A 67,340-nucleotide genomic window follows, 5' to 3' on the forward strand; every position below is an offset into this window, starting at 1 on the left:
TTTATTTATTTTAATGCACATTTTATTTCTATAAATTTTGTAAATGTAACATAAAAATACATCAAATACAATACACAATAGGATGCCAATAATACAGCAAAAGACACATAGAAATACATAGATTTAATCTTCAGAGAGGAAAATATGTAAATAATGAGAGAAAAAAAAACAATATGAGAATATAAAGAAAATGAAAAAATATACATTCCCCCCTCCCCGCCAAAAAAAAGGGGAAAAAAGAAAAGAAAAATGAACATAACCGTAAACAATAAATATATATCACTCGTATTTCGTTATGGACTGGCCTCAATATCTATAAGAACTTTTTACTTGAGAACGAAGTCTTTAAAAGTCAGAATCAGTGAGAGGCAAAAATGAAAAAAAACTGCCATTATTGAGATATGGTGGATAGTTATTGTCTTTAAAAAAACATGTAGTTTGAATTTAAGCGCTCAAAAACTAAAGAGCGGCGAGGATATATAAAGGGGATGTAACGGCATATTGTTTGGGCCTTTAACTTGTAGAGTTACTGTTCTTTACACCCTCACAAATTGATGAAGAAATACATATGCGCCTGACATGAGAACATTGGAACATTGGTTTGCATCATCTTTTACATTTTTTTTTAATTTTCACACATAAAGAAAATTCCGCAAATGAAGAGATCGAAATGTAGTGTACCTTTAAAAAATTAAAATCTCAACTCAATATTATAAAATGTTCACTAAAGATATGTAATATTCTTCCAATACAATGAAGTATTTAACAAATGTGATTTCAAACGTTTTCAAAATAACTATAAAGCATTAATCAACATAATGACATAGTCTTTTAATATGAAAAGTCTTTCTATACTTAACAGATTTTTTCAATATCGTTCTGTCTAATTCTTCCTTCTCTGTATCTTATTGCTTATCACGTTTGCACGATCCCTGATCTATTTTGATATGTCTGACATTCACAATAGAATGTCATAAGATATATATTTTGTTTAAGTAATTGAAATACTTCATTGTTGTTTTGCTGTCTGAAATATGGTGCCTCCGATTTTTTCATCATAGTTCGTGCTTTTAATAGTCTGTAGAAATTTCCCAATGAAAACAATGTTTTTGGTTTTATAGACAAAGCTTATACCAGTATATTTAAGTTTTATATAAACGGAAAGACACGTTTTACTAATTTATTTAATCATAAATATGACAAAAATCATTCTCAAATTTCACAATTCATACGGTTCATGATTAATTTCTTTTAGATTTTGTAAATTATTTTATAAACTGACTACAATGATATGCAGGCAATACGTATGAGGTGTCGATTTATATGTGTTGTAAATTTCAACAATAACAATTTCCTATCAACCCAAAAATATATAATTATTTTAAAAATAAGTGTTTGGTTAGATTTATTTCAGTGTATATATACATGTATTTTATACACGACTCGAAATGTAATTAATGTATAAGAACATCGTACCACATTTCCATCTTAAATCACCACAAAACCATAATGTTTATTTTCATAAAACTTGACTGAGCGAGGAATTGCTCTTTGACATGTTGCACAGCCTGACTTTATGCTCTATAATTTTGGAAGCTCAGTTTGTCTGTTTGATTCTTTAATTTCTTGGACATTGAATGTACTACACAGATATACATTACAAAAAATTAGCAAATTTAGGGTTAAGAGACAATTGCAGCAAGAGATCAAAAATGATAATAATGATGACAATACCTTTTACAATAATTTCTAAAACAAATATCCCAAAAGAAACCAACAATTACAATCCCATATTATAAATATCTCCTTTAAGGTTACAAGATGCAATAGCAATAATAATTAACAGGCTCATATTAAAGGTACAAACATCTTTGTATTAAGTGACCAAATATGCATAATTTATTTTGAACAGCCAACACTGTGTATAATTTACATGCTTATATTGCATAGAATGGTACAAGCCATGAGCAAAACGCTTATTTACGGTCTGCCAATCCAGAATAGAACGGTTTTCAATGAAGACTGTTTTTGACTTGTGAGTCTCGGAAAGAAATGAAAAGATTAAATCAATTGCCTCGTCTTTTTGAATACAACAAATATAATTCAAGAAATAATCATGACATTCGGACATAATCATCGTTCATTACGCTTCTGAGTATTATCATCACGAGTTCTGTGTCCGACAGATATGTGTCCCTTTTGAAATCGGTGGCATCAAACCCTTTGGAGTAAAACTTACGTTGGGTCTCAATAAATTAAGTCGTGATAGACTCCAATCTTTCTGTTGTAATCTTACCAAGTTGTTGCAGATAAAAAAAAAACATGCGCCTCACGAGAGCTCTATTCGTTGACACCTAATCGTGATTGCAACATTCCAATGAAGTGACCAGTATACACCAAAATATCCCATTCTGAAGGATTAAGCTTTCGCTTTTTTTTTTTTTTTTTTTTTTTTGCTTTTTTTCATAAGCATCATTTTCAAACACGTTAAATCAGTTTAAGTGTGCACATAAGTTTTATGAATTGTCCGGTTTTCAGCAAAAAAAAAACATCATCACAATATGTTTCGCGGCATCCTATCCTCTTTATAAGATGGTTTCATCTGTTATTACAGGTAGTATGTCCATTATATTCTGATTATGAGCACTTTATTTACCAAAATACTACTATACTTGGCCAAATATAAACAAATTTAAAAGTATTATAACTTCTTCTTCGAAAAACGTAATGATAAAATTAGCTAAATATATTCACATTTCATTCGAGAAAAAGAAATACTGTCTACTTTACTGTTAACCATTTTCTTTTTTTTCTTTTTTTCCCAAATAATATTAATATAAAAACAACGTTTCTCCCTGGTTTTTTCTTGTAACTATTTAAATATGTCAAATCCATCATCATACTTTACTGTACTTAAAATGTATGTTTGTACATGTATTTATTTACAAAATTAATGAATTTACTTGCATATACATGTACAATGTTTTATGTTAAATTATAAACCGCCAATCATAAAACTTGTCGATGAACGTGTAAAATGTTAATGCCAATAAACTCTTTGACTTTGACTTTATAAGATGGATGTTAAAGCTATATTTATTTGAAACTTAACTTAAACTTTCAAATTGTTAAAATTCGAATAAAAATCAGTAACTTTGAACAAAAAAAAATCTGGATACAAAGTGATCCCTCGGAAGCATTAATCACAACAATATTACAAGAGAATTGCAGACTCGGTTTGATTGTGTCTGTACATGAGGGATAATGAATACGTGCAACATCCCTCACGCCCCCTAGCACCGGCATGAGCGGTACTCAATTCTCAACACTTAATAGTGCTGGCATCAATGATCCCGAAGGACCAGAAAAATATAACAACACTGAAGTTAAGTACGGGGCAACTTTTTACAGCTGCCACACAGCATTTGACACCTGTTGTTGTGAAGTGTAAAGTCTGGAAACAAAGTGTGAAACAAAACTTTAAGAGACTGCGTCGTTTTCTAGCGACACCGGGTTCGTCAGTATGAGACTTGCTTGCTAATTTGTTGATTAAACATAAAATGATAACTTAATTTTCACTATTGATTAACCACAATTATTCATCTCCAATGTATTAAAAATATTTTTCCTTAAAGCGTTTAAACCATAAATTATAATAATGAGACTAGGAACGATCTCAAAAAAGCTAAATCGGAAATAATGTGGATGGTGGAAGTGACGCCTTTGGTGTAATTATGTAGATGATTAAACTTATTATAATGATTATAAAGTATACATATTTGCTGATGACGCTTCATTATTGTTAAATGCTTATGAGTTAACCATAAGCTAGTGCTAAAATACATTATACCTTTGGTCTAAAATTAAAGGAATCAATTGTTTAGATTGTTTTTTTTAACTACAGCATAAGGTTCATAGAAACAATAGGGAAATTGAACTAGACAGTGCACGATTTAAGTTATTTAGAATGATTTTAAATTGTAAATATAGATGCAGCGATAACTTTTAGACTTAACGAAAAGCTTAAAACATATATGTGTCTACAATATTTGGAAAAGAAGAAAGCTAATACGTTTATTGCATGTAACAGTTGAAAAGTCTATATCATCGCCCATATGAATTCGTTAATATCTCTTCTTCAAAACCCAAGATTGGCTGTGAATAAGCAATATAAATGAAATATTTCATACTGTGTATAGAATGATCCTTCGAGACGTTCACATTTTGCAATCAAAAGGTATATGTATTTGTGTACAAGATACAAGATACAAGATATAAGAAACTTTATTTTAAGTCGGTTTACATATTACAAGAAACATTAGCTAATAAGCTATTTACCGACAATAACAAAGGCATAAAACATATTTACTAACATATAACAGATCTGAAAGTAAAAACATAAAACTAGTAGCAGCTTTAAGCATGAAATAAAAGAAACAAGGTTAAGAAGAACTTTATAATAAGATGATAAATTAAGGCATAGTTTGATGACATGCACAGTACATGTTGTATTAAAGGTAATAACAGTTTCTAAAAGTAATAAATGACTGTAGTCTAGAAATTTAAGTATGATACATGTAGCAATGTGAAATAAATAATAATAATAAAAATATAAAATTAATGAAATAGTAATAGTTATTAGTTAACATCTAGAATTTATACATAATTGAAGGTTTCCTAAAAAATAAATAGATAAATAAATAGATAAATAAATTCACTTACTTATAAAAAAGTACATAAAAATTTTGATAGAACTAAGACAGCATAAAAAAGAAACAAGATAAAGCACATACACGGTAACAAACAAAGTTAACTAGTTGCATGCACAGCCTAGTGGAATGGAGAATAAGGAGTTTTAATATGAACAAAGCATACCAATCATACAGCAAAGATTCAACTAGCATAAAAATATAGGGTTTAAGGAAAATTAACACACAGCATATAATCAAAGCATCATAGCTAACTAAAAGGGATGCACAAAAGCAAAACAAACAAACAAAAATGTAGTCTAAGCATTTTACATAAATTAAAACTAAGCAAATAACAAACACATAGCAAATTTACAGACACATAGCACATTTAAAACTTGGGCCACTCCAGACCTGGAGACCTGGATCAGTCTCCCAAACTCTTTGTAGTTTTCAACCTTGCGGATGTCATAAGGGAGACTGTTCCATATCTGGGCGCCTTCAAACCTAAAAGATTTCTTACCTTATGTTACTGTTTTGACCCTTGGAATATTTACACTTTTTTGATACCTAAAAGAATAATTGGAATTTTTAAATTGAATTAAATCATTTATATATGGTGGTGATTTTCCATACAGGCATTTAAACACTTCTTTGGCTATAGAAAGTAGGTTGTCACATCGGTAAATCTTCTTTGTGAAATGTAGACGTACTATATTGGTGATTTCCTTTTGGGTGATATGCTATTATATTTAACTTCTTAAAAAAAGATGCCGCCGGATTGTTAAATTTAAAAACATTCACAAAGCTGATTTTAATGATTCTGATGATGATGACGACGATGCTGACAATGACGACGATGATGACTATGGCACCTACGATGATGAGGAAGTAATCATATGGTTATAATGGTGATGTAGTTTATAAAAGATCAAATAAAAATGTAAATGATAAAATGTATGTTTTGGTGATGACGACAAGTGGCCGTTTGTAAAAGTGTAGCATTCAATGTAGCGGTAAAGAAAGCGTGTTTCGGTGTAGACAACAAAAGAAAAAATGTGGTCAATGGTTGTCCAAGAATGATCAAACATGGCTAAAGTGTAGCATTCAATGCTACCATCGAAAAAGCGTGTTTCGATGTTAATAACAAAAGAAATAATCAAATATGGCTACAATATTTATAACTTCTGACACATGAAGTTGATAAATTGTTTAACGACATCAATAAAAGATCAGTTATTAGTCTGATGAATGTGATTAAAGTTAACTGTGATATAGAAGTCTGTATTTCTAAGACAATGACAAATTTGTATGTGATAATGAATGTCTGAGAAAACAATCATTTATTTGAAAGTAACGTCTAAAACATTTCTATTGAACTGACAGCATACAAAGTGCTTAAAGCAAATTCTCCCTAATTTTTGAAAATTGTGTCAACAATTGATTGGCGAGTTTGTAATAGAAGAGTAAAACACTTTAGGACGCCAGTCTGCATTTTATCTTTGCAACCGGCGTTGTTAATAAAATGGTTGTCACTCTCTCCACGATTTGGCAATTTATCCATCGGAGAGAAACATCATTTTTAAAAACGGAGTATGTTGTTGACGAATAATGCTCCAGAGTAATTTGATTGTTTGCACTTAACGTATATAGCTCTCGTTGATAACGGACGATTACAAAAAGAGCAATAAACGTTAAATAAAAACGGATTTAGCTCCCCGTGTAGTTACATTTGGCAGGTAACTTAGATCCTTCCATTAAATACATTTTGAGACATTAAACCTATGTGTGGCAACATTTAGTGATAAACGAATATGTTCTGTAAAAAAACACGAAGAAATGAAAATTGGGACGTTAAAAATTTGATCGAGATTTATTTTGTAATATACAAAGCAATGCTGCATTTGTATTCTTCAAATGCAGAAACAAGTGATTGGCCACATAGCTACGAAAAAAGGACTTTTGGGGACATTTCAACTTCAGGAATTCCCAAACTCATCCCCGTGAATTCGTTATTTTAACATACGGAATTAAAGGATTAAAGATTTCAGCTTCATGAATTCACAATTTCAACTTCACGAATTCACAATTTCATCTTCATGAATTCACGATTTCAACTTTTCAACTTCATGAAATATAATGATTTACATGTATTATGGTCATTTTGTTCAGCTGTACCTCAGTCCTTGCTTTGAGGCATATTTATTTCAGTATAATCATGATTCCAAACTATCACGTTGTTTGATAACTTAAAATATACATCTAAAATTTTATGATGCCTTCTGAAACATAGTTACTCTCGTTTTAAAGTATAGTTTACTTATTAAACAACGGCAGAAGTTCAAGTTGATTAAATCATAAATAAAAAGTTACGAAGGTTATTTGGATACATTTCGGACATAACTCGTATTAGTACAACATACAATCGTATGTCCAGTTTATATATAATGGGGTCTCTCTGTGTTTTGGATACCACTTTTCAGCCAAACGCTTGTGTTATTTCTTTCTATCATTCTTTCTATCATTCTGATGTGGATCGGATTTTCACACAAAAATATATGCAAATTTGGTCTCTTATTTCATGATTACTGCCAAATTTACATATATGGAGAACAACGTGTGGGCGGTTGCGTGATTAATGAAGTTACATGTAGCCTTTTTCTAACTTTACTGGCTACTGCTCAATAAAGTTTTCATTGTTAATGTTTCGCACTAATGTTTTTTATTTTATTTAGTAAATAACTCACTGGATTGTTTTTTCAAATACTGCACACAGTTTTCTCACTGAACATTGCTGACCGAATTTTTTCACTGAGTATTACTCGCTATATATTAATAAGAGAGTTCTGTTTTAATTATTTTTAATTGATCATTTTTAAAGTCCCATTATGTCCCTAAAATGCTTTTACCTTTATTTCTCAAAAGATATCATTTTTGGTGTACGATATGATAATGTGTATCATATTTTGCTTCTGCTGCCTTTTTGCAATAAGTACAAGTTTTGATTTAGTATTTTGTATGGAAGTCAAAATACTACATTGTTTACATTTTGCTACTTTTAAGACAAATAATATCACATTTAGCGTTATATTCTTCTAATAATAAGCATATTACATGCTCTTAACCCATTATAAGTTAGAAAACTTAGGCTCGCCTTTTCTGAAGAAGGAAACATTATTCGTTTCTGAGGCACAAATTGATTTTAAGGAAATGAAAAAAAAACATCCTGGATGTTCAAGGGAGCATTAAACTTATCAACAAATTTATGACTTGACAAACATTATAATTCTAAAAATTCTTAAAATATTTACATTTAATTTATAAGATTTAGTATCCATTGAAACTGTGCAATTATAAAAGCCAGTTTAACATGTCGATATAAAACTTCATGATTGTGCCAATAAATCATGATAAGGTTTGTACGTTTCAATAGTTTATGGATTGCATATAAAAAGACACCAAACAAATGCTTTTAGGAAAATGATGTTATACAGGTAATTGTTTTACGTCATCGTGTCTCGAAGTGGGTTCCGGATTCATTGTCTTTTTTTTAGAAATAAAAAAGCGCTAGTAGTCATCGCCTTCACAGAATCAATTACCATGTTATTGCCTATTTGCACGCGTTGCTATAAATTGAGGCTTTTGAGCTTTTGCCGCATGCCATTTAGTGATTTACTAAATTAAACAATTGAGTATAATAATATCTTGCAGTCCGGAAAGGAATATCCGTACATAGGGGACCCGAGGCGGTTATGACGCTCTTCTTTGCTTATTCTACCATATCTCATCATATTTTAAGTTCTTCACTTTAATAAAACAATTTTCCATGGAAATTTATGTCATTACACCCATAAACAGAGTATAAAATTACAACTTGATTCATAACTGCCCAATGACATCATCCTAAGCATGCATTTTCATTTTAAAATACGCCGAAATAACGTCATTTTAACACATTTTACTCACAAAAAATGAGGCAGTTGTAAAGCATGCGAGTCATCTGGCACCCCATGCCAGATGAAATTTCCGGTATGGGTATAACTAACCGGAAAGTAAAGTCTGATATGCAAGAATCTTACACTGGCTGCCGGTGCGGACCGGACTGTCTAGCTCGAGGGTATTTTTTTACGGCGGTAACGAGGCTCTTAAAACTTAAAAGATTGAAAACCTATGGGACTTATGACCCCATGCTGACCCAAAGTTTCCTTGTCATATTAAAATAAACAAACAGTCGATTAAACACAAACATCCAGCAATCATAGACACCTAATTAGACGTTATAATGGCCTAATTAGGATCTTCATATTCCTAATTAGAAGAAACAAAAACCTAATTAGAACTTTGTTACTCTCATTAAGAAGTTTAAAAAGCCGTAGTAGAAGAAACTATAGACTCAGGATTTTAATTTTCTAGCTATGATTGCATGTCATAAAAATAGGAGAAGTAAAATTTCGCTTCTGTATAAAACGACTAATTAGGACTTAAAAAGTTGAAATTAATATTATACATTTCTTCTAATTAGGCCTTTCAAGCGCCAAATTTAGATATACATAGTCATGTGATACCTACATGTATCTACAGTAGGAAGTCCTTATAAGGGCTAATATAGTTCTTATTAAAACTTTATTTTTCATTCTCTAATTAAGATATACAAAATCCTAATCAAATATCTTTATTTCTCCTAATTTGGCTTCCATAACTTCTTATTAAGAGTTACAAGATCGCAATTAGGCTTGTTTCTCCTAATAAGCTGTTGTAAATCTTAATTAGTTGTAGCTGGGAGTTACAAAATTCTAATTAGGTAGTTCATTTCTCCTATTTAGTGGTAACAGTAACAAACTACTATCACGAACTTCTTTTTTAATAGAACATTAATATTTGGCACAAGAATGCTTCCGTAACAGAACACGTTATTTTGTTAAATATTAATTTTCGAACGTGCGACCACATACACGCATCATAGGAGTCCCCTTCTCATATGAGAAAGGGACAAACACTCGTCCGCCCCTTTACAAAAGGCAGACTTTAAAAATATGCCGTTACCTTACTGATATAAGAAGGCTAATTTTTGCTATTAACATGTCTTGAATTAGTTTATATACAACTAGAATAACGCAGACCAAGCGGGTTTCAGTTTTCGTCCTTTTAGTCCGCTTTGAAATTTTGAAGAAAAAAAATAGTATATAATTTTTAGCAAAATTTTATGTTGACAGTTTTTTACAACTTTTCATTTTTGTACAACACATAAAATAGAGGTATTTCATGTCTACAATACACGAACGTTTCCAAAACGTTTTGTATGATATTTATTACCTTTAGTTTGCAATTATTCACCTGGGGGCATTTTTGCCAAATTTCGCGTTTAATACCTTAAGTGACTTTGTATTCGACTTATCCTTCTTGTAATGATGGGCAGCAAAAAATAGATTAAACATGCTGACACTGGTAAGACTGTACAGATTTGCAAGCCTAATCCTTACATACTGTTTTTGTGACTTGGACTTTTCTTTACAAGCTTCCATCGGAACTGCACATTATCAAATAGAAATTCTAAGTAAGCCAACAGAACAAAGAATTATCAGACTGCACGGCTGTTTAACTTGGCTTAGCTGTATACTGGTTAATTCATTTTGGTTCCAGCAATACAAATGTCACAATACCTTTTGTTTAAACACGTCGGACAAGTAATCTAAGGATTGCTGGCCGTGTTGGTTCAAGACCGACCAGGGGCAAATCGTGGGGGGGGGGGATGGTGGTGGGTGGAGGGGGTTGAATAAAAAAACTCAAAACCCACACCGTATAACTGGCGCCAGTAATGACACATTGCTGCATTTTTACATTATGCAAATAAGGACAAATTCATTGTTACAAACTTTTTGTCAATTGACTAGGTATACAGCCAGGTAATTTTGGACTCGTTTACCCATTTCATAAATTGTTTTCGTGTTATCCCAGGCGTCAAACTAGCCCGGTCGAGGAGGAAATGCTGCCGTTGTATATAGAAATGGATTTTCGTGGCTGCCGATGATGATAGAAACACTCTGAAAGTGGTTAACATTCTGACAGAAAATCATGATCACTCAGAGGCTCAGGCTATCACAGATTTCAGCAAAGATTTCAGCAAAGATTTCAGCAAAATCAGCATGTATGCAGATGAAAGTGACATAATTTGCCGTTCATAAGACTAGTTGCCAGTATAAACCATTGTCAATACAATACTCTCAATAAACAGCAATAAATTCAAGATCTGTCACGTGATGAAGATTTTACCTGTATTGCTCTATATGTTAATTTTGTTTTAAGTATATGTCACTTAAATATATACATTTGTTATTAATATATTTGTCATAGATATTGCTAATGCAATAAAAATATTGCTGATACAATAAAGATATTGCTGATACAGTAAAGATATTGCTGATACAATAAAGATATTGCTGATTCAGTAAAGATATTGCTGATACAATAAAGATATTGCTGATACAATAAAGATATTGCTGATACAGTAAAGACATTGCTGATACAATAAAGATATTGCTGATACAATAAAGACATTGCTGATACAATAAAGATATTGCTGATACAGTAAAGACATTGCTGATACAATAAAGATATTGCTGATACAATAAAGATATTGCTGATACAGTAAAGATATTGCTGATACAATAAAGATATTGCTGATACAATAAAGATATTGCTGATACAATAAAGATATTGCTGATACAGTAAAGACATTGCTGGTGATACAATAAAGGTATTGCTGATACAATAAAGGTATTGCTGATACAATAAATGTATTGCTGATACAATAAGATATTGCTGATACAGAAAAGATATTGCTGATACAATAAAGATATGGCTGATACAATAAAGATATTGCTGATACAATAAAGATATTGCTGATACAATAAAGATATTGCTGATACAATAAAGATATTGCTGATACAATAAAGATATTGCTGATGATACAATAAAGGTATTGCTGGTACAATAAAGATATTGCTGATACAATAAAGATATTGCTGATACAGTAAAGATATTGCTGATACAATAAAGATATTGCTGATACAATAAAGATATTGCTGATACAATAAAGATATTGCTGATACAGTAAAGACATTGCTGATGATACAATAAAGGTATTGCTGATACAATAAATGTATTGCTGATAAAATAAAGATATTGCTGATAAAATAAAGATAAAATTGCTGATAAAATAAAGGTGTTGCTGATACAATGAAGGTGGTGCTGATACAATGAAGATATTGCTGATACAATAAAGATATTGCTGATAAAATAAAGATATCGCTGATAAAATGAAGATATTGCTGATAAAATAAAGGAATTGCTGATACAATAAAGGTATTGCTGATAAAATGAAGATATTGTTGATACAATAAAGACATTGCTGATAAAATGAAGATATTGCTGATAAAATAAAGGAATTGCTGATACAATAAAGGAATTGCTGATAAAATAAAGATATTGCTGATACAATAAAGGTATTGTTGATACAATAAAGGTACTGTTGATACAATAAAGGTACTGCTGATACAATAAAGGTATTTCTGATAAAGATATTGCTGATACAATAAAAAAATATTGCTGATAAAATAAAGATATTGCTGATAAAATAGAGATATTGCGGATTAGATAAAGATATTGGTGATAAAAATATATTGCGGATAAAATAAAGATATTGCTGATTAAATAGAGATATTGCTGTTAAAACAAAAATATTGCTGTTAAAACAAAGATATTACTGATAAAATAAATATATTGCTGATAACATAACTATATTGCTGATACACTAAAGGTATTGATGATACAATAAAGGTATTAATGATACAATAAAGGTATTTATGATACAATAAAGGTACTGTTGATACAATAAATGTATTGCTGATACAAAAAAGGTATTTCTGATCAAATAAAGATATAGTGTATAAAATACAGATATTACTGATACAATAAAAATATTGCTGATAAAATAAAGATATCGCGTATATATAATTGCATCAATCATGACAATGTTTTATGTCTACCGTTTTCAAAGAGTTCGTAGCAAAGAATGTTTTGTTTATTCCATTTTCATTTCAAATAATACAGTATTATTTAATCTTATGCTTATTTTAAATGTCTGTTTAAAAGGTTCTCGTAGAAATATATTAGAATGGTTCACTGCGTTTTGACATTTGTTGTTATCTCTTTTAAAACCTTCTTAAATATAACTATATTTTCATTCGAGATGCGATTTATTTATATCTCATTAACACCTGTGTCATGCTCAAGCAAAAATGTTTAAAATGATTTAATCTATACTTATATCTGGAGTTTACCACACAAAATATAGCAGCTAGATGTGTTTCATTTGAACGGATCATATCATACAAAACTACATGATTTATTTTTTGTGCCAAAAGACAATAATGATGTTTGTTCAATTCAAATAGAGATTTTCTGTCACGTTTATCTGTAAAATCATCTTAGAATGATACAGACCTCTCGAACAGAGAGTTATTTTATGACATGTTACCATAATGACACGGGAATTCGTGACGCGGGATCAGTAACTTGACATTTTAAACTGGAATTATGCTGTCCATATACATTTTGACAGTTATATGCCAAACTCTTATTCAACATAAAAGTTTTTTTCCCATTTATAATAATATGAATATGAACTGTCATTTTGGCACACTGTAAATGTTTTATTATAGAAAATCATCGCTGACTCAAACGTTCGATTAACCAATCAATACCGATAAAAACATGGATGCTCTCACAGCTCCAGATGCGAATATTTGAATAAATATTGGTGTTTTGGATGTGCACGTGCGCATGTGCGTGCGTGTGCGCGCGCTTGTTTGTTTCTTTAATGTCAAACTTTTTTTCATGCATGCAAAGAATAATCAAAGCGTCTCAAACACGAACATTTTCAAAATGAAGTAATGATATAAAATCAATAATTATAATGATTGTCAATGTAATGCAAAGTGTTACAATAATAGGCGAATCATGAGTGGGACGAATCGTTGAAGTAAACAATTACGGAAATAGCCGAGAAGTAGCGACTGCTTTAATTTATTCGCGTTCAAGGGACTATCCGGTAGTTTTATGCTAGTATTGAAACAAATGTAATTTATCACCATCTTATCGACGTATCTATTAATAACAATTATAGTTGATTATATACTTTGAATTTGTTCACACCGTACCGTAATATTACTCATTCGTTAAAGAAATAACTATAGAGTATATTTCTAGTCCAACCAATGACTTATCCCGTGAAGAGTATCGATTCCTTCAGTTTTATGACGTCAATCCTAAACAAATTGATTGAGAAATGAAGACAGCAATACTCTAGCAGATTTTGTTTGATTTCTTCTGTTTGAACGTGCTTTGGAAGTGGGTCTGGGGATTAAATTTGTTTGAAATAAGAATTTAGAGAAATGGCGAACGTAAAGATATTTCTGGCGATTTTACCTTTGTTTTTCGCGTCATTTCATGGAAGCACAACTGAGGATAGTCATGAGTTTGACTGGAACAAGCATCATGACAATAAAGAATTGAAAGATATAATGGTTGCTGTCAATGAAAGATGTCCAGAAATTACGAGGTTATATAGTTTGCCCGAAAAAGAACACGAAAATGTCCCGAAAACAACAGTCAATAACAACAAGCTGTGGGTAATTGAATTTGCCAAGCAGCCAGGAACACATGTAAAAGGTAATTTATCTGTCTATTATTATTAAAGTGATTTAAATGAAAGGAATCTAAGTCCAAAATAGGAAAGCAGTTATTGTTTAGAAATAGTCTATATATTAGTCCAATATATTAGACGTTACAGGCTTGTTATAGTTTTTGTCGGTCAAGCCTGACGTCTAATAGTTATTGCTCAAAAACGCATAGCATCATAAAAAATTCCAAAAATGTCTATTGTCTTGCCTTTCAAGCTTTATTCAAAAGCTTATCATATTTTCTTTCAATTTCATGCTCAATCATACACAAAAACTTTCAAACGATGTACTTATCAATTTAAAATAAAATATAAACATCAATCTATTTTTGTCTATCAGCCATACTGGTTAAGCAAGGTGCTTTACAGATTGATTCCAAATTTTTGAACGGAAAAATATATTCGAACACACTGACGGTGCATGGGCAATTATTTCGTTAAAAAAATAATCCGTTAGATTGTTCTGACTCAGTTAAACGCTTGCATTTGAATTAGCCAATCAGATTTCGCGCACTTTACGGCCGCCATTTGTTTATCGGCTGTAAAAGGAATTGAAATACATTAGAGGATTTAATCATGATTTTTCGGATGTGACAGTTTAATTATTTTGACAAAAGGTATTTATTTTTTAGTTTTGTTCATAAATAGGTCAAAAATTATGTAAATACACGCTGTCTTCATTGTTTTTCGTTCCGCCCGATTTTCTGGCGGAACATGCTATGGGTTTTTGAGCAATTTCGATATGACGTTGCTTTGCCCAGAAGCAAAAATATCTCAAAGCCACGTCATATTTATAGGACTAGTCTATATATATGCAATTCATTCATTTTGTCAAACTTAATTTTCAATAGAAAATAAAAATTTAAGATTAACATGAAAATAAATCATTAGTTAAACAATTATTTAAGATCTTTATCAGTGTACAAATAATCATACAAAAAAAATAATGTAAACAGGCTGGTTAAAATGCCCGATCGAACTTAACTTCTTAAGACATCAAAGATCATATATCTATAAAAATGATATAGAGGATATTTGTTTAGTTCAGTGTAAGATCGGAATATATTTCACCGAGTGAGCACCAAAAGGTATATTTCACGAGTGGCGCAGCCACGAGTGAAATATGAACATTTGGTGTTCACAAGGTGAAATATATTTCGATCTTACACTAAATTAAACAAATTTTCTTTTTATTACATGCAATTAAACGTTTTAAAAAGACATTAAATATAATACTGAATGAAAAGCGCGCCAAATAATAATACAACGTGACGTCATTTACGACGTCACGTCATTAAGTTGGTACCCAGTACTGTGCACGCTTGTATTTCAGTGAAACAACGAAAGGGGCTTAAATTCAAAACAGTGAAATTATCAAAGTGGTAATTTCACTGTTTCAAACAGTGAAATTACCAGTTTTATATCACTGATATATTTCTATAAACCACCGAAAAGCATGTAATAAAAAGATATTTCTTTAAAACTTTGTTAGTTTTTATATTGAGCAATATATATGACATAGACAGAAAGAAAATTATTTGGTTACTGTCACTTTTGTATTTTTTGTAGGAATTATTTCCCCTTTTTCATGTTTTCATAACACATGATTTTTAAAGTCCTTAAATATGTTACCAAAGCAAAGTATAAAACAAAAAAGGTTAAATACATGTAACTTCTTTATGATCAACACCTGTCAAAATACATTTTATTCAGTTTCAGAGAAAACTTCAAATTATAATGTTCAGTGTCAAAGAATTGTTAAAATATATATGCCAAAAACAGAATATTAAATCCAAATCTATAGAATAATGATACTGGCACAATATTCTAGAGCAAAATAGAGTTGTTTGACACATTTCTGTTAAGAATTTTACATTATAACATAATTTTTATGAACTTCAAATATTTTGTTTCCTGAAAATGGGAAAAGGGGAAATAATTCTAAGGAAATAAAATGCAACCATTTTTTTTATTTTGATTTGTATCATATATAATGCTTAATAAACAAAATAAGTTTGAAAGAAACATATTAATTATTTTTCTAGAAAAATGAATTTTATGTGATTATAGCCCAATCAGACATTTTATGATTTTAACCAGCCTGGTAAATACACACGTTTAGGCATAAATGTCACTATTTATTGTTGTAGGTGCTATTACAACTACTATATAATTTATAGATTTACATTATTAATTTTTATACTATTTGAGTAAGGTAAATGTTACAGTAAAGGAACATGGTTAATTTTCTTCTAAGACATAAAGTTTTTCCACATATAAATAATGATAAAGTAGAAATATCACGTAATAATTCTGTGTACTTCATTAGGTGTAATTTCCCAGAGCTATAAAATCCATAATGTACAGTTATACCATTACTCGCTCAGCCTAGGTTTTTGAAAAGGTCAATCTCTGGATTAGACCCCTCTGGTGTTATGTACAGGGTGTCCATTTCACCTTTGAAATGACTCTTTGACCCTTCAAATTTCCTAAAGGCCTGATTTGATCCGGAGGGTCAAATTTTGTTAAAATCTTGGGGATTTGGCCACGTAATTGGCAAAACTTAGTCCATACTGATCAAAGTGACCCTCAGGATTCGATGGCTAGCAGAACCCCTGTTTACTATGAGTATGAGTATGAATAGATTCTTGTACATCTAAATTCTAGTTCTACTGCATCAATATTATTGAAATACAAAATAACACCAACAACACCAGTCCCAGGGCTCACGCTGTCGGTCGCCATAGTCGCCATTTGCGATTATTTTATAAGATTGGCGATTATTTTTGCATTTTGGCTACAAAATCTGGCGATTATTTTTTACTTCCAACAGTGTTTATTTAAGGTGTAAAAATCGATAAAGAATGCAGTAGACCCAATTAACACCAGCGGGGTGGATTTAATCGAGTGTCAAATTTTTATCGGTCACGTGCTGCTTACCATATTGCCCGAGGTGATAAAAATACATGCGAGATGTAAAATTGTATAAGTACTTTAAAGATATTGTCCAGCATGATAATAGCCATCAAATATCCATCAATTAGCCAAAAAGATCGTCTTAAAATTGATAAACTGGATATTGATTAACCCAAAATTTACCGTAAATTGCAGTATTAATAGCAAATTTTGATTTTTTTTTTGTTTTAAGCTACTTGACTAAATAGCCAGTGGAAAACAATGATAAAATATTTAAAAAGTATTAACTTCCAAACAACTATTTGCACAACAACCAAAATTGTGAGTATTTTTTCAGAAAACAGAAAAAATCCGATTGTCACATATTTTCGCGACACCGGTAATATTGATATTTATTTAAAGGTGAAAATAAGCTATGTTCAGTTTAAAAATATTTACTATTATGGCAGAAAATTTGTATTACATTGGTGATGATGACATTTTTCAGTAAGTTATTCAGAAAAAAGGCTGCATTTTGTGAATGAGTTTGCAAGTGTTATTTTTATAGGCTAATATGACCTAGATTTACTCCAGTTCTGTGTGAAATGTGGAAATTGACAGGAGTTATAGCTGACAAAATTTGATAAGAACAAACAAAAGAAATTGTCTGATAATAGCATTATGTAAATTAATAATGAATCTTTAATATTATTGATATACAGTAATTATACTATATAACATTTTTATTCTGTTCTATAATAACAATTTAAGTTGTGGTTCTATTGAAAAAAAAGGTAGTTATCAATATATACACAAATGTATCAGTTTATTTGAGAATCCTTATAAAACTGAAAAAGGTTTATATGTAATGTTTATTTAATCAACTGCTTATGTTGTTAATCGCTAAATCGTGAATAGTCCGCTGAACTTTTGGCTATTATTATTTGAATTTAAAAATATTGGCTATTATTTTATTTGAGCCAGTGTGAGCCCTGAGTCCTGCCAAGAACAAAGTCCATTAAGACTAGAGATCTGAAGAAACTTCTGGAAATAGCGAAAAATATTCCTCTTTATCAAACATCTTGTGTTTTTTCCATCCTTATACAAAATATTAACTTTTTTTCACATTTCAGGAAAAATCATATGCATGAATAACTATGCATTGATAATGTTTGGTTGGATGAATTTGAAATCTTGAATCAGATTTGACACTTTCCATAAATTTACAATTATATTAACATGTTTTTCATTCTTAAAAAGAAAAACATGTACAAATTAAAATTAAGTCTGATCAATGCATTTTTCATTTGTAAAATAACTTCATTTTAATGTAACCTCAATTTTACTTAAAAGTAATTACTCTTTATTATTTTTAACCATCACTTCCCTTTCTAGGTCAGGTGGTATTACCCTATTACAGATATTGTCCCTTTTTGTCTCAGAATTTAAGTGTACTACTTTACTTTTTTTGCCAAACCCTTGTTTTTAAGCAATGACCATTACTTACACTTGCAGGCACACGTTTGTAACTCTGTCATTGATTTTTACAAGCTTATACCCATTTATGGCTCATCTGTTTAAAAAAAGTCAAGCTGATATAATCCCTGTGGTGATGACGTTGTTCAATGTTGTTTTTCAAAAACTTTAATAATAATGATAATGTAGTCCGTTAGTCAAACATTTCAAGTCATCAGCATAAAACTTGGAATTCTTGCTTATCATGACAAGGTGCAGTTGTAGGACAAGGGGCATAATTCTAAAAGCAATATTTTTGGAGTTATGCCCATTTGTATAATTTTGGTTAAATACATGTATTTTGTACGACCTGTACAAATTGCAACTGGTTTTCTATCTTGACTGTAAGAGCAATTCTGTTGAAACAAAATAGATATTCCAAAGTGCAAATATATTATTTATGCCCATAAATTTAGGTTGCACTGTCTTACGAAACTATCATGGCATGTTACTAAACTCTTTAATGATTCTTTTATAATTTTTTCAAATTAAAATGTTGAAATTCAATATTTTCATATATAATTATTTATTGTAGGTATTCCAGAGTTTAAATATATTGGTAACATGCATGGAAATGAAGTTGTGGGAAGAGAGCTACTACTAAGACTGATGGACTACATGTGCACTGCATATATACAGCAGAAAGATGATGACAGACATATAAATTGGCTCATTGAAAACACCCGTATACACATCATGCCCACCATGAATCCTGATGGCTGGGAGATTGCTTCTGTAAGTAAATAATTTAATCTTGAATTTAAAATCCAAAGTTTTGAAAGAATTTGCAACATATTTATTTTTAATTTATATGACTGTAAATAAAATGCCAACTGTAAAATTTGATTTTCCTAGAGAATTTTTTTTTTCAACATTAACTAAATATATACACTGAAGGAAAACAGCTTTAAAGCATTCATATTCAAGACTGTTAGGTACATGTACAATGTAAATGAATGTTAAGTTAAGAATTGGTTTTCATGTATGCTTTGTGGCATCAAAAATAATCGAAATTTCTGATCATGATAACCTCATTGAAAATTTTTGTTAAAATAACCTGAGGTTTGCCCAGAAACGTCATTGTGTGTTTAGAATTTTTGTTTTGTTTTTCACTTTTTAATTTGCCCAAATACGCAGAATTTTCTCTGAGGCCAGCGTTACAATACATATACATTGTCTGCGACTCAAGCCAGTTGAGTTTTCATTGTGTTCTGATATTTATAGAAACTTAGTAATTATCCCTGTGGAATAACTGTAATGGACATGTCCTGCTTTAAATTTGGAGCAGTCAATTGTAAGTTTTAGGGGATTCAGTAAAAACAATCCTTAGGAAATCCCTCAGAATAGAGCTCTATTTATATTGCACTTAAAGGGTTAATATCTGACTTGCTATCTAAAATTTGGACCATGCAAATGCCTGGAATGTTATTGACCTCAGACTTTTTGCTTTGTCATAGTCTAGAATATGGATTAATGGCTATATTATTAGCTGATTGATTAAATTAGGTGCGTAATTTTCTTAATTAGAAAAGCGACTATGGCCTTATAAATTGATATAAAGCTTATTAATTTCCTAATAGATTTGTTTTGTTGTGTAGAGGATTATTCTTGGTGACTTTTTAATTGAATCTTTTAAAAGATTCAGGTAAAAGTTTATCAAGTAAAGGTTGTCTAGTGTGGATGAGTTTAAAAAAGTTAGTTTTTAGCTCAACTATTCAGAGTATAGTTACAGACTATACTTCTATAACTCTGGTATGGATTTTGAATGGAATAATGGAAAAAGGCCCTTGGGGAACTTAATAAATATCTTTGGTCAATCTCCAAGACTCATGACTATGTCATGAACATTATTCGTATTTTTGTAAATAAAATCTTCCTCTTTGTTTCTTCTTACATTATCCAGGCTCTTGTTTTACTATCAAACACTGAAAAAAGTTGAACATGCTGTCCCTACCAACAGCTCTTGTCTAGCTCTACTTTTCGAAGAATGAAAGTGTAGCTGATATGATGATACTCTGGTCTACGTTGGTTCACCTTTTCGTTCTCAGAAAACTATCGAAGCATTCCACCTTAAACTTGGTATACTTGTTCACTTGCGATAAATTTCGATAATGTGACAATATATCAAAGGGGAGGTTATTGATATTCTTAAATAATTTTCTGCAATCAAAGTGTCCGTTTGACCCTTGAAAGGACTCTTTGACCCTTAAAATTTCCAAAAGGCCTGATTTGACCCTCAGGATTTTAACTGGAGGGTCAAATTTTGTTAAAATCATGGGGATTTGGCCTTGTAGTCGGTAAAACTTAGTAAAAATGACCCTCAGGATTTCATGGCTCCCTGGCAAAGTTAAATGCCATCACTTGAGTTAAAATAAAAAATATAAATTAGAGATTCTGAGAATTTTACTTGTAGCTTACAGAGTCCTTCAGATGCAAATAGAATAATTTGTATTTAGTCCCTTTATTACTTAAATACTTTTTATGATAGTTATTGTACATGTATGTCATTATAAAAAGAACTTCCAATTAAAAATGATAGGCATTGTATTTAATGTCATGTGAGGTTTAAAATATTAGACATTTGTATATAAAGTCTTTGCTTTAAAGTGTATAAGGCTATATCTTATGAAATATGTTGATTAAATCGAAAACCATAAAACTAAGTTGTTTCTATAATCTTAAAATAGATTCTCAGAAGAGTTAATATTGAATGTTTCTGCTATTTATCACACATGGATACAGTACGTAAATAGAATAAAATGTTCCGGAACAAAATATTGTGCTGCTATTTTAAGGATGGTTTTAACCTCTCATCAATGATTTTGTACATGTGCAGTTTGCTTTTATTAGGAGATATACATATTTCTTTCATACAGGCATAAATTTTTGTATTACTCTTGTCAAAATTCTAAGAAAATAATTTGTAAACTGCAGGCAGCATAGATATAGCTTTATGCACTTTATGTAGAAATATTTTTATTTCTATTTTTAGACATCAGATGCAGATGGGTACCAGAATGGAGTCAGTAACTGGTTAGCCGGACGAGCCAATGCTAACGGTGTAGACTTAAACCGCAATTTCCCCGACTTGAATAAGATCTACTACAAAATTCACAACCAGCCAAATCATCCAAACAACCACATTGATCAACATTTTGAAGTAATGCAACTACTTGAGCAGGTAGGACTGAAAATAAAAACTGCAAAGTCTCTTTCATAACATGGTTTTTGGAATCAGAGTGACTTTATAATAATGACATTGACTTCTGAAGTTTTAGCTTAATTATAAGTTCATTCCATTTAGTAAGATTTTTCACTTATTAATTTTTCATTATTGGACACTTCATTTTAGTTTATACAAATTTATTTAAGTTTGATTGTGTTGGAAGCTATAAGCTTATTGAAACACTCTTGAATCTGTTCCTGGAACCAACCAGTACTAAGCAATGAATGTAAAGTTTCTTGCTCAAGGAAACAACAGCTTGCCCCTGACAAGGTTTGAACGCATGCAGTCGTCAATCCTTAGATTACTAGTTGACGCGTATACCACTCTGCCACGCCGCCACACATTTTTCTTCTTTTCACTTATTTACAATCAAGGGGAACGTTCTGAACTACATGTAATAATTATTCTGAGTGATTTACTGTCATGCTGGCACTAGAGAACTTAACTTCAAATAACAGAAAACAATAAAATTGTCATAACATAGCAATGTGACTTCCATCAGGCCGATATATTTATTTCTATTATGATTATATGATTTTAGAATTATCTACTCTGAAATAAAGTTTTAAAATGCCATTAACCTCTTTTTATACCTTTAACTTTTGTATGTGAATAATAAAGAAGTCAAGAAAAGTTTCTGAATTTCAGGCTAACGCAAGTGTCAAATTTGAACGCGAGACCAAAATTTTAATGTCATGGCTTCACACAGTAGATTTTGTGCTGTCAGCAAACATGCATAATGGAGACCTTGTTGCTAATTACCCATTTGACGAGACACTGGACGGGTCGGCACATAAGTACACTGCCAGTCCGGATGACAAGACTTTCAGGTAAATTTTATTTTATTAGTTTGACTATGGTAAGATTAGGGCAGTGGGACTAACCTTCTTACTTTTGTGCCATTGGTGGTATAAGCATTGAGGTGACACTTTGGTTATTTTTTTTCAGGCAACTTCATTTCTTATTTACAACACAAGATATCCGCTTGAAATTTCTTGGGATGACAAATGTAGATTAGCCATAAAAATAGCATGGATTTGTAGTGGATTGTGCCCCTTTGTAAACTTATGTAAATCAAGAATAGCTCTTGTTTTACCATCAAAGCAGTGAGGAAAATAAAGCTTAGCGATCTGTGAAGGTTCATGGTATTGATTGTTGCTTGAATTTCCGGTTTGAAACACCCATTGCATAACTTTAACATGGCTTTGGATCACATTAGTTCAGATTTTTGCAGCCATTTTGATTGTAGAAAATGCTATATATATAGTTTTAATTACTGATTTAATGCGTCAAGTAATCAATTTAATAATGGTCTAACTATGATTGCATCAGTGGACATTGCAATTTTCAGTGAGAATTATTGTATAATGGGTTTATGTTCAGTTCCTGTAATATGAAATTGCTCATGTACCGTGGCAAGTATGGCAGGAGAAAAAGGAGATAAAAGATAAGAAATGTTATTATATTTTGTAAAATTGATCCATTGTATTTTCAGGGACCTTGCCAAAAGCTACTCTTATGTTCATCGTAAAATGGGGAAAGGGGGTGCAAAATGTGAGGAAAAAGAAAAGGAATTTAAAGATGGTATAACAAATGGCGCAAACTGGTACTCTGTCCCTGGAGGTGATTACTTTTTTTTGAGGGAATATAAATATATGTACATATGATTTGTTATTACATACATGTATTTATGAATTATGAATCCAGTATATATCTATAATGCATTTGTTAACAAACATGCAATTTACCATTATGTATATCAGTTATTTTGCATTGGTTTAAAAACCTACAGTTTACCACTTGCAATAATCCTTATGTATTTGGTTTACAGATATGACCATTACCACTTTGTATATCTGTAATACATTGTTTTAAAAGACAGGCATTTTACCACCATACCACCATGCATAACTGTTCATGTTTTGGTGTACAGTTTGGTATTTTATCAATATGTACAAATGTTTATGTTTTGTTGTACAGACAAGCATTTTACCACTATGTACATGTATAACTGTATATGTTTTCGTGTACAGACAGACAGTTAACCACTATGTATAACTGTTTATGTTTTGGTGTATAGACTGACAATTTACCACTATGTATAACTGTAATTAATTGGTTTTAAGGGATTTGATTAACCACTGTTTATAATTTTATTAATTTACAGGTATGCAAGACTACAACTACTTGAGTACAAACTGTATGGAGATTACATTAGAACTGGGATGTGACAAATTTCCAGCAGCCGATAAATTACAGGAACTGTGGTTGGATAACATTGAATCTCTCTTTAACTTCATGTTTCAGGTATGTAAATGCATTTTACTAGATTATATGTTATACATATATAAATGTATGTTTTGATTGTGCTAATCATGAAAGTTAGGGTTGTTTAATATGATATGAATGGGGCCATGAAATACTAAACATACATAGTACATGTATAATGTTTTTGTATTTCTTATAGTGGTCAGGGTTTAAAAGAAAAGATTGTTTGATTCTGGTGGCACTTGGATGACAGCAGTTTTAGTTTACTATAGACAGTGGTTCAACCTTTAATGTCTGTTTCTCTATGGCAAAAGCTTTACTTAATGGCATGTCTAACGTAGCAAATTGCCATGAATAAAAGGATAGATAAAGCTTTAAGAAACCAAAGGTTGAATAAGGATACAATATATCATTGTCTGTTTAAGGTGTATTTTGTATCAAATCCTACTCCATTAGCCTTGAACCTCCTGAATTTGTTTCATAGATTTCTATTTGAATTTAAAACAGTTCATTCAAAATTTAGAGGATTTAATGTCAAAATAAAAAATTGGGCTATCAACAGTATAGAGCTTGGTCAGATTGCAAGGATGTTCAGGCTAACCTGGATCTATACTGGTGGCAAAGGGCTAATCGCTTCCGGTTCCAGAAGGTTAAAGGTCAACACAGTCATGTTTCTGCTGGTGTGATGATACAGTCAATGTAGTACAGTTTGGTATGAGAATTTAAAATAACCATATGAATTTATAGCAAGATTTATGACAGAGGGAGACATTGTATATTTTCAGGTACATACAGGTGTAAAGGGCACAGTTACTCTACCAGACAACTGGCTGGATGAAACTTACACAAATATTCATGTGAAAGACATGGACAGTAACTCTGACATTGATCATGATATCATACCAAGTAAGTCAGAAATGTCATGAAAAAACTCTTGAATACTGTTTGTTAACCAGTTTGTCAGATATGTGGTGATAAAAATCAAACATTGTGTCATAAAAAAACTTGAATTTTATGTGTAAACTAATTAATAAGATGATTAATAAGGTGATAAAAAATTAGATATTATTAATTACGTGTTGCCCAGTAAGTCATATGGTGAAAAAAGAATTAAACTTTATGTGATGAAAAAAAAACTTAGATATTATGTGTGTTAACCAGTTAGTCATATTTGTGGTAATAAAAAAATAAATATTGATAATTATGTGTTGCCCAGTAAGTCATATGGTGAAAAATGAATTAAAAGTTTATGTCATGAAAAAAACTTAAATTTTATGTGTTAACCTGTTAGTCAAATATATGGTAATAAAAAATTAAATATATGTCCCCCAGTAAGTCATATAGTGAAAAAAGAATTAACATTTTGTCATGAAAAAAACTTAAATATTATGTATTACACAATTACTCAGATGTGAGGTGAAAAAACTTCAGTATTAATTGTTATCCAGTAAGTCAGAAATACAGTGAATAAACCTGAGAAATATTTGCCACCATAAAATAACATATGTTTTTTCTGCTTACAAGTACATAAGACTCTCAATGACCTTTAGTGGCAGACCTATTCTTTGGCATAAGTCACTAGTCACAATAAATCAACAATTCACTTGGTTAGATTTATTTTAAACTTAGTATTTGACAGTTCTTTCGTGGGCCTCTTTTACAAAATTGTTCAAATGATTGTCTAATGTTATTTTGGGCACTGCAAATGTTTAATAAAGTTTAGCTTTTAAACCAGCAATATCGTTTGTGTCTGAAATAATGCACGGAGGGACACCTGAGGTCTTCCTCCACCAGTAAAGCTGGAACGTCGCGATATGACCTATATTGTGTCAATGTGACGTAAAACCCAATCAAACAAACAAACAAACCAGCAATATAGAGCCTGGTCAGACTGCACTGCTATGCTAAGTATTATTCTTCCCATGAGCCAATTACCTTTAATCTTTCATAGAAGTAATCTCATATTATTCTGCCACTTTTCCTGAATGATAAATTAACCTCCTACAGCTTACAGAAGTATATTATTATCTATTTCTCAATTGCTGTAATTTAGGTGGGGAGATAATTGAGTGTAGTGCCTCTTATAATTATCATGTCTCTGATTTATTGAAAGCTTTATATACAGGGAGATATTGACAAATGAGCCGCGTCACAACAAAACCAACATAGCGCATTTGCGACCAGCATGGATCCAGACCAGCCTGCACATCCGTGCAGTCTGATCAGGATCCATGCTGTTCGCTTACCAACCCTATTACAAGTACAGAAACTGATTGAGAAGAGCATGAATCCTGATCAGACTGCGCGGATGCGCAGGCTGGTCTGGATCCATGCTGGTCGCAAACGCATTATGTTGGTTTTGTCATGACGCGGCTCATTTTAATAGTGTAGGTTTTTGAAAATGTTCACATCAACAAAATACCTTCCGAAAAACACTGGATCACAAGAAGGATACAAGAACATAGACAGAATAACAATAAATTTGGAGAAAATAAACGTTCATACAGTGCTAAAGTATCAATAAATAACCATGTAGTTTTGGCGTATTATGCCTTCATCAGGGGTGTGTGACATGTATAATATGCACACAATAGAGCACACAATCTCTTATACGTGGGTACTGTTTAGTATCAAAAATTGAGCTGAAACCTTGCGGCTAGAAAGTTGATAAAATTGCATAGATTTTTGTTTTAAGCCTTTTAGCTAGCAATTGCGAGTCCATAATTGATACTATTGACAAATAGTGTATATACCACTAGCCTGCTGTATTTGTGTATTGGAAGTGAGTTGCTTTCAATTGTCAACAATCCAGTCAGTGTTAATGTCAGGAATTTTAGTGTTAGTCTTACCACACTAAATATTTAAAATGGAATTGTCTGTCTTTCAATTTGGACATGACCATACATCATTTTTAGGGAAAATTTCGAAATAGGTACTGACAGAATAGTAAACAGTGCAATTCTTTGTGGATTGTTTTATTCCTTTGACAATCATGTTTCAAGGTTTGAAACAAATATTATTATTACATGTAGTTATTTGATTTCCAATTTTTACCTAAAATAATGCACTGAAGGGCACCTGAGGTCTTTCTCCCCCGAGTAAAGCTGAAATGTCATCATATGATCTCTTCTGTGATGGTTCAATGTCCAACCCAACGAAAAAAAGTATTATTGACCATTGGAAATATTCGAAATTCATGAAAATTCAACATGAATATTTCTTTCTTAAGGAGAAATATTTGTTTTATAAAATCACTTTATTTATTGATAAAATTGCTATTCTTGATGTTTTACTTTATAGGTAAAGATGGTGATTACTATCGGCTCCTGTCTAATGGCAGGTATGTAGTCTCGGCTGTGGTTACAGACAAGAACGGTGATGAGGTAGCGAGATGCGACAAGAACGTTAACGTGAACAATGATCATGCCACTAGTAAGCGCCAGGTTGAACCTAAACAAGCTCAGGTTGTCGACTTTGACTTCACAGATTCATCCTGTGCCAAGGTTTGTATGATTATGTTGTGCTGAGTTTTAAAATTATTAGATAAAAGAAAATTGCATAAGAATGTTATACAATTTTATTGGAAGCAACAAAACATAGACATGCTTTTCATTGTTTTCTTTAATAAATATTGTTTTATAAACATTTCTGTTTAAACAGTTCTTTCATATTGACCTTGTTGATATAAGGATAGTGGTTTATTGACTTTATAGTTATTGTGATGACAGAGACAAATGCAAAGCAAATTTTACCCTAATATGTTTCCAGACATATGGTAATTTTACTTTCATAATCTTTCTGTGATGAATTATTACCAACTAGTTTTTTTTTGCTTTGATTGTAAAAAAAGTTACCAGCTGTCATATGGAAGAGGTGGGGGGGGGCAAAACTTGTTTATACTAGAGAATTCAGTTACTTGGTAATTATCCCCCGCCGATGAAATCGGGAGGGGGATATAGTTTTGGCGTTGTCCGTCCTTCCGTCCGTCCGTCTGTCCGTCCGTCCATCCGTCCGTCCGAATTTTGATTCCGGAGTAGTTCTCTGCAACTAATGGCTGGAATTCAACGAAACTTTATGGGAATGTTGATCAGCATGTGAAGTTGTGCACCTGGGTATTTTCGTCTGGATATTTTTAGTATTTTTAGAGTTATTGCCCTTGACTTAGTAAAACGTCCGAATTTCGTTTCCGGAGTAGTTCTCTGCAACTAATGGCTGGAATTCAACAAAACTTTATGGGAATGTTGATCAGCATGTGAAGTTGTGCACCTGGGTATTTTCGTCTGGATATTTTTAGTATTTTTAGAGTTATTGCCCTTGACTTAGTAAAACGTCCGAATTTCGTTTCCGGAGTAGTTCTCTGCAACTTATGGCTGGAATTCAACGAAACTTTATGGGAATGTTGATCAGCATGTGAAGTTGTGCACCTGGGTATTTTCGTCTGGATATTTTTAGTATTTTTAGAGTTATTGCCCTTGACTTAGTAAAACGTCCAAATTTCGTTTCCGGAGTAGTTCTCTGCAACTAATGGCTGGAATTCAACGAAACTTTATGGGAATGTTGATCAGCATGTGAAGTTGTGCACCTGGGTATTTTCGTCTGGATATTTTTAGTATTTTTAGAGTTATTGCCCTTGACTTAGTAAAACGTCCGAATTTCGTTTCCGGAGTAGTTCTCTGCAACTAATGGCTGGAATTCAACGAAACTTTATGGGAATGTTGATCAGAATGTGAAGTTGTGCACCTGGGTATTTTCGTCCGGATATTTTTACTATTTTTAGAGTTATTGCCCTTGACTTAGTAAAATTTTGCAATTTTCAACTTATTTGAAAATTGTGAGATCCCTTCTTGATGCCTTGAAAATGGCAATGAAGTCTGGAGATTAAGATGTTTTTACATCTAGGTGAGCTATTGTGATCCCCCACCGTCTGTCGTTGTGCGTCGTCAGCAATTTCTTTAAACAACATCTCCTCAGAAACAAATGACTGCACAGCAACCAAACTTTACAGGAATGATCCTAGGGTGGTCCCCTGCCAAAGTTGATCAAATGGTTCCGGTCTGTTGCATAAGTAGGTCACAGGGCCAGAAAAGGAGTTTCAAAAATGCAAAATTAAAAAATCTTGTCTGAAAGTACAAGGCCTAGAGCTTTGATATTTGGTATATGATATAACCTATAGGTCCTCTACCAAAATTGTTCAAGTTTTAGCCCTGGGGTCAAAATTGGCCCCACTCCAGGGGGTCATAGATTTTCCTTATATGTATATAGTGAAAACTTCTTCTTGTTTGAAGGTACAAGGCTTCAAGTTCAAAGAATATTACAGTTTATGCCATGATTAATATATAAATAAAGCCTTATGTCTTCAGTTGTTGTGTTAATAATAACCAGTACTCGGCGGGGGATATAAATTCAACGAATTTGCTTGTTTTTTAAGTAAGATCTTTCCTTCATACATAAATATAAGAATTCAGATTTAAATATTTTTTATTTCAGAAGAATGATGCGGAGTATAGAGATTACTACTATGATGTGAGGGATTATCTCAGAAATATGCTGAACAGAGGCAACAAATATGTAGGCTACTAGAGTAGCTTACCTACTGCCAGCTTTATACAATGACAAATAATGAAAATTGAAAAATACTTATAACAATAGTAAATTTGACTGTCACAAGATTAATGAAAAAGCAAGTTTATTAGGATTTTTTTTGGGGAAAAAAAATAATTCAGGTCATTTTTCAGATAAAACATTCTATAGCAGCTACTCATCAGAAAGTGGCAAAAGTTATTTCATTGAAGTTTTCAGATGTATTTTTTGTGAGCCTCGTTACCCTTCTGAAAAAATTCATTTTTTCCTTGTATTGTAGCATAATGTCCGTTATTTTCTAAAATTTAAAAACAAATGTATTTTACATATTTTGGGGAGGGGGTGAGGGGGCGGGGATATTAGTTGGTTCAGATCATATATATATGTTTACTGTATTAAGGCATGTGAACTTATTTACTTTACATTAACTTACGAAGACTCCCACCTTTCATGCTTTCATGAATTTTTTCTATGCTTTGTTACCAATTTAATTTTATTAAATCATGTATTGTATATTGGCCAAAAATTTGATAGATATATATTGATGAAATGAATTTTACCTCTATAAAATTTGAAATTGATTTACAAAATGACAGTGATAATGCATTTTTCTGAGAAATGCTGTGAAAAGATTATTTTTCGATTTACGATTGTTACTTTTCATTTAGATTTTGTGTCCTATGTATTCTAATCATCTATGATATATGTGTAGGTTATATCTGCCTCATTTGAAATATGAAAGTCATTGACAGCCAAATTGTCCGATTAACTGGTGAAGCAATTTTTTGTGCTATTTTTAGAGTAAGTTTTATATGAAGAAGTTGAAGGAAAATATTTAGTGGTATTTATCCTTTACATTAATTTACTTCCAATTCCTCGGTAATTTTCCATATATTTGAAAAAAAGTCTTTTTGTAAAAAGTGGTATATACATATCATTTTTGCTTAGACTGTATCAATAAAAATCTGATAATGTTTTTTATCTTCTGCCAGCTGCCATCATGACATAACAAAGTTTACCTCAAAATTTCAATGTAATTGTGAAACACCCATCTAGATGTATGAACCTTTGTGGTCAATATATATGTTTTCTCCTCGGTTTCTCCCCAGGCAGAATTAATTTCTCAGCAGAATTTTTATAAATTTTCCCGGCACATTTCATGACTTTTTTTTATCCCTTGTTAGAATGATAGTTTTAGTTTGATTTGCACTTTCTTCATCTCTAAATGTTTTCTCTTAGAATATTAGATTGGGTGAGGTATAGAAATTTATATAAAATAACTACAAGCTTTGAGACATAATTTCTCTAAGGCCACAACTCAGTTTTTTTTATCTAAAGCCAGTATAGCTTCAGAGTTATTCTAATTTTAATGAAAATTCAAAAACTGTTCTAAAATATGAAAATATTTAGATGTATATGTAAAATGATTCAATATGTTGTAGGGCACTTGACATACTTTCCACACAAATAACTTTTCAAGTTATATGAAAAATAGCCTAGTGCAAAGGGCTAGAATATGACTGATTCAGACTCATTAAAAGTGTTTTGTGAAGAGTTAAAATTGACAAATTTACATATTTTGTAAATTTTACTTTTTGAATATTTTCTTTAACTTACTTACAAATGTACAGCTTTAAGTTTTAACTGGCTATAATTTCCAATAGATATTTGGCAATTCATGTTCATATATGGAATTTCTTTTTGGTTGATGTTCTTATTATGTTTACACTTTCTGAGCAGTCAAGATCCCTCTTTGTTTCCATTTGTTATGTAAAAAGGGTTTTGAATATATATAGATAATATAATCTATGAGTTTATCTTCGAAATCCATTTTATTTTGAAATTTTTGAATCTCATTATTTATTTGTTTACAAAATTTGTTGAATTTATATATTTTATTGTTATAATAATTATTACTTACAAATTGCAGGTTTATGCAAAACAGAAATTGCATTTTGACCACAATGTTTTCACATTCCACCGTATATTTTTTTGTTTGAAAATTTATTTTTTACATGTTTATAGATTTATAGCTTTTTTTCTATCATTCCAAAAAAAAGTTTTCTAATTTTTTGATTGGTTGATTTCTAGTTGTTTGATTGGTTGATTTAAAAATCTAAATTTGAAATTGACCAATGATAGTGTTCAAATATCCAAGCTGCATTTTGCAACTATTGTTTTACCTCATTTTGTAATTTCTGATATTCAAATCTAAAAAGATACATATGAAGACAAAAACACTGTTCAATGTTTTTCATTTTGTCACAAAAGCCTATTTGGGTTTACAGAAACACTGTTATTTATCGGTTAATACGCAATATAAGTAATGATTGGCACTGTTTGAAAAAGGACCTTGAGATCAAAATTTGAAATTATCCTTCTATGAGCAATTGTATAACCATTTTCTTTGCCAAGTTATAAGTTTTTCATCAAATAATCAAAATAATATGTTAACATTTTTCAATAAAGATTGGACTGACAGAGCAAACTTTACCTTGCTCGACATATGTAATCAGGTATTAAATAACATCACAGGTTGTTTTATATTGTTAATATTTTAGGTTGGAGTTTACTTAGAAATGCATAATACATGAAAATGACATAATGACCACCACCATGAACACTGTACAAGGAAAGTGTCACTCGTACTGGTACTATACAAGTTATTTTATACAACTGAAAAATAATATCTCAGAAATAAATACAATTGACTTTATATGCAGTTTTATGGCAGCATGGAAATTGATGCGACACTTTAAAATTTGTATTTAAGTGATAACTACACAAAAGGCATTTCTCAAAAAGAAATTCCCTCAGTCTTGAGTCCTTTTTCAAACATTTCCAGTTACATACTACAGAAATTTGAATACTCTACAACAGTGCAATCATAAGACAGGGGTGGGGAAGGGTAATATTGTTGTTGTTGTTATTGTTGATGTTGTTATTCCGACACGTTGTGATCACTATTTTGTTTCATCACAAGTTGTTGTTTAAATCTGGACCAGATTAAATGTTATTTGCTTCAAATAAAAAAGGGTAATGAAAATAAGTCTCAATAGAACTTACTAAACTTACTAATAATTAGAGAATTAAGAGCTTATGATGTGTGAACATGTATATTGGCATATTTTGCTTAAAGTTTTACTTTTTTTTACTTTTAGTACTACATTTGAGCCGTGTCATGACAAAACCAACATAATGGGTTTGCGACCAGCATGGATCCAGACCAGCCTGCGCATCCGCGCAGTCTTATCAGGATCCATGCTGTTCGCTTACAGACCCTATAACAAGTAGAGAAACTGATAGCGAACAGCATGGATCCTGATCAGACTGCGCGTTTGCGCAGGCTGGTCTGGATCCATGCTGGTCACACACCCATTATGTTGGTTTTGTCATGACATGGCTCATTTATTAACATACTGTAGCTTAATACAAAGTACCAGCTTATTTCATCTTGGTCATCTTCACCTTCAACACATTGTCAGGTACATGTCTATATATGAATGTTTATAATCTTTAAAAAGATGTACGGTCCATATTAAAAGAAGCAAGTTTTGTATTAAATGTTACAACTCAAGATTTATCATTCACAATTTAATGTTTTGATTTAAACAACAATTTGTTGTGCACAGCTTAACAGCTAATCAGTATGAAAAGAAATCCACATGAAATTGTCTTGTTAACATTTCCTAACATTTCAAAAATTCTCTTCAATTCTTTGTTATATTTCTTTTTTAGCCTTGAATGAAATCAGAGGGTAAATTTATTTAATAGAAATCTGTTTGAAATTTTCATTTTCGTTTCAAAGAATTCTATATGCAGTATTACTACTATTTCTTATTTTCAAGCATTAGTGCTATTTTAGAAACTCTATACAGTCTATTTTTAGAATTTCCGGTCTTGTCTCTTTTCTAGTCATCTATGTCCGATAAGTAAATAAATGTTTTGTGATTTTCAGTAAGATTTAAAAAGATTTAGAATTTTTCTTTCCATAATGTATAATAAGACGATTTGAAACACAAATTTTGTACTAAATTGGCAAAGCAACTTAGTAAGTTGTATTTAAAGTCTTACTTTAAACTTAAAAATCAAAACTTTTACAACACTTTATTGTTTCTGTAACATTTTAGGCACATATTTCTTATAAATCCACCGAAATAAAAAAGTATTCTCGTTCATGAAGTTGTTATTCCTTTTATTTATTTACATCATTTATTTAGTAGCATTGTTGTCGCATATAAAAGTCATACGACAACTTCACTAGTGGCGGAAGACTTCATTTGCCCCTCTATGCACAATTTCATGCACAAGTTGACAGCTTAGTGGAACCATCTTTGTTCCGTAAGCCAGCTGCATAACTTCCTCACATGAAAGAATCCAAAGTCCCTGGCAGGAGTCTAACCCACATCAGTAAGAAACCAAGTTGTGTAGAATTTATAGATGGAGAGTTTTGCTAAAAATTGTATTCTTTCTGATAAACTGCCTTTACTTGAATTGCCAGCATATACTGTTTGGCTAAAGTTCCATGTAGTGATTTTGCTTAGCTTAAATTTCGAACAATACATTCAAAGTTTTAGAGATTTCAAAATCAAAATACAAAACTTTAGCTACCAGTAATATAGAGCTTGCTAGGTCAAGCAGCTAAAGGGATCAAATAAGCTTCAATCGTTTATCATATAAACTGACATAAAATTATGTTTAACTACTCAAAAAAATACAAGACAGCTTGATTTGTCATTTTTTAATACAAAAATGTAAATATCATCGTACATATACGTTGTATATACATTTCATTATAGCATAAAAATACTTGTACAATACAAATCACCATTCTGATCAGTCTAATAATCTTTGTGTAAATTGTGTATCTAATTCCTCTTGCATTTATACACGGGAGGTTTGATGTTAACTCTTCAAAGTCAACTGTGTTTGCTTTAATTTCATCATGTGAAATTAATTTTATTTAACTGAAGAAAACAATCTTAATATCTTTCTTAGTAACAAATTCATTAATTTCACAAATAATGTTCACATAAACATACATGTCAACTTATTCCTTGGGAACATTTGCAATGAATATGTACACCAATTACGTCAACATGAATTTGATTTAAATGTAATTTCATGTCTATCAACACATTTAATATGTTCACAATTAAATATGTTACCAATTATGTTTACATAACCTGCTCCTTTTATAAACACAATCATGTTCACCAATCATGTTTCACATCAACATTTAAACAGCCTTCTTCTGAAACACATAATGAGAATATGTTCAGTTAATTGAATATGAATATGTTCACATAAACATATACTTGTAGCATCTTCCTTCAGCAACACTTGATATGAGTAACTTCACAATTTATCAAGAATATGTTCACCAATTATGTTCACTGTTAACATAAACATGACACCGATCAACCAAAGTTCATGGTTTGTCGTGAAAACAAGTCGAGCGTGACGGCACTGAGGAATGCTGGTATACTGTTTTGACGTATTAGGTACATGTCAATGAGATCTTGCATCGTTGATGAGAAACTATTACCCAGCATCTCTATAGTACCACTTGTGTTTTGCTGAAAAAAAAATTAATACACAAGAATTATATCATATTGTTTCTTCCATAAACTTATCTGCATTGTCAATGGCTCTCTTTACACACAGCTTATCCTTTAACCTGCAGAACGTTTAATTGACTTGGCTGGCTTGGAATTTGGAAAAGTCCATTTAAATTTTTTAAGGGATTTCATTCAAAAGAATACAAAAATTGAGCTGCCTGGATGTGTGCAGGCTTGCCTGGCTCAATACTGGAGGCAAAGGCTGATCACTTTTGGTTCTAGTAGGTTAACGCTTTATTACTATTAGACTATCAATAACTTGCAGAAAATTATTTTTTTGTTATCATGAGCAAAATTTTCAATAAACCTCTTAAAAATAGCATTTGAAAATTTTGCTGGGCAACGTTTTATTTTATTTCCTTATCTCATTTATACGAGTTAAATTTCTTGTGTTAAACTCCCTCAAGATATAACTATAAGTTGAAAATGTAATTGTATAGTTTTTGAAACTTTAATATAGCTTTAAACTAACACAAACTGTCAATATAGCCTTCTCAATAACCATTTTTTCTCAGCTAATTGAACCTCTATACTTCTCAATAACTTAAAAATTATATGATTTTATATACATGTATATGATTTTACAAACCATGTACTACATCACCATTTACAGTAAATATATCAAGCTTACCGCAGACTTGCGTTACAAAATTGATTTACCTGAAACAATAAGAAGTCATTGACAGTTTCAGCATACATGCTGGTAAGTCTGTACTGGTTAGACGTTGGTATATCTATTTTATATCCCGTCAGCTGATAGCATACTTCTCGCACTTCCTGGCTTGTCTTCTTAAATGCCTCCATTAAACGTTTATTCTTTAACTCGGCTGTTGTCAACTGTGAACGCATTTCTGTGGACGAAAAATTGAAAAGCTACCTATTTTCAGTTCATTTCAATTTTGCTATGATGTTTAGTTAACTCCTTACTGTCCTAAATATCTTACATGGAATTGTTTATCTTTTAATCTGGACTAACTTATTTATCATTTTTAGGGAAAATTTCAACATATGTAATGAATAAATAGCAACAGTGAAGACCGTGATCAGATCATGATGGCACAAGTACCCAAGAGCTAGATATTCCCGTCTGTGGCGACAGCTGGTGTTTGATTCTTTTTCTTGCATATTACAATTTAATGACATTTCAAAAAGAAATAACAAAAACTAAAATTTTCATTTAGCAATTTTTTTCTCATACCGGTAGTAGCGTATGAATATACAACTTCATTCATAACAACACAATGATGTTATCCTAAGTTCATTCATTAAAGGTGAGTGGAAATGACATCATTTAAAACACGTGACTTGTCATACATGAGGAGTTGTTTTTGAAAAGGTTTTTCTAGCACTGATGTAAAAAGTAGATAGTCCTGTCTGATACTCAAGTATAAGTAGTATTCACTTCATGACATAAATTTTAATGTAACAAACAAAATATCTCCTTTTACTATTATGGTGTCTTTTCGACTATTTTTTACATTCTTACCTTCAATATCTTTACTAGATCCAGGCTCCTTCAATTTTTGTTCTACTGCTACAGTGAGGTCTTCTATACGGCCTTCGTTTTCCTCTAAAATTGCGATCCTCTGTTTTAATCTTTCATTCTCGGCCTTCAACTTGGAAACTTCCTCTTTACGCAGCTCTATAGCTTGATCAACAGGATTCATCTTAAAGTGTAATACTTTCAACTTTGTTGGATCATAATCACCCTGGAAAAAAAAACAACTTGTTACAAATTCATAAAAATAACAGTGTAAAATAATTTTAGGTTTCAGTTTTATCAGTAGCTGTCTTTTTGTAACAAATGACAATAAAACAGGGAATTTAACTTAAAAGTATGTAATCTTTATATTTCACGGACAAAAATACTATATAATATTAGGAACTTTAGTAGAATAATCTGTGTTTTGTTATCATTTTCTCATCCAAACATAATCAGACATCTTCCTGCTTTGAATTTCATCTTAACCTTAATTTAAGAGTCTAGTTTGGCCGAGAGAAAAGCCTCGAAAACATTTCAGAGTCCAAGAATCAGTGAGAAAACTTGAAATAATGAAAAAGAGGCATATATCAATGTATCATAATCAGTACAAATCTTTGAATTTTCATCTTCAAATCAACTCACTCTCACTACCGTTACCATGAATCCCATCAAGAACTTGAGATTCTTTAATGTGATAAAGATTACCAGCTAGCTTGAGGAACATTTCCTGAAGAATAACTTCACTATACCTGTAAATGTCTTTGTTCAATCCTACACTCTAATGTGTATTTTTCTTGCTCACATTTCTCCAGGGCCTTCTCCAAGTTAGCTATTCTTTCCCTGTGTAAAATGTCAAAATAATAAACCTTAACAATAATCACAATCATCAAGTTTATTAAATGTCCTGACTAGACAGTATACCAAAAAAAATAATTTTAGTAGTCACTTCAAAAATATTTTAGTTTTTGTAATTTTGGACGACCACAAATTTTGAAAAACAATGTTTTTTCAAATTCTAATACTGATTTTAAAACATTTGGTACGATGTTTCGGAGATATGTCAACCTAACCTGCTTTCCTTGAACACTTACCAGTTATCACCATTTTCTCCACAAGTGTGCAACTATTATCTCACATGATTTCTAAATACGAGGTAAGAAACAATGGAACATTAAACTAAATGTCCACAATCAACTGTCACACAGAAATCTACCTTCACCTAAGGATCAAACTATCAACCCTAACCTGATACTATGCTGGTATTTTAATGTAGTGAAGTATGCAGATACACTGCTGCTTTATAAAAATTTGACTACCAATCTAATCAACAAAATTGATTTCAGGATAGAATAAGGCTCTATAAAACACTGAGTAGATACCTTTCTCACAGGCAAGACAACCGGGTTTGAAAGACCACCTGTCAAGCAAGACCTTTTTTCTTATTAAATATTTTCCAAAGCAGTTATCAATTGTAAGGATCTGACATTCTAGCATTATTCTGAAATGTACTTACAACAAAACTTATAATGAAATCCAAGTGACATTGTGAAATCCTATAGCTCCATAATTTGTTGACTTCTACAATAACAAGATTCACTTACCTGATTGATCTGAAGGAACACTGTATTAACACTTATTGACTTTGCAATTTAAGCTGATAGAAATGTTAAACTTACCTTTTATGTATAGCAGAAAACTGATTTTCTCTTTACATTTTTGTGTAGCAGACGTCGAATGACAGACATCTTTGAAATCTGTCACTTCATATTTTGTATTGAAGATTTCTTATTGTTAATGTCAATTTCAGTCAAATTCAATTCAAGAACGTAATTTATGTAGAGTTTATGATTGATTAAGGTCAGAAGTCCTTAGGTATTCACTACATGTTTCTGTATATTAATGATTTTCGTATGTAGATTTTATATGAGATTTCAATATGGCCGCCATTGAAATCCAGGATTTCAGATTCAGAAATCCGGCCGTCTGTCCATTGGAGGATTTCCGGATTTCTGTTGTTTCATTGGTGGATTTCAAACATCGAACCTTATAAAAGTCGGAATCCAACCAATGTTGTCACTTCGGTCTTGACCTCCAAGTAATGGAAATAAAGTTGTAAAACCGCCAAAGTTCAAATTCAGTAAACATCTTACAAACGACATTGTTATCCAAACTTGTAAGTTTGTATGTATTTAAATCCAATATTTGTAACTCACTAGACACTGTTGTTGCCCAAATACTTGTTATAAACTTAGAAAACTGTATAAGAATTGTATTTATTTTCCCCATCCTGACATGCGTTTACACAATACATACCTGAGATGAATAGCGGTTTGCTGGTCACCCTGTGAAGATGACATTCCATTGTGACTTGCCTGCTGTACCTGTGACAGTCTCAACTCAACCTACAACCATATTATCAAACATTAACATAACTGACCATATAGTTATGTTCAAATAAAATACTAGAATACTAGATGAAACTGAATGTGAAAAGTTACTTGGTCAGTCTTTTATATATTTAAAACAAATAAGTTCACTGCAACATAAAGTAAACTATCCAACAATAAAACAAAGCTGTTGCATTTGACTCCTGAGAATATTTACAATGTCATTTCATAACCTGTGATATGCTTAAGGTCATAACCTCTGGTACATAGTACTTGCTTGTACTGCCATTTTAATATCTATAATAACAGTTGGCAAACAATCAAAATAATAAATATCTAGATCTATTACAGAAGTGATGAAAATATCTGCCCATTCAATGCCTGACAATACAATGCAACCACTCCAGAGCAAATCCCTTTGAGAAACATATCTTCTGGTTGTTGCTGGGAGTTGTTGTTCTAGAGATGTTAAATAATTGAAACTGCTGTTGAGAATTGCTCCATGAAAGGCTGCACTGTATGACACTTGATACAACTGGATGAGAATAGTTACTTGAACAGACTAAAGGTACACTTCTAGTCTTTATTTTCTAAGATTTCTAAATTTTAGTTTCATGTAAACAAATCTTTAAAGGGTATATATCTATTATCTTATGAAATATTTAAAAAATAATATTGATTCCATTATTATAAGGTTGATTCCTAAAAAAAGTTGTCACAAAGAATGTCTCTGCTATTTAATACACATGTATAATGTACATAAACAGAATAAAATGTTCCGGAACAAAATATTATTTTGCTATTTTAAGTAGGGTTTTATCCGTTTAGCAATCATTCTGTACATGCACCATTCGCTTTTAAGGCAATAAATTACCATATGAATTTCATAAAAGCATTTTGGAAGTATACTTTTTAAAATTCAAACAGTAATTTTTGCATCAGATATATAGCTTTATACACTTTAATTACAATACTCACTTGTTTGGCATGCAGTTTAGCTAATGTAAGCTCTTCGTTAACTCTGTTTAACTCGGCATCAAGAAATTCCGTCTGCTTCTTATATCCCTGAACACTTTCCTCGAGATGTTGAACCCGACCAGATGAACCAACCATGTCCATAGATACCGTAACCTCACTCTCGTATGAGTCTATGATACGTTTATATCCATCTCTTTCCTAAATTATATTACAAATGTAAAGAGATGATTAGCCTTGATCACTCTATATAACTTGAATGGACTTGTCCACCTTTCAATATGGACTAAACTATTCAACATTTTAGGGAAAATGTCAAAATATGTAACAGCTGAATATCAAACTATGATCAGACGGCATGAATGTGGGTCTGCAAAATTCCTGGCTACCTCAAAATTTACTAACCACTACTTGTGTTTAACCAAATGTTTTAAAATTATCAAGGGGTGCCAAATTGCTAGCTACTTGCTACTGAAACATTTATGGAGGAAACTGCATGTATGTTTAAAAGTATACAGACCTTTGTCACCAAGAGAAGTTTTCTTTTCAATCTTTTGATAAGCTCCTCCTTCTGTTGATGGTTAGTTTTCTCTGTAACAACTTGTTGTTGTAGCACGTTCACTTGATCTTGTAAACTTTGTAAACTATTCTCCTTTAAATGTAAGCTTGAAGAAAACAAAGAAACAAATATCATTAATTGATACCACTCTAAACATCTGCAATGGACTTGTCCATCTTTAAATTTGACAAAACCATTTATCAATTTTAGAGAAAAGTGCAAAATATACACTGACTGAATAGTAAATAGTTTAGAATATGATATCATAGAAGACCTGGCTATCTTGGTTTGCACTGGTAGCAAAACGGAAAAATGAGCAGCCTTTGCCACCAGAACAAAGCCAGTTTAGGCTGACCAGACTCTAATTTTACGATACCGGTAGCTCAATTTTTTTATTTGACTTTGTTCAGAATGGTAGAAAATATCATATTTTTGTAAATTCCATGTAAAATTTTGTATTTCAATGTGTTACCTTGTCTGTAACTCTCCCTGTCTTGACAACATGAGGACCTCGGCATTTTGAAGTTCGGTCACTCTCTTTGACAAATCTGCAGGTGACCTTCATGGAAAATAAAGAGAAGCAAAAAAATCAGCAGTCAAGAAATATAAATAAATTTAAAAAAGAAAAAAAAAGAAATTTAAATAATTGCTGACTTGAAATATCTTTATCTTCTGCTATGTTTAATATCATCTATGCATATTACAAGCAAAAAGAGCTGTCATTGATTAAGTGCAAAGCATACCAATGATATATCAGTATCAGATGACAAATATCATCAATACACCGATATATCGATAAGTACCTAAAATTACTTGTCTGTCATACTCTTTCATACCTGTTTGAATGATTTCATTAAAATACATGTTCTGTTCAATGTCTTGTTTATAAATTCCCATTGCATGATTTTTTTTCCTGATCATTTTTTTAATCATCATTGCTATGAAATATTTCCACTTTCTAACAACAGCATAGTGTTAGATATGGACACCTGCTTCTCTATATGTTTTGGGTGAATTTTCATAATTATATTATAGACATTTAATTCCTTTAACATCCTTTCCTAAGTATATGAAAAATAAATTTCAAACAGTAAATGATAGACACAACTTTAATTTGAGATCTGTCCAAAATGAAAAACTAATTGTACCTAAACCAAAAACAGAGTGTTTTATGAAAACACTTAATTACTCTGGGCCTACAATATGGAATGACATTCCAATACATGTTAGAAATTCTGAAACTTTGAAAAAATTTCAAGCCAACTATATTCATTGGCAATTTTCCATTAAAATTATATATGTCAATTTTTCCATTATTGTGTACATAGCTTTTTAAATATGATACCAAGATGACTATAACTTCTATAACTGTGTTGTTTTTTAACATTAGTTGTATTTTTTTTTTTTTTTTACTTTGCTTGTATTTTTCAATATTGAGGTTGCTTGTATTTTTCAATATTGAAGTTTTTGAAAATGCCACAAAGTGTAAAAAAAAAAAAAATTAACAGTTTATTTCTTAAATGATGTTTTGTAAATGTTGACTGTATATAATTTATGTCACATTGTATTTATATGTTGTTATGTTACATTGTATGTATATGCTGAGGCCCACATGGAAGATCGGGAAACCGAATGTGCTAGCCTCATTAAATAAAGTCGTTACTTACTTACTAATTAATTAGTCAAAATTATTGGGTTTTTTAAATGTGTATCGATTATTGATCGCCAGAAAAATATCAACAAATACATTCATATTATTTCTATCCATGACAGCTCTACAAGCAGATAAAATCTTTTTTTTAATTATAAGATCAGTACAATTAAAATAAAGTATTTTCTTTAATCACAATATTACTTGAAAAAACTTTTTGTGGCAAAAAATATACAAATTTTTGTTGTAAAAAGTAAAAATTTATATGCTTACATTCATCTCAAGATACAAAAAAATCATTTATGTACCATGACATTTAAATCCTATGAAATTTATGTCACATGAAATATGTCTCATGACATTTAAGTTTCATGACATTTTTGTCCCATGACATTTTTGTCCCATGACATTTAAGTCCCATGACATTTAAGTCCCATGACATTTAAGTCATATGACATTTAAGTCATATGACATACTTTAAAACCAGAATATCCATATCATACATGTGATTCTGTGTAAATAACATATTTCTTTCATATATCAGTTTACAGTTTTACATTCGTATTCATATTTACCTGATTTTATGACCTGACTTGTCAGAATTCTCCCATTGACTTAGTTTAGACTTCATAACCTACAAATAAAACAAACTTTTAAATAAAAGTTCTTATCAAATTACCTTATTTTATTTTCCATGTAGAAATACTATTTATACCAAATATATTAAGGGTCCTTATAAACCCTGAATTAAAATTATATGCTAAAACAGAATGCTGACAGTGACCTAACTTTTTAACTGTTAATGATGAATTAACCTTTTACCATGTTAAATATCCGAAACGAACTTGTCCATTTTTTATTCCGGACAAACCCCATTAATCATTTCGAGGGAAATTTTATATTGAATACTGACTGAATAATAAACAGTGCAGACCATGATTAGATGGCAAGGATGTGTTGTGTCAGCTGATCTTGGTCTATATATAATCCTGTAAAGTTTCTTTGAAATTGCATTAGTGGTATATTAGGAGTAGTCTAGGAAAACTCAATAAATAAAAATCTGTAAAGGGCCATAACTCTGACAAAAATCATTGAACTGGAAAATGCTTGATATGCACAACTTGACTTAATACTGATCATTCCTTAAAGTTTAGATAAAATCACAACAGTAGTCTCTAAGGAGTAGTCAGGAGACAGACAGACGACAGAAAAGTTATCCCTTCTACTGTAGCAGGCGACACAAAATCAAATTTGTTAAAACATTTACTGTAACTGTTGATTTCTATTTACCATCTGGATTAACCAGTAACTGATTTAATATGTAACATCTTAAAATGGCAATTACAAATGTAAATTTTCCATAACTTATTAAAATACCAATGACTTTCATTCAGTTACTGAATAAACTACACTATGAACTTCAAATACAAATTACCCCATTTTCCTCAACTAATTTATTGTAGTTGATGAGTTTATCTTCCATTCTCTCTAATTTCTTCTTCATTGAATCATGTTGCTCCTTTAGAAGTATATTATTCTCTTGAATATCTCTATAAAAATGAAATATTCAGTTTAAGTTATTGTCTTCAATATCTCTAAAGAAACACATAAGACATGTACTTGCTTTTAAAGCTGCATGCCTCCAGATGACCCAAAATATTTTAATAAAATTAAACTTGGAAAAAACATACTAAAACTTTGAGAAAAGTAAACAAATTAAAGATTCAAGTGATAATTTATATCTTATGTGCAATTAATGACTGTATTTTGTAGTATTTATCACCATATTTCTACTGCGTTATTAACGCAGTAAGGGCTATTTATGCATATTTTGACCTCTTTTTGGTAATTTACGTGGATTTAAAGTGCTGATTGTAATGTGTCAAGTACGTTCTTTGTTCACTTCACAATATTTTACCTTTAAATACATTTTCAAAATTTTCATGAAAATTAGGATGAATCTGGAGGCGTGCTGCTTTAATTGTATATCTCTACAAAAATACAACATTCAGTTTCAGTTATTGTATTGAATATCTCTAAAGAAACATGTAAATTTTTGCATTTTAATGTATATCTCTACATGAACACAGGGATAGAAAATTCCACTCGTCCGCTAGTAATTACGAGTAGAATTTAAGAAAACTCGATGCAGACAGTGTAGAAAAATGTTGCCAGCATATTGGATTTAGAAGTTACTGAGTGACTAGGAAAATAATTTTCGATGCCTGGAACAAAATTCAAACTTTTCTTATTTATACATGTACTTTATTTTTTCCTTTTTTCTTATTAAATCTAAAATACAATGTCTTTAATTCTTGTTTATTTTTACAGAAACTGAACTCAAAATTCCCGTTATTCTCTTGTACTTCAAAAACAAGTGCCTTGTGGCACATAAACCTTTTTAAAGTTAGGTCTTACGATACTTGATATTTCATTCCTTATATAGAATTTTGTATAAAAAACATGTTTTCTCTATATTTTTTAAGTAAAGGAGACTCAAAAGCTATTAAAAGCTAGGGCTTCATAAAAGGTACCTTTATATCAAGTTTGATTTTTTACGTCTGTCTAAATAAAAGTTAATCAGCAGAGCAACCAGCTTGACACCATCTGTTCATGATTTAGAACTTTCTTAAACCACTGATCAACATATAATAACCTATTAAGAAAAAAAATACTTATCAATTTAAATACACATACCTTAAATATTGGTTCTCATCAAGCAGTTTTCTATTTTCTTTCTCCATTTCAAAAAATGTTGAAACCTGGCTTTTCATGGCTTTACCAACTAAATGGTCCTCCTCCATTCGTGATATCTGTAACTCTAAATCCTGAAATCAATGGTCAAACTTTCAAATATTTCTGAAGCAATGTACGCTACCATCAAACCTACAGAGTGCCTTCTGTTTGCTAAACATTCATTTGGTTTATACAGAATTTATTTTTAGTTCGATTGAGTAAGAAGCTATAAGCTTATAGACACACTTCCAGATCCGTTCCTGGAACCAACCAGTACTGAGCAATAAGTGTAAAGTTTCTTGCTCAAGGAAACAATGACTAGCCCCTGACGGGGGTTTGAACCCATGCGGCTAGTGATCCCTCTCTATTGCAACAAGCAGACTAACTGCTGGGGAGATAGAGTTGTTGTGAGGAGGGAACATATTTTGGCATTATCAAAAGTAAAGAACAAAAATACCAGAATAATGATAGATATTACCATGCTTAATAGTTGTATACATATGTATCTATTTTACAGAAACAACAGTAAAGTTAAATTAGATTTTCTTCCCTATTTTTATGCCAACATTTCTAATATAATTATTACAGTACAGTTAGTATGTTTACCTTTATTTTCTGCTCTGCTTGGGTGTATTTTAATCTCAATTCTTCAAAGTCTTTCATTTGGTTGCTGATCTCTGATGATCTTCTACAATAATAGATTTTTAAAGGACGAGTGATTGTAAATAATCTAATGCCCAAGATTTTGAAAAAAATAACGCCCCGGATATAACCGATTTGCTAAAATATTAGCCGATGTTAAGATTTTTTTGGTGGGAAAACATTAAAGTAAGACTACCTTAACCCTTTCACTGCCAGAGGGTTATTTATTTATTGATCACCTATTTGCCAGAAGGTTTTCTAAGAAATTACTATATTGTTAATTATTAATATAATTATTATTATTAGTTATTAGTATTATAATAATTATATATGTTTCCAAATCTGCTAGTATATAATATTTATTGTCGATGGTATAATTATCTATATATTTATTATTATTATTATAATTATTATTATAATTATACAAACGGCAAAACCCGTCCATATGGCAAATACGCCGAAAATAATAGGGACGGCATATGAAAGGGCAGTGAAAGGGTTAAACTTAATAGTGATTATTTTAACCACTATTGAATCTGTTTCCTGTGACTAACCAGTGATGGTGTAATATTTTCCAGTTTTTCATCATTACAACAAGTTTCTTTAGTTTGCATGATATGGTAACTAACACAATGTTACAGCCTTTCGATTTGCTTCCAAGCGGTATGTATAATATTGTAAATTCCGAAATACCAAGTCACCCGACTGTCTTGTATACAGATATTTTCTATTGCATGCTTTATTAACAAGCCTGCAACATGTATTTAAAGTTTTAATTTAATCATCAATAATGATGAGAGCTGTTACTAATACTCAGTTCGAAGCAACAATATTTCGATATCGGATGACAAATATCGGCAATACACCGATATAAAGATGACTGCTTATAATTGCCTTTCTATAATTCACTTTCAAACCTTTTTAAATGATTCCATAAAATACATGACTGTTCTTTTCATACATTATGATGTGTCTTGTTTATAAATGGCCATTGTATGATTTTTTCAGACAACTTTTTGTCATCACTTCTATGAAATATGTCCATTATGTAATGATTGCATAGTGGTTGAAATGGACATCCACTTCTGTATATGTTTTGGGTGAATTTTCTTAAATTTCTAGAAATTTAATTTATTAGTCGATTTTTTTCAAATGTGTATCGATTATTATCAACATAAAATATCAATGATACATGGATATCATTGCTATCAATGACAGCTCTAATAATGGCTGTTAATTTTCAATGGAATAAACTACATGCACACTTACTGAAGCTGAAGTTTAAGCTGAGCTTTAGTCTCCTCCAGCTCACACGAGCATATTTTCAGCTCAGTTTCATTCCTCATCATGTCTCTCTTCAACTGTGTAATCTTCTCCCTGCTCTGTTCCTTCTCCTGAAATTACATAAGAAAACTATATGAGCTGCACCATGACAAAACCAACGTACTGCGTACGGCAAAGGGGCTCTATACTGGTGGCAAAGGTGAACTGATAAACATGATGACCTTAAACTACTCATAAAAATTTCAAGAATAGCAATCCCGTCAGTGATTAAAAAGATAGACAAGGTAATAAACTAAACAAAGTGTTACAGATAATGATACAGGCCGACATTTGCATAAAACTATTTTGCCACCATGAGCTCTGTAAACCTGAACTTGAAATTTAACTAACATGTAAATGAGCTCTGTAAGGATGATACAATAACTCACCTGGAGTATTTCATCAGAGAGTTGTATTCTCTCTTTTTGTAACGACAGAATCTGTTCCTCATACTTCTTCCTCTGTCTCTCCGACTCTTTCTGGCACTCTGTCAAAGTCTCATTCATCTGGACCTCTCGATCTTTCAAAATCTTTATCTTTGACATCACATCTGACAATCTCTGACTTTCATGCTATATGTATAATAAACAAGTTTTTGATGATTGTTTAAAAACTGGCTTGGTCAAAGAGCTTGACAGTTCCCAATTTACTTCTAATGTCCTTTATACAGATGACCATAGGTTTTTTGTACAATAGGAGAGATTTACCAGTGGCCAATATTCTAAAAATAGAATTGCTGATAAGCACTGACCATAGCAACAGTTGCTGGTCGTACATCCTCTTTGTACTACCTAGTCATTTTACATAAGAAAACTATGGTGTGTATGTCTATTAAGAAATAAATATGAGCTCTGTTTCAATAAAGTAGAGGTTTTGATGCTAAAGCATCATTAGTCCCCGAATAGAAAAATGATTGTATTATCATAAATTTAAGAAAATATCAGTTAAAAGGTTCATGAATAAAGAAAAGATTAACAATATGTTGAGTAACTATTTATTTACAATAAAGACATAATATGTGAAACAAACTTGCTTAGAAATATTGTCAAGAAACTGTTATCATTTTTTAAATCAGCAAAAAATAACGTACACTTAATTCATCGTAAACTTAATTCATCGGGAATAAAACAGGTGATTGAAAATAATAAGTAAAGCATTAACATTAAGCTTGCAAAGTGACTGGGAAAATATAGGCTATTATTGTATGAAATGATGCAATTCTATTGTACTTTTAAAGGTACTTAGCTACAAAATTATATAAACAAAACAATCTTTCTTATCTCATATTTCCTATTTATTTATTTTTTATTGAAAATAAATAAAACTGTAGGGAAAAGAAATCTTCAAACAATTATAAAAACTGTAGGCAAAAGAAATATTCGAACACAGGGCTGGGAATCAAAACTGCGTCGTATCCTACAAAATGTAAACAAACACCGCCATCTTGGAACGAAAAACGTATGTTTTTGTTTATAACTTTTTTTGTTGGAAATGACTGAAAACCAGATATACGTATTAACACGCTACACTATTTTCCGCTTCGTTCGGTATATGTTGCTTGCACAACTATTTTGTAAAACAAAAGTTATAGCGAACTTGCATCTCTAAGCGGGGCAGAATTTTTATGAAAATGTGTGGATACGACGCAGTTCATATTGCTTTATCTATTGTTTTTTCCTTCAAATCAATTATATATTTGTTTCAGAGTTCACCATAAACTTCGAAATATAATTTTGCATCATTTACTAAAATTTCATTAAAAAGAGATGTTTATTTTCTTAGAAAATAATGATTTTTACGAAATGATGCGACGCAGTTGAAAATAAAATATATGATACGACGCAGTTGTAATTTTTGGCAGTCTTTTCAACAGGGATAATTTTGGCAAAATATTTCTATTTTATGGAATAATCACTTGCGCTAGATAAAAAAAACCCAGATCATTTGCGGTGTATAGCAATGTTCTGTTGCTTTTGATTATTTAGAATGTCATGTCCAATATAACATTTAATTTGAAAGTTTACATTGCGGAAGCTACTTTTCAGTTAAACATGAACATGTTACCTAATTGATCATAATATCTGAAATAATTTCTTATATTTTCCTGTAGGTTTAATATTATCCCTAATTTTTTCGCAAAAAAATATAGAAATCTATTAACTTGAATTCATGTTGGCTAGCTACGCTCTAAGTTAACTGTGGTTCTGCATGTTCTGGGTAATGACTGCTTTTTTGTGGTTTGTTTTCAAACTTTCACTCTACACATTAGCTTTACTAAGGGCGAGGACCTCAGGTGCGCCTTTGTGCATTATTTCAGGCAAAATGTTGCACCTGCAGAGAACCATCGACATTTTGAAACTAGCTTGATAGGTTTTCCACATGGAAGAATAAAAAGAACCTGGTGGTTTTCGAATTCATAGCAGTTCAGTTCAAGTGATTTGAATTCAGTAAACATAAACAGCTCTGCCACGGTCGGACACACACGTCAGCTGTACAAATAAGCAGCTTTTTTATTAACTTCTGGCGTGAAGTTTTAAGATTATAAATATTTGAATTAATTATAAAGAGAATAACATTTAAATTTCTTATTTCGGTATGACTAGCAGAGAAATTTTCAATGTAAACAGGGGGTAATCCTCTGTGAAGTCATTTTCTGAAAACCTTTGTTTAAGTTTTCAGGCAATTCATTATCAAATAAAAATCACACTTCAGTATGAAGGTATGTTAAGATGCCATGTCTCTAGTCTGTTGAAAATTCGATTCGATAATCTGACCTAAATTTTCTGTTCAATATTGTGAAAACTTCTTCAATACTGTTGAAAGATCATGTCTGCCTATATCTTATCAATTTATCGGTGCACAGCGTAAAATACCTTTGCAAAACGGACACCTTCTTTACAAAATAATCTGTAGTTGTATCATATGTAACTAGATTTTGAAAATTTAAAGTTTTTTAATGGAGAAGAATGATACTAAAGTGCAAATATGGAAAAAACATTCCGTAGACCTTTCCTCATCGGAGATAAAGAAATGCAATACGACAAAATCAGAAGTAAATTTAAGTTTCGCGGCGCTGAAAACGGAACGCATAATTAACCTACTTGCAAAAATATATTGTAGCTTAACCATTTATAATATAATTTTAAAAATTTAATGTTCAGTTTTAAATGATAAAGCTCATCTGTTCTCACCGATTATTAAGAAAATGAATACAATAAAATCGGCACGTAAAAGACATAAGTAATAACGGAATTGACGGAAATTATTGCTAATTACAAGTAACAAAGGTAGGCATGCAATTTGCGCATAGCTCTCTTCCGATAGCAAGAGACCTTTTCAAATTTTGTAATTCTTTCTTTTTTTTTCTCTCTTTTTTTAAAAAGGTCATTTCTGATTAATACTAGTACAGGGTCAAGGAGAGGTTACACTGGAATCAAAAATAGTAATCACTCCCATTTCGAACTCACGTGAACAATTTTAGAAGCATGCTAAGACAACACTGGAACACGTTGTCATATGGGTGTGCGATCACGTGTTTCAATGTATATTGCATTTGATACAGCTTTTCGGAATTTGTAGATGCTTATGATAGGTTCTTAAATGCGACTGAAAAATGCAGCCTTAATAGAATTGTATTACATTCCCATTTTTATGGAACCAATGAGTGACCTCTGCTTTTGACTTAAGTTGTAAACAAGAAATGTTGTTGGACGTTATTAGCATGCCTAGCACATAATTTAAATAGTTTAAAACCAATATGCAGCCTGCAATGAAAATACAACTGCGTCGTATCATATTTTATTTTCAACTGCGTCGTATCATTTCGTAAAAATCATTATTTTCTTGGAAAATAAACATCTCTTTTTAATGGAAATTTAGTAAATGATGCAAAATTATGTTTTGAAGTTTATGGTGAACTCTGAAAACGAGTATATAATTGATTTGAAGGAGAAACGATAGATAAAACAATATGAACTGCGTCATATCCACACATTTTTATAAAAATTCTGCTCCGCTTCGAGTTGCAAGTTCGCTATAACTTTTGTTTTACAAAATAGTTGTCTAAGCAACATATACCGAACGAAGCGGAAAATACTTCAAAATAGTGTAGCGTGTTAATACATATATCTGGTTTTCAGTCATTTCCAACAAAAAGAGTTATAAACAAAAACATACATTTTTCGTTCCAAGATGGCGGCGTTTGTTTACATTTTGTAGGATACGACGCAGTTTTGATTCCCAGCCCTGAACAATTATAAAGACATTGCTTAGATATATGTTATAATATGTGGCCTAAAAAAAGTTATAATTAGTTAACTACATCAAATATATAATGCCTAGCTTATAAATATGAAATAGTTTTAGAGGTATACTTGTATTCTGAAATAAATTCACGAGGTCATTATCAAATCTACCTGATCCCAGATTTTTTTGCAAACACAGATGTGACACATGACTATTTTGAGTAATTATGTTGCCTTTTCTTTTTTGTATTGGCTGCTGTAAACATGTTTAACTGGGGATTTTGTCAACTTTTAAAATCAATTAAATTTATCCCAAACATTTTCAAATATCACCTGTTGGTCAAATACCATTTTAACAGTCAATCTTTTGAAATATAAAGTCAATTCAGCTCAAATTGACTATGAAAATATGAGCATAATGTCACTTTAACTTGCTTAATACTTAAAACTGAAAATGAACTAAGCATAAAGTTTTAGATTATATTTATGTTAACAACACTCAGTTTTGGGTCTTAAGCATACATTTAACAATGGCTAAAATATAATACCCTTGAATCATAAAACATATTTACATTGACAGGGTGAAAAAAGGGAAAATGAAAATGAAACAAAACTGAGCAATTAGCAGGCATATTTCACATAGAAATGATAGTTCATAGAACACATGTAGCGAGTTGTTTCAAGATTGATATAGACATAAAAATTAAAGTACATGTAGATGTTTAACAAAAATTTAACCCTTTATAACATCACACTTATCTTATATATAAAATATATCAATACTATTTAGAAAATAGTTTTGTATTTTTTTCTTCATTTTGAATATTACAAAAAAATATATGTTCAGATAATTCTGAACTTTAAAACTTTGCCCCAGGAACATCATCTTATGTTAACTTTACAGAAAATGCTATCATTGTTTACATGTGAATGTACGACCTTCTAAGATTGTGTGTATACGTAGTCCACACAGCAGTTATCAGTGACGTGGTGGTAAATCTCTCCTATAGCATACTACAGTAGAACTTTGGTAAGCTGAAGTTGAAGGGAGTTGCGTAAACAATTCGGCACATCAAAACTTCGACTCATGAATAGGTCTCAACTTAATGACAAAATTTCAAGCCAATGACGTTAACAAGCAAGTTGCAATTATATATTTTTATCATGGTGCCAACAATTAAGCTTGCAAGTGAATTCTGCTTTAATATTATTGGATTACAAATGCACTTCAGAAGAAACACGAGTCTGAAGAAAGACGACCTATAGCTAAATGTTACCCTGTACAAGATTAAAACTAAACCCAGGCATCAAAAATTATTTTCAGAGTCACTCGTCCTACAGGATGAGTAGCTTCTAAATCCAATGTGCCATTTTTCTACTCGTCCTGCATCAAGTTCTTTTAAATTCTACTCTTAATTACAAGCAAACAAGTGAAAATTTTGATCTCTGTAAACCCTTGCATAGATTAAAGGAAAAACACTATTCATTATTTTTGTGAATACAGCTGATTATATTTATTGCAGTACGTATATAAACACTGGGTCACAAGGTAAAGAAACACAACTTACAGATTTTTCACACTTGACTTCTTCCACTTGCTGTTCATATTCAATCCTAGCTCTCTTATTTGATGTTTCTAGAGATGCTATCTTAGACTGAAGTCGAGTAATTTCACTCCTTGCAGCTATACATTCTGCTTCTTGAATCTTGAAATTCTTCTCTTTCTCTATTAATTCAAAAACCAATTTCAACAATTATCAAGCAACCAGACAAATTTCTACAGTATTTACATGTATGTTTACATGTAAGTTTGCATTTCATTTGCAAATTACTGTGGTATGAATTTATTACATGCACATTACTTTACATGATTCAATGGTCAATAGAATTTTCCTTAAGCTGAATGTTGATTTAAAAAGCTAAAAAAACAACAACAAACAAACAAAAACAATGAACAATTTTTAATATCAAGGATTCAATGTGACAGGATTATTAACCATATAAAAGTGTGCTACAAAAGTGCACTTTAAATCTTTTGTTCTAGAGAACTAACAAAATACTTACCAAGAAGGGCCTGTACAGATACAGATCCACTATCACCAGACCTGTTTTTGTAACTTTCATTGTTTAATTTATCTAAACTGAATATTCCCACTCCTCTGCTCTCATCGTGATCCTGAACAAACTGATCAAAGTCTCTCTTCATACGAACCACGCTTGTATTCTCATCAAAAAATGCCATTGTCACAATCGGTCCTTCATTAAAGGAACTCCACTGAGGTCTAAAAACCTAAAACATAAAATTTGAATTTCTAACAAAGATCAACTGTGGCATTTAAAACAGAAAGATATGCAAATTATGATATACAAAGAAACAGATTGAAATAGGGCCGGGTTGACCAGATGTCAGATTGACTTGGGGCCGGAGTCACTAATTTGGGGCCGGATTCACTTGAAGCCGGGTTGAATTGTACCGGGGCGACTTGTATGTGGGGCGAATCATAATCATTTAAAATATGCATTTTCTGGCCCCGAAAAAAATATAAATCCGACTATAATTACCTTACGACTTAAATCTGACAATCAAATCGAGTAAAACATTTATCTTACAGTGGATGACAATGGTTGAAAGACAGATAAAGACAGGTTTATCACTTTTAAACAGAAACCCACACTCCTTGTTGTTATTGTTGTTTAGACCGGAAGTTAATGGCAAAACTAATCGTATCAACTCGGCAATCTCCGCCAAGTTCGAAATTGAGCATCGGTAAAAACATATGTGAATTTCCGCTGATCGGGTTGTGCGCTATAACACCATATATGTGAACAGATATGTTTTTACGGAATCCTACCACCGAACGATGCTAAACATTCAAACAAACCCTTTTTGAACATTTACTAATATTTGGCTCAAAATTAAGGAACCGCTGGTAAATATTCTGGACAGTCGAGCTTCATATGTGCGGAAGAGATCCATAGGTGATATAGAAAACCATTTATAAAACTACGAATCACCTCCATATAAACATAAAAAAGCATCAGAGAAGCAATTAAGGTTCTGTAGCTTTGGCTGAAAGTTCATTTAGTAAAATTAATGTGTTTGCTAAGCATTGAAAAATTTAACATGTGTTACGAGGAACCGGATAAAATGCGCGAGAAAGTACTACTTCCGATCGATTTTTCATAGCAACGGACCGCGTCATAAAAAGGTCTATAATCAATATCTTTAGTATGCTGAATTTCCTTTATCTATTTCTTTATGGATGATGCTTTTCAAGCTCCACTTGAGAAAATCTGTCTTTTTCGGATATAAGTTTTAATTACAGAGAACAACACATAGATTACTTTATGGAAGTGATCCGTCATAATGATGATTTTTGATACGCACCCATGAATCTCTTCAACACATATGGAGCTGAGATGGATGGAATTTTGACCGGCGATTCCCTGGTTTGGAGCCAAATCTTAATAAATATTTCAATAAGGGTTTGTTTGAATGTTAACCATCGTTTGGTGGTAACATTTTGTAAAAATTCTGTATTTTGAGTCCATTTTGTGACGCTTTCATCATACGCATTGCATGTTTTGCACACACCAGAACCCACGACGGAAAGAATACCTCGACGAAGACTGCATAAAAATCCGACACTAACAAGGATAAATATAAAGGAAATTCAAGAGGGTAGAATCACATTTTGATTTTTTTGCAAAAACAGCTTTTATTTTTTTTCACAAACGGAAAAAAATGAAAACTTACCCACATGCATGGATTGATTGCCTTTAATTACATATGTTCTAAAAAGTTTAATATCTACACTTACACTGAAGATAATCTATTTTGGCTCAATTAATGAATTCAGTTAACTAATACTGAATAAGGGAAGTTTCCTCAGAAGCCAAGAAACTATCAATATTGTACTAAAAATTGCAGACTCGGATACATAATATCTCTCTCGCCACTTATCACTATACAGGTACACTATCATGCAGTGACGTAGTTTTCTATTGACCGTGAAAGCAGCGGCCTATTCTTTTCAAGGGAAATGGTGTTAACTAATAACTAAATGTACAAATAATGACATTAGTAAAACATTCTCTTTGACCTTTAGGTGACCATGACCTTTCCGCTAGCGTACTTCGCAAGTTTATCATCGTCGGCTGACCTTTTACTTTATTATTTCACTGTGTTGTTCGCCCCCCCCCCCCCCCCCCAAAAAAAAAAAAAAACAAAAAAAAAACTAAAGGGACGCTGAATTTAAAAGACTTGCATCGCGCCTTAACCCATTTTGCATGAGCATTTTGTGAAAAATTTCTGTTTTCGTTCAAAAGCCCCCATTTTGCTATGAAACTATAAAAAGGCTTCAATACTGTTCAAACTTGGCACAAATGTTGACTGCACCATAACCTTTGTAACGGCATACTCAATCTTAAGTTTCCTGTTACCATGGCAACGAAGGGAGATCTCAAAATTGCAAAAAAACAACAACAAAAAACAACAAACAAACACTATTTTGTGTTGATGTTTTCCATTAAAACTGATTTGTAAGTGCGGTGACGTCTTAGTTGATTGAGATAAAGTCAAAAGCTTTTTAGCTTTACCTTTAGGTTAAGGTCGACCTGTACTGAGGCCTTTTTTAGCCTCTCACAAGTCCAATATTTTCTTGGAGATGAGGAGGTCTGCTGACCCCCTTCAAATCCCAAGCAGAATGGGGCACATCCCCTGATATATCTATTTGATAGAGGATGGCGTCGAAAAAGGAATCACTTTTTAAACACCATTTCTCAAACGAAAAACAGTGTTTGAGTCTGAATTTGGCATTTTTCCCCCACTATTTGAGGCCTCAAAAGGGAGTGAAAAGCCATCAAAACACGTCCATATGAAGTAATGGGTTTATGTATTATTAACGTACTTGTATGTTTCTATCAAGCAAACGTTTCTTTTAAAAAAAGAAATAAAACATCAAATAGACCTAAAACAAAACGAAGACTTTTTAAAAAAATATATCAATTTTACTTTAGGTAAACAAAGTTTAAATTATATGATTCAAACACAAAATGCATTTTTTTAACAATTTCCGAATGGAACATTTCATTTTCTATGATTTTTAATTCCAAAACAAGCAAGAAAACTGCGATAAACATTGGTGAAAAATCCTTTCTTTGTTTTCTTCTCGCCAGTCACTTCATTTCTTAAATCATCTTGTAGTAACTTCTCACTGATTTGCCGAGTGCAAGAAGCTTGTGACTTAGGGCAGACATCAGTAAATTTGTTCATGTCTAAGTTGCCATGTTTAGTAGGTTTCATAGTTTGGCTGTCGGACGTCTGCTGTTTGGCGGGTTGACACTGGATGTCGTCTGCTTCTCGATAGTCCCTGTTAAACGTAAAAATATAATAATAAAAAAATGGTTACACAATGTAAGCGCATGTACAACTTCCATCGTAAATAATGACAGGCTTGATATTAAACACTCTGTCTTTTACATGATTTTTTTTCTAAATATTTCTGTCTTAAACAAAAGAAGATAAAAAACAAGATCAAAAAGGGATAAAAAATAGTTTTTGTTAATCAATTATTAATAGTACAAAACATATAAAAGAGACCAACATGTATCTTTGCAAAAAACTTGATACCTTTTTAAATTTGGTTCCTGCAGAGAAAAAGCTTTTTCTGACACTTTTATATTCTGCTGTTGAGAAACTGGTTCTTTGTGAAATTCTCTTAAACTGTTTGTATGTTGCACGCAGTCATACTTATCTTCGAGGTACATCTTTAACTCTGGAAGAAAAAAAAACAGAATTTTAAAGGCCCTTTAAAGCATAATTATTTTTACATATCACGCAAGTGATTATACTAAATGTGTTTATAAATAATACACGTCTTACCCCTTTTATCAGTTCATTGTGCAAAATAGTTCTCAAGTTTGAAATTATACTAGTACCTCAAAGCATTAGCAGTTTCCGTTTTTTGTTTTGATTTTGTTGTTGTTGTTTTGTTTGTTTGTTTTGTTTTTTTTGGTTGAAACATAAAGAATAGTTATTAGATATATGGATTTAGATATACGGTTTTAGCTTAAATTACCATATTCAGACTGGTTCCTTATTTCAGCTCTAGAACTATTATGTCCGGTTGCGCGTCTTCTCCGCTGTGCAACTTCACCATGTTTTTGTGGCATCGACCTCCTCTGACCTTGTGGTGGCAAAACGCTCTTACTCCGTCTTTTCTTTTGCATGGTATTATCATCATCTGCTAATATAAAGAAAAATAGAAAATATAAATAATTAGTAAACAACTTATTGGAGTATCTCGTTGATGGGAGAGAACCGAAAATTAAGTATTCAATACACAATCTAGACATGGCCAGACCCTCATGTCAAAAGGTGACTTGACATTAAAGACATGGGCCCAAGTGATAGTCAAGCAAAACAATGTACAGTTTTCGGAGTTACAAATTATACTCTCACTGATTCATGCATAATTCAAATGAACAATATTTAACATTTAAAACATATAAGAATTACTTTAAAACTTACCTTTTCTGCGATTTGCCGATTTTCTTTGGAAATCATGTCCTCTATGTGTGCCACATAAAGACCTTGCCATTTTTGATGAACAAACTTTGTTCATTCTTGAGTGACCTTTGTAGTCGTTTCTTGATAATCTGTTCATAATTCACTGTAACAAAACTTTTATACTCAGTAATTGTGCTCACAACAAATTAATTTACTCAACATATTTGATTTATTTGAAATATTGTTGTTTGAATAAGAAGAATAACATAGTTTCATTTTTTCTAAACTACAAATTGAGAGTGGCAGGGGAAATTGGTGTTACGGTGTTATTATCTAAACCTTTGAAGAGGTGGTAGGTCAAAGTCATACTTGAGTCATAACCATGCGAGGAAGCGGACTTTGAGAATGGATCAATTAATATTTTATCTCAAACGAGCTTAAATAAATATGATAATTGAAACTTAATTACTTGTGTAACATTTTGAAACACTTTACTGACCATAACGTTCGGTTAAACGAATTAATAAAGAAATTCAAAATAATTATAATAAAAAACGCATCTACATACCGTTATGTGTTGATATCTTATGTTGCGGAACGTCGTTTCTATGACAAGTTACGTCAGCAAAATTTGATTTTGATTACGTCATGATTACGTTACTGACGTCATAATGGGTCATCTATTTATCAATTTTCTTAATCGTTAATTTGAATTTCACTTAGCACAATGGTAATACCGACATTAATCTGAATCATACATGTTCCTTGCAAAGTTTCAGAGAAATTTGTATGAAAATAAACAATTTCTAATTCGGACAAACATGTGTGTATTTAACGTAAATAAAAACGGAAAAATTAGAGCCGCGTTAGCACTAAATGTCAATTTTAAAATACATGTGCAAGCGAAAGGGGTTAAATTTTGTCACTAATGAAGCCGTACTTCTATAGGAGACTTACTCCGCCTGAAGAAAAATGACCTGCGTAAAGTCCTATATACAGTACTGTCACCATTCTTCTCAATTTAAATTGATCTTTAACCTATCAGAAGCTTCTGTTGTCGCAATATTTACACAACATTCTCTTAGACATTTATATGACCTTTCCGTTAATATACTTCGCCAAGTCATAGAAATTCTAACTATTCGTGCACTTTTGCTGACTTATTTGTTATTTCATAGTTTCATATGTTTTGATGATAATTTTGAATTGTCTTTTGGTGATAAAAAAAGAAAAAAACATAAAGAAAGAAACTTATTCAAATAGCAGACAAAATGCTCTACAACAAGACACATTTACAACCTATTTATGCAGCGAATATAACTCACTGCACGCACAAGACACACTGCATGGACACTATTAATTCAGTGAACATATCTCGATACACAGACAAGACACACTGAACACAATTCATTCATTGAATATAACACACTACACAGACAAGACACACTGGACACTATTCATTCAGTGAACATAACTCACTACACAGACAAGACACACTGGACACTATTCATTCAGTGAACATAACTCACTACACAGACAAGACACACTGAACATTATTCATTCAGTGAACATAACTCACTACACAGACAAGACACACTGGACACTATTCATTCAGTGAACATAACTCACTACGCAGACAAGAGACACTGGACACAATTCATTCAGTGAATATAACTCACTACACAGACAAGACACACTGGACACTATTCATTCAGTGAACATAACTCACTACACAGACAAGACACATTGGACATTATTCATTCAATGAACATTACTCACTACGAAGACAAGAGACACTTGACACAATTCATTCAGTGAACATAACTCACTACACAGACAAGCCACACTGAACACAATTCATTCAGTGAATATAACTCACTACGCAGACAAGATACACTGGACACTATTCATTCAGTGAATATAACACACTATACAGGCAAGACACTCAGGACACTTTTCATTCAGTGAACATAACACACTACACAGACAAGACACACTGGACATTATTCATTCAATGAACATTACTCACTACATAGACAAGAGACACTGTCACACTGGACACAATTTATTCAGTGAATATAACTCGCTATACGGACAAGACATACTGGGTATTATTCATTCACTGAATGAATATAACTCGCTACACAGACAAGACACACTGGACATTATTCATTCAGTGAACATAACTCACTACACGGACAATTAACACTGGACACAATTCATTCAGTGAACATAACTCACTACGAAGTCAAGAGACACTGGACAAAATTTATTCAGTGGATATAACTCACTACACGGACAAGACATACGGGACATTATTCATTCAGTGAACATTTCTTACTACGCACACAAGAGACACTGTACACAATTCATTCAGTGAACATAATACACTACGCAGACAAGAGACACTAGGCACTATTCATTCAGTGAACATAATCACTGCACGGACGAGACACTCTGAACACTATTCATTCAGTGATCATAACTCACTACACAGACAAGACACACGGGACCCTATTCATCCAGTGAACATAACTCACTACACGGACAGGACAAACTGGGCACTAATCTTTCGGTGAACACAGATCACACCGCAGACAATAGACACTGGGCACAATTCATTCAGTGAACGTAACACACTACGCATACAAGAGACACTGGACACAATTTATTCAGCGAATATAACTCACTACACGGACAAGACACACTGGGCATTAATCATTCAGTGAATATAACTTACTACAGGGACAAGACACACGGAGTATTATTCATTCAGTGAACATAACACACTACGCAGACAAGAGTCACTGGACACAATTTATTCAGCGAATATAACTCACTACACGGACAAGACACACTGAGTATAATTCATTCAGTGAACATAACTCACTACACAGACAAGACACACTAGACACAATTCATTCAGTGAACATAACTCACTTCACAGACAAGACACACTGGACACTATTCATTCATTGAATATAACTCACTACGCAGACAAGAGACCCTGGACACAATTCATTCAGTGAATAGAACTCACTTCACGGAGAGGACATACTGGGCACTAATCATTCAGTGATCATAACTCACTACGCAGACAAGAGACATTGACACTATTCATTCAGTGAACATAACTCACTTCACGGAGAGGACATACTGGGCACTAATCATTCAGTGATCATAACTCACTACGCAGACAAGAGACATTGACACTATTCATTCAGTGAATATAACTCACTACATAGACAAGACACACCGGAAATAATTCATTCAGTGACCATAACTCACTACACAGACAAGACACACTGGACATTATTCATTCATTGAATATAACACACTTTACAGAAAAGACACTCTGGGCACTATTCATTCAGTGAACATAACTCACTACACAGACAAGACACACTGGACACTATATATTCAGTGAACATAATTCAATATACAGACAAGACACACTGGACACAATTCATTCAGTGAAGATAACTTACTACACGGACAAGACACGCTGGACACTATTCATTCAGTGAATATAACTCACTATACAGACTAGACACTCTGGGCACTTTTCATTCAGTGAGCATAACTTACTTCACAGACAAAACACTCTGGACACTATATTCAGTGAACACGGACAAGATACTTTGGACACTATTCATTCAGTGATCATAACTCATTACACAGTCAAGACACACTGGACACAATCATTCAGTTAAGATAACTCACTTCACGGACAAGATACTTTGGACACTATTCATTCAGTGATCATAACGCACTACACAGTCTTGACACACTGGACACAATTCATTCACTTAATAAAACTCACTTCAAGGACAGGACACTCTTGACTCTATTCATTCAGTGAACATAACTCACTACACGGACTAGACACAGTGGACCTTACTCATTCAGCAAATTTAACTTAATACACAGACAGGACACTCTAGGCACTATTTATCCAGTGAACATTCGTCACTACACAGACAAGACACACTGGACACAATTCATTCAGTGACATATTTCACTTTACGGACAAGACACTCTGGGCACAATTCATTCAGTGAAGATAACTCACTACACAGACAAGACACATTGGACACTATTAATTCAGTGAACATAACTCACTTCACGGACAAGACACACTGGACACTATTCATTCAGTGAACGTAACTCAATACACAGACAAGATACACTGGGCATTATTCATTCAGTGAACATAACTCACTACACAGACAAGACACACTGGACACTATTCATTCAGTGAACATAACTCACTATACAGACAAGACACACTGGACACTATTCATTCAGTGAACATAACTCACTATACAGACAATTGACACTGGACACAATTCATTCTGTGAATATAACTCACTACACAGACAAGACACACTGAGCACTATTCATTCAGTGAACATAACTCACTACACGGACAAAAAACTCTGGACACTTTTCATTCAGTGAACATAACTCACGACACGGACAAGACACACTGGGCATTATTCATTATGTGAATATAACTCACTACACAGACAAGACACACTCAGTGAACATAACTCACTTTGTCAGGGAAATTACTCTGAAACTACAAGAGCTATTAACAAGAAAAATAGTAGGTAGATAGACCTCATTAAGTAGAAGTGCATTGCAATCCACAAGAGGTTTCAGCAAGAAATGCTTTCTTCATTGCATTTTTAAACAATTTACAGCCTTTTCCAGAAACTATCCATAACATAATATCTTTGTGCTGAATTTTGGTTTGGTATACACTTTACAGACAAACTACTTCTCTGTGTCCAAAACCTATTCGTGGAACATCACCCTGTTCAACGACTGTGTTCATAAAACATGAAAGAAAACAAAACTTAGATATTTGTTAAAAGTAACATAAGTTTACTTTAAGTTCATATATTATCAAAACACAAAATAGATTAATTTTAACAAATGGATCGTTTCATTTTCTGTCACTTTTTATACCAAAGCAAGCGAGGACAGCACGACAGACATTGGTAAAAAATCCTTTCTTTGACTTCTTCTTGTCTGCCAACTCATTTCTTATATCATCTTTTAGTAACTTCTCACTGATTTGCCGAGTGCTAGTAGATTGTGACTTTGGGCAGATATGTGTAATGCTCATGTCTAAGTTTCCATGTTTAGTAGATTTTACAGTTTGGTCACCTGACGTCTGCTGGTTGGCGGGTTGGCATTGGATGTCGTCTGATTTTCGAGTGTCCCTGTTTAACATAAAAAAATAAATAACGACTTTTATAAAAATGCAAAATAACTGTTAAAAAAAGTTTGCATCGAAAATTATGACAATTATTCAAGATTATAAAAAGATTATTGATAAAACAGTTTTCTTACTCTTAAACAGAAAGTGTTCATTTTAAAAAAATTCACAAAATAGGTATTGCTGAAATAAAATGCGTATTTTCGATATTTTCACTGTGAAAAATTATTATTTTTCACTACAGTGAAACATAGTTTCCGTATTTTCACGGGTGTCTTTCTGGACTACTTTCTTCAAGATTCAGCCAATATACAACATTTAAGAGGAAGTCTTTCAAATTGTTATGTCAAAAAAAAGAGAAAAATGTATATAATAAACAGAAAATTCAAGTTTTTTTCTTTAAATACAGGATGTATTTTCATCTTATGGTGTGAAAATTATTATATTTTGCTTGTGGCTACCGCGACTCATGAAATATTTATTTTCATACCACTCAATGAAAATAAATCCTATATTTTTAGAAAAAAACTTGAATATGCTCCTAATATGTTTGCGAGAATTTGATACCTTTTTATTTTCGGTTTGCACTGTGATTGAACATCTTCGGACACTTTTGTATCATTCCATTGAGAAGCAGGTACTTTGGAAATTTCTCTTTCATATCTGTTTGTATGTTGCACGGAGTCATAATTTTCGTCGAGATACATCTTCAACTCTGAAAAAAAATATCAAAGTAAGAGACATTTAAAGCATAATGCAACGATAGATCCACACTTGATTATACTGAATATGTATATGCATTGCTGGCAAAGAAGTACCAGTTACACAAATGACATATAAATCTATCATGTAACTTTTTCCATTTGTAATAGCTTTAAAATAAGGTTCGATAATAAAATATCATTACATTGCCAGGCTTTGCAAAACAGTTTTATAATAAGTCACTATCATTTTCAAAACAAATGATTTATACTAGCAGTTGTAAGAGGTTGTCTTTGATGTCATATTTTTAAAACATTTTTGTGACTTCTTGATTTGTTGTAGTTACCAGTACATGCATAAATTATAAGACAGTTTGTTAAGGATTACTTTACCATAAGCAGACTGGTTTCTTATTTCAGCTCTAGAACTCTTATGTGCGGTTGCGCGTCTTTTGCGCTGTCCAACTTGACCATGTTTTTGTGGCATCGCCCTCCTATGACTTTGTGGTGGTAAAGCGCTCTTACTTCGCCTTTTCTTCTGTGTGGTCTTATCATCAGCTGATAATATAAGGAAAAAGAAGCATAAACAACTTGTGATGGTGCAATGTTCCAAACGGAACACCTCTGTGATTAAATGAAGTTTGACAAAAACGGCCGGAAAATTGCGATTGACTATATTCTCTCCACATAACATTATAATTGTAAATTAACTTAAGACGTGATTACTACTTTAGCCATTACAACTAACATTCCGTAAGCTGTATTGAGATAAGATCGTCGTGTAAAGGGTTTCATGACAAAAAAAAAGGTTTACTTACATTGAAATCAACTGGAAACAGTCAGAGTCTTTTTAAAAGTTAGCTAGTATTCAAAGTTACAGATATCACTGTCCATGATTAATTCATGATTCAAATGGACTTAAATACCCGTTATAATATTATAATAAATCTTATGAGAATGTAATAAAATAAGTAATCAGAATTCTTAAAAATCTTACCTTTTCTGCGGTTTGACAATTTTCTTTGCGAATCTTGACGTCCATGTGCGCCATATATCGACTTTGTCCTTTTTGATGAACAAACTTTGTCCATTCTTGAATGAGCTTTGTAATCGTTTCTTGTTAATCTATTCATTATTCACTGTAACAAGATTTTCATACATTACACAAAAATTAAAAAACAAAAACAAAACAAAAAAAAGCAACAAAAACAACAATTTATTCAAGATTTTCGATCATCTTTGTTCAGAAATTAAATCAATTCACACAATTTGAGAGTGGCAGGATACTTTGTTGTTACCATGTCTCTTTCTAAATCTATAAAGAGATAGTGGGTCCAAGTCATACTGTAGTCATAACCATTTTGCGAGAAAGCGGATTGAAAATGGATGGAATTCGTTGTGTTTAAGCTTTTAGTACAAACGAGCTAAAGTAAATAAATAAATAAAATGATCATTTAAACTTAATTAAGTTTTGTAACATTTTGAATATCTTTACTGACCATAACTTTCGGTAAAACATCTTAATAAAGAAATTCTTATTGATAATAAAAAACGCATCTACATACCGTTACGTGTTGATATCTAATGTTGCGGAACGTCGTTTCTATGATTAGTTACGTCAGAAAGTTAAATTAATATTATGACGTCATCACAGCGTTACTGACGTGATAAAACTTTTAAAAGTATAACAGCTGAATCGGTATAGCATGCATCTTTTATTTCTAAATCGTTAAATTTTATTTCATTTAACATTAGAACATATTGTACAAGTCTTAACGATAAACATGGCAAAACATAAATAGCACGGTGTTCCGTTAGGGTCGATGGTGACAGTACGACAGTGACAGAACAACAATACGATGGTGACAGTACGACAGTATGATGGTGACAATACGACAGTACGATGGAGAAACATGACAGTGCGATGTTGAAACTGCGACAGTACGATGATGACAGTACGACAGTACGATGGTGACAGTATGACAATACGATGGTGACAGTACAAGTTTATTTATAAGTACTGTACTGTATAGGGGGTATATTTTGGATATTATCATTATTATTGATAGATTTTCAAGTTCCTGTGATTATTTCCTGTGATAATAGATACAGCAGTTGAACAGAATATAACACGATAAGATTCTTACCTTTAAACATCGATCAAAAAATCCCTAAGAATCACATAAACTTTACTGCACTTTTTTCCTTTTTCAAATTCAAAGTCAAGATAATTTCAATCAAAATAAAATCAAATTCGGCAATCAAACAAAGCTACTGTACACAAACATGGTTCTTAATGTTCACTTATTAAATAATAACCTGGCGAAATAAAGTAAACATTTAGAATCTACAAGTTCTCAAAGAAAATCGTCTAGCATGTTTGTTATGTTTACATGTATAATATGACGTGAACATCGATGATGTCATTTGCAACATATATTATGACGTCATTTCATTTTATTGCTGATTAACTATTCGCTACAATCGCATGGTTACAAGGGCATAATTCATATAGCGGATGTACATTTTGATTAAATGAGTAAATTTTATTTCATTAATTATCTTTGATTATATTTTTTATTGTATTTATATAGAGCGATGTCGGGTATATTGGGACATCTAAGGCATATTTGTTACTGTGATTTTAAATATGCTTATTTCTGTAGTGGCATTGGATACTTTAGGATAAGCTCTGTAATGACTATCGTCTATAATGGGCACTATCATAAGTCATATACAAAACAAAACGCAATATACCTTGTTAAACAGAAGAGCATGAGAGGCAGTTTTGGGACACGTCGGTATTTATGGACAGAAAGAAGGGCATTTTTGGGACAAATCTAATTTAGTGTAAAAAATTTGTAACAAAACATAGAGGAGTAAATCTAATTTTGCACAGTTCAATTTCATTCAATTTTCTTTAAAAGTAACAAGTCTAAACAAATATAATACTATTTATGATGCTTATATATAGATCTATAGCAGTATGTGAGTCAAAGGTCTGATTATCTGTTCATTTCGATTAAGTACTTTTAAGAGGGTTAATGCCCCTTTCTTTATGTATTACATCTTCAGAAGCATGAAGAGACACAGTCAAAGGTCTGAGACAGCACAGTGTGAGGGATTTAAAATGTCTTGAGGGCTTCTGCAGATGTATTAATGCATGAAAAAAAGTGCATTAATTGATAGAGAATAATAGGTTTTGGTGCCGTGGATGAGAAAGTTTTATCTGGCGAGGCGGAGGAATTTATTTGGGTGAGCCTCAGGCGAACCCCAATAAATTCCGGAGCAGAGCCAGATAAACTTTCTCCATCCACCGGCACAATCTATTATTTCTATTTATCCCGTCACCGTTTTTTTTCAAAAAGA

General features: G+C 31.8%; 4 protein-coding genes across 5 annotated transcripts; 1 reads left to right on the top strand and 3 right to left on the bottom strand.

Moving 5' to 3' along the window:
- Window positions 1-13,983: 13,983 nt before the first annotated feature.
- LOC132728571 (carboxypeptidase E-like) lies at window positions 13,984-30,237 on the top strand. The gene is made up of 9 exons (XM_060714230.1): window positions 13,984-14,417; window positions 19,373-19,572; window positions 21,830-22,018; window positions 22,712-22,893; window positions 23,559-23,686; window positions 24,231-24,370; window positions 25,117-25,237; window positions 27,632-27,834; window positions 29,819-30,237. The coding sequence occupies exons 1-9, from the start codon at window positions 14,141-14,143 to the stop codon at window positions 29,909-29,911; spliced, it is 1,533 nt and encodes a 510-aa protein (XP_060570213.1). The 5' UTR covers window positions 13,984-14,140; the 3' UTR covers window positions 29,912-30,237.
- A 4,977-nt stretch (window positions 30,238-35,214) lies between these two features.
- Window positions 35,215-54,283, bottom strand: LOC132728567 (mitotic spindle assembly checkpoint protein MAD1-like). Of its 2 annotated transcripts, none has more exons than XM_060714227.1 (17): window positions 54,143-54,283; window positions 53,597-53,822; window positions 53,101-53,258; window positions 47,678-47,860; window positions 47,235-47,359; window positions 45,930-46,011; window positions 45,285-45,415; window positions 44,023-44,137; window positions 43,163-43,221; window positions 41,409-41,495; window positions 40,898-41,042; window positions 40,381-40,578; window positions 39,329-39,417; window positions 37,765-37,855; window positions 37,019-37,241; window positions 36,193-36,383; window positions 35,215-35,490 (listed from the first exon to the last, which is right to left on the bottom strand). In XM_060714227.1, exons 2-17 carry the CDS (start codon window positions 53,772-53,774, stop codon window positions 35,332-35,334), a joined length of 2,214 nt encoding a protein of 737 aa, XP_060570210.1. In that variant the 5' UTR covers window positions 53,775-53,822; window positions 54,143-54,283; the 3' UTR covers window positions 35,215-35,331. The 2 variants fall into 2 exon arrangements, with proteins under 2 accessions (XP_060570210.1, XP_060570209.1); XM_060714226.1 differs by having other exon boundaries at window positions 54,095-54,250.
- Window positions 54,284-56,621: 2,338 nt separating this feature from the next.
- Window positions 56,622-58,607, bottom strand: LOC132728566 (uncharacterized). The gene is made up of 4 exons (XM_060714225.1): window positions 58,065-58,607; window positions 57,613-57,780; window positions 57,165-57,309; window positions 56,622-56,904 (listed from the first exon to the last, which is right to left on the bottom strand). The coding sequence occupies exons 1-4, from the start codon at window positions 58,198-58,200 to the stop codon at window positions 56,622-56,624; spliced, it is 732 nt and encodes a 243-aa protein (XP_060570208.1). The 5' UTR covers window positions 58,201-58,607.
- Window positions 58,608-62,958: 4,351 nt separating this feature from the next.
- Window positions 62,959-65,614, bottom strand: LOC132728570 (uncharacterized). The gene is made up of 5 exons (XM_060714229.1): window positions 65,537-65,614; window positions 64,969-65,110; window positions 64,365-64,529; window positions 63,838-63,985; window positions 62,959-63,274 (listed from the first exon to the last, which is right to left on the bottom strand). The coding sequence occupies exons 2-5, from the start codon at window positions 65,102-65,104 to the stop codon at window positions 62,995-62,997; spliced, it is 729 nt and encodes a 242-aa protein (XP_060570212.1). The 5' UTR covers window positions 65,105-65,110; window positions 65,537-65,614; the 3' UTR covers window positions 62,959-62,994.
- Window positions 65,615-67,340: the final 1,726 nt, after the last annotated feature.

The sequence above is a fragment of the Ruditapes philippinarum genome, unplaced genomic scaffold (assembly GCF_026571515.1).
Source record: "Ruditapes philippinarum isolate M1 unplaced genomic scaffold, ASM2657151v2 ctg2779_1_1_1_1, whole genome shotgun sequence".
Classification (NCBI taxonomy): Eukaryota; Metazoa; Mollusca; class Bivalvia; order Venerida; family Veneridae; genus Ruditapes; species Ruditapes philippinarum.

Excerpts from the sequence above, each read along its gene's own strand:
- LOC132728571 (XM_060714230.1), top strand. The coding sequence starts at position 14,141 with ATGGCGAACGTAAAGATATTTCTGGCGATTTTACCTTTGTTTTTCGCG. Across the intron at positions 19,573-21,829 it reads ATGGCTGGGAGATTGCTTCT|ACATCAGATGCAGATGGGTA; the intron begins GTAAGTAAATAA and ends TTCTATTTTTAG. Across the intron at positions 27,835-29,818 it reads CAGATTCATCCTGTGCCAAG|AAGAATGATGCGGAGTATAG; the intron begins GTTTGTATGATT and ends TTTTTATTTCAG.
- LOC132728567 (XM_060714227.1), bottom strand. The coding sequence starts at position 53,774 with ATGGCATTTTTTGATGAGAATACAAGCGTGGTTCGTATGAAGAGAGAC. Across the intron at positions 43,222-44,022 it reads AATTAGTTGAGGAAAATGGG|GTTATGAAGTCTAAACTAAG; the intron begins GTAATTTGTATT and ends TTTTATTTGTAG. Across the intron at positions 41,496-43,162 it reads AAGTCAGGTCATAAAATCAG|GTCACCTGCAGATTTGTCAA; the intron begins GTAAATATGAAT and ends TTTTCCATGAAG.
- LOC132728566 (XM_060714225.1), bottom strand. The coding sequence starts at position 58,200 with ATGAACAGATTATCAAGAAACGACTACAAAGGTCACTCAAGAATGAAC. Across the intron at positions 57,310-57,612 it reads AAGGAACCAGTCTGAATATG|AGTTAAAGATGTACCTCGAA; the intron begins GTAATTTAAGCT and ends TTTTTCTTCCAG. Across the intron at positions 56,905-57,164 it reads CAGGAACCAAATTTAAAAAG|GGACTATCGAGAAGCAGACG; the intron begins GTATCAAGTTTT and ends TACGTTTAACAG.
- LOC132728570 (XM_060714229.1), bottom strand. The coding sequence starts at position 65,104 with ATGAATAGATTAACAAGAAACGATTACAAAGCTCATTCAAGAATGGAC. Across the intron at positions 64,530-64,968 it reads ATTGTCAAACCGCAGAAAAG|CTGATGATAAGACCACACAG; the intron begins GTAAGATTTTTA and ends TTATATTATCAG. Across the intron at positions 63,986-64,364 it reads AAGAAACCAGTCTGCTTATG|AGTTGAAGATGTATCTCGAC; the intron begins GTAAAGTAATCC and ends ATTTTTTTTCAG.